The 72,089-nt window shown below is 35.5% G+C and overlaps 1 protein-coding gene across 1 annotated transcript; it reads left to right on the top strand.

Moving 5' to 3' along the window:
• Positions 1-17,894: 17,894 nt before the first annotated feature.
• Positions 17,895-63,771, top strand: LOC104896706 (MLO-like protein 4). The gene is made up of 15 exons (XM_010683475.4): positions 17,895-18,404; positions 18,521-18,578; positions 19,514-19,740; positions 19,826-19,942; positions 20,450-20,513; positions 21,025-21,116; positions 39,201-39,275; positions 41,319-41,404; positions 49,182-49,231; positions 49,316-49,356; positions 49,457-49,627; positions 49,715-49,750; positions 52,571-52,638; positions 56,200-56,260; positions 63,278-63,771. The coding sequence occupies exons 1-15, from the start codon at positions 18,279-18,281 to the stop codon at positions 63,680-63,682; spliced, it is 1,677 nt and encodes a 558-aa protein (XP_010681777.2). The 5' UTR covers positions 17,895-18,278; the 3' UTR covers positions 63,683-63,771.
• Positions 63,772-72,089: the final 8,318 nt, after the last annotated feature.

The raw sequence follows: 72,089 nt of genomic DNA, 5'->3' as shown, positions 1-72,089 counted from the left end.
CACCCTTGAAAGTCTAGGGATAAGATTGATGTAAGGCGTGCCTTGTTTGCTTTAGGCATGGAACGCTTTCACACTTTAGCGCCTTGACGTATGAGCGCCTCACCTTGGAATTCTTAGCCTCTCTCGAGAGACGTGAGGTTGAGGGACATGAGGGGGAGTATGAAATCTCCTTCCAATTGTTCAATCAACCCCAATGCATCTCTTTGGCGAGGCTTAATGAAATTTTCCAATGTGATGCCTCAAACGCCATTCGCAATCCCGAGACTTGGCAATACCCCCTTCTATCAAAGGGACGTATTTTGGCGCGACATTGCCGGATACGCCCCTTTTGATCCAAAGACGGGATATTCCTCTCATATGCATTCCCCCATTCTTAGATACATTCACCGCCTCCTTGTTACCTCCATTTACTCAAAAAAGAAACCAAGTAAGGTAGCATCGAGGAGGTGAGTGCACTCTACTTGCCTCCCATCACCCTGAAGAAATGGGGGCAAGCTGAATTTCGGATTTCTATTTCTCCAACGGTGTCTTGCTATACGCCGTGGGGAATTATTCAAATCCGATATTCATTGTGGGGGATGTTACTATCATTGCCTCCGCTCTTGGGTTTGGGAGCAACTCTCTTTGTTGACTCCAGTTGATGAAACCCCTTCCTTGATTTGCACTATATTAGACGCCGGGTGGATGACTTTACCCCGACCCGAGCGGTTTGTTTGGAAGGTAAGGGGTCGTCATCACTGTTACCTCCCAAACCCACGGTGACCCATTTGATCGCGAGGGGAGGATGGTGAGATTCTTCTCATCCCTTTTGACCCCCCGTCGCGGAGCCCAGCCGCACGCGGCAACTTAGCTCCTCCTCCCATCAAGAGGAGCCGAGTTCCAGCCGGCGTGCCTCAGTGTCATCCTGCTCTTTTGACTATGAGGGGGCCTACACAGTCTTGCTCTCAACCAGGATCGTATGATGAATATGATCCAAGGCATGAGAAAGACTTGAGTGGTATGATGGTAAAACTGATGCTATGTACCATCACCATGTGCAGAGTGGAAATGTTGACCCTTATGTCAACTTTCCAAATTGGCCTCCTCAACATGGGCCAATACCGGGATGGAATGAACGCCAACCCACGTACCCGTATTGGCCCCAACGCACCCACCCTATGATTGGCGAGCACCCGGGGGTTCCAACCCCATGGGTGATCCCGCTATCCCCACCCCTAGGCGCTTGGCCGCCGGGCTACACGGGCGGTTGGGAGCCTCATGGCCCCCCTCCGGAAGCCGGTCCATCTCACATGGACGAGGACTAGTTCTTTTGCCCCGCTCCCTCTTTACTCTTTTGCATGATTGCACCGAGGACGGTGCCTTGATTGTTGGGGGGTGTTTATATTTGGTTATGCTCGCGGGATGTGGCTTCTTTTTAAGGGTTTGGGGTGTCTTTTTGGGTGCGCATCTTAGAGAGGATGCATTGCTAGGTCGGGTTTACGGGGCATGATAGGAGAGTGTGCTTCATTGTTTATTGCCTTGAGGAATTTGATGACGACCATGGTTGACTTTTTCTTGTATATTACATGTATATAACTTTTCCTTTCTACTTTTTTTTGTTGCTTTGTATATATCTTTTTGCTTTACTTTCTTTTATTTTCTTCTTATCTTCTTTAGGTCTTAGACTTGCATGTAGTATAGTTGCATGCATGATAGTTTGCATGTAGCTTATAATGCATATAGAATTTGCTATAAAAAAAAAAAAAAAAAAAAAAAAACATCAAAAAGATTTTTGCATCACCTAATTAAGGAATAACTCTATGATTGAATTTAGAGGTAGAGGTTGGGAACTTGGCTTTTGAGTAGGGTGATTTAGCTTGAGTGTCTTATGTGCTCGTTAGGAGTATTAGGGGTGTTTAAGCTTGGATGCCTAGGTCTTGGTACTAATAGACCCCTCGATTGTCCGAGACTCGCCTTAGCGTGAATTAATGCCACTTTTCCCTATAAAAGTCTTTACTCTCTCCTTTGACCTTGGATAGCCTTTTGCTACCTTGAGAACCTTTCTAGCTCAATAAATGGAAGGCTAGTAGCCTTAAAAAAAAAAAAAAAAAGAAAAAGAAAAAGATCCCTTTGGCTAATTGGATCAAATAAGTGGTGCATAAGAACCCACAAGGCTAGTAGCCTATATCATGCTTTGGCCCCTAGAGATGCTCCAATGCCTTGGGTATGAGCTACCGTACCCTCTTATCGCGTCTCATATTGAGTGATCGGTACCGTGCCTCAGAAACATGACTATCGAGTGAGAGGTAGACCGCGTGAGGAGGTAGTCTAGGGCCCTTGCAACAAAAAAAAAGGAAGTTAGCTAGTGAATAAATAGGCTAGCTTGGGGGATCTTGTGAGCTTGTTGGGCGCGATTGGTACAAGGTTGAGCGAGTTTTTCCATTTTGTAGGGAAAGGTTTCACTTAAAATCAATGAGGGCTTGGGTGATAGTTGAGGGTCGTCTAAGACAATCATTTTCTTTGCACACTAGCTTAGACCAGCCCTTTGACCCCTAACTTGTGGATAAGGAAGGACGACTATAAGCTTCGAAAGTTGGTCGAGATTTCCCTTTGCCTTGACACCTCTTATAAGACGAGGACCTTGATTTTGTGATACCCTTTATTAGTTTTTATTCATGCATTGGTTTCCTTGAGATTGTTGATTGCTTGAGGACAAGCAATTAGCAAGCTTTGGGAAATTTGATAAGTTGACTTTAGGTTCACTTATTTGCATTTAGTTTAGGTCATTGAGATTCATTTTAGGCCATTTAGTTTCCTTTTTCTTCCCCTTTTCCATCATTTCTCATATTCTCATGCTTAGCATTTAGTTTTAGTTCATTTGCATATTATTAGGTTGCATATAGGTCATTTCATTTGCATGTGCATTCTACCCCCTCCCCCATCTAATATGTTCTTGGAGTGTTTTGAAGCAAAGACAAGCAAGGAAGAGGCGCCAAGCAGAGGAGCGGGCGCTCCATATTAGACAAAGGCAAATGGCAGTAGCTTGGAGCGGCCCAGGAGCTTTCAAGGAGCTGGCGCTCCAAGGCTGGAGCGGGCGCTCCATGTTAGTAGGAGCGGGCGCTCCATTGCCGAAATTTCCCATTGTTGGCAGAAGCTTGGAGCGGCCTAGGAGCGGTGCAGGAGCGGGCGCTCCAACGTCCAGATTTTCCGATTTTTTTGTTTCGTCTTTTACAACTTTGCCCTTATTGCTACGGGGTATAAAACCAATTTTGTAATAATTCTAAGACTAAGCTTTTAATTTCGAAATTAATTAGTTCTAATGAGAGAGAGTTTTTAGAGAGAGAAGTAGAACTTAAAGAGAGAAACTATATCTAAACCTTGAATGTGGGTTATTGAAGCTATTTCAATGGAGTTTTGCATTTGATTTTCATCCATCTTTGAGTATTTCTTCTATCTCTTCTCTTTATTAACTTAAACTTGTTTTAGTATTGATTAGTAGTAATTAGTTGATGATTAACTTATTAGATATGATTTTCACCATTGTTGCTTCACCATTGATGCTTCAAGCTTTTTATTTATTCATTTCCATGGCTAGTGAGTAGATTAGTAGCTAGGGGAAGGGTACGACCTTGTTAATCATGTGTTGGCCTTGAAAGTTAAGCTTGGGGGTGTGATTTGGGTGAGACTGTGTTGTCTAGCTAATTTGATTGCCTTGTTTATTTGATTGATCACCATTTGAACTTGTTATGGAAATCTAAGGTGAATGATTGAGAAATGAAACCTTAGATAGACCTTTAGCTAGATTTTAGGTTGGCTTCACCATGAAAATAGGTGATTGACTCCCTAGGACCTTATTTGGGTCGCTATGAGTTGTGGAAATGCTTGATTAATTGATTTTACCATGAGAATAGGTAAAATCGGTTGATTAAGCCCTCTTAATTAGCTCAAGAGAGTAATTAGGAAACGTTTGAGTGACTTAGTCCCCTAATCGACCCTAACGAATCCCCTTGGCTTGACAATTTGGTTAATTATTTGTTAGCTTGTGAATCCCCTATCCCTCTTAATATAGTTTAATTCGAATCATTTAGTCTATTTGTTAGTTTCTTAGTTCCTAATTTCTTAGTTGTTCACTAATCTCAAAAACCCCAAAAATAGGCTTAGCTCGCTAAATCGCATTCAACCCTTGATTAATCTTTGCTTCCTTGTGGATTCGACCCTTTCTTATCCTATATTAGGCTAAGTTAGGTATTTAATTTGGCACGTGCAACCACCGTGTCAAGATACACTAGAGTTGCAGGAGATGTGGCTTTAGGTAAAAAATCATTATAAAGTCGTAGCTAATGTGTTGTTGATTCGGGAACTTCGCATTTATGTCTCCACCCGAGTTTTATTAAACTTCAGTATGACAACTTTATGTCTGATAGAGGGTCAAATTGTTGTAAATTTTTATGTAATTGAAATAGCAGAGTCAGAGTTGCAGTTGTATTTAATGTGTTTTGATTCGGAGTATTATAATATAATTTTGAGGATGTCTTGGCTGAGCAAGAACCGAGCTATCATCAAATGTCATTAGGTGAAATCACCAAGCAAAGTAGTATTATATAGCAGAGTGTTTCGACAACCTCGGAAGAACTAAAAAGTGATAAATGAAGATGTGTTACCGAAAATAACAGAAATTCCCACCCTCATCCTTGAAAACCACCTCAATCCTCTTAAAAACCACTCCCACCCCTCGAAAATCACCCCCCCCCCCCCCGAAAAAATCCCCCATCCACCTAAAAACCAGACTGGTGAGGGGGGATTTAAGGGGGTGGGGTGGTTTTAAGGGTGGAAATTTCATCCGCATGTGCTCCTATTCTCCTCTCTCACCTCTCCTTCCATCCTCCTCCCTCTCTCTCTCTCTCTCGCGGCTCTCACTTACCCATCCATCCTCCTCTTTCCCTCTCCTCTCTAACTTGATATTTCTGACAGCATGAAAGGCAAGAGCCCGAAAATTATGGGTCGCAAAAGGGGGTGGGTGGTGCTGGGGTGGTGTACGTGCAACGTGGGTTAGTATGGAGGAAGGAGAAGGGGTGATTATGAGTGAGTGATTCGATCAGATTTTGACGGTGGCAGGGGGAGCGTGTAGTTGGAAGTTAGGGAAGGGGATTTCAATGGAAATAGAAGGGGTGGTAGGGGAGGGGGAGGCAAATGGGTGGCATGTGAAGAAAGAGGGAGAAGAGAGAAAGAGGAGGAAGGAAAAACTCTTTCCTATCTCACCTGAAATTATGGCAGCAAGTTAGAGCTTGGCATTGGAGGGGAGGCAGATGGGTGGCAGGTGTAGGGGTATATTGATGTTACATCAGCGAGTGATCGCCTATGCTTTTAGTTAGTTAAAGCCCATAATAAATTTACAGTCTGCATGATATGGAATGGAAGTTGAGGAATTTGCCTTAAAATCGTAAAGGTTTTATTAAATTAAGTAACCTAAGAGGTTTATATTGATCATCAAAAATTAAGGTATATCTTTATTTATAAAGAGATGAAAGTGAGACAACGAAGGTAACTAAAATTGCTCAAGAATTATGAAATAGACATTTAGTATCGTCAGGAAGGCACATGCTTTAAACAGGAAACCTCGCTAGGAAAATGATTTCATCATTTCGATACCTATAGGAGTTATATAAAGATTAATGCAATTGGAGTTGAATGTGGTTAAGGAAGGAGATTTGCGAGAAGAACTACATGTTTTATGATATAAACATTCCTTTGGGGGAAATGTGAGCTAAGTATATCAAGGAACTGAGGTTAAAGATAGAGAGCAATGAGACAACGTATTTTTGAAGTATATGGTGATGAAAGAATATGAATGAATGGGAAAATAGTGAGTATTGATGATTCAGAGCTGGAAAAAAGAGAGGATTTTGATAGAGGCGGATAGCAACTGAAGAGGACAAGAAGACTCGAGATATAAATTTGGTGGAAAGGGTTGAAGCGAGATATGCCGCAATATGATGCAAAATACTTAAATTGTCAGGAAGTGAATTTTAAGGGGAGATGTTACATGAGAAAACATAGTGTGTTTATTTAAATGTTGGAAGATATGTTGCAACCTTATATATAGGAGTTTAAGGCTTTATGAGAAGATAAATTAGCATACATATAATTCTTCTATAATAATAGCTACCAGTCGAGTAAGGCTCCGTACGAATTCTTGTATGGATGTAAATCTCTAACACTTATTGATTGGGATGATGAGAGCCGGGACTTTCGGCCAGTATGGCTTGATAAGATCATGAGATTAAGAAGCAAGTGCAAGTAATTCGAGTGAAAAAAGGAAATGAGGATAGCTTAGGCTATAGGTATTCTACCTTTTATTTCAAGAACTATTGTAGTTAACTTATAAAGTCTCCGAGAAGTGTTTGTCATATTTTAATTGTCAATTGTCACCATTAAAGCGTTACGAGTTCCATTATTAAGAAAAAGCATGAATTCTGAAATGTTCTATATATATTATTTCTTGTTTAAGTGGCGTATAGTGAACAAAATTTGTTTCGGGATTTGTTTTACTAAATCATTGAGACTCAATGAATCTCTCAATCGTAATGTTCTCCTCTAGATTACTCTGGAAAATGTTGTAAGAAATGGTTAGCTTAGTGATTTGGTATATGCTATAAAAACCTTAGAACCTAGGGATATGAGTTACGGAGATATGAATTTATGTAATTAAGATTAAGCAAATAATGTTACCCAACGACTCTTAAGAAAGGGGAAGTATATATTATAAAGTTAGACGGTACCCTTGGTTAAGAACTCAAATCGACTAGCGCGGGATGAGCAACATGTAAGAACAAATTAAATACGTGAGATCGGGTTCCTTAGTATTCTAAAGTACAATATAAGTTTTTGGTTGAAACTTCTTTAAGGGAGGTCAAGTGTAATAGCCTCACTTTTTAAACTAATATCATTAAGATAACCGAGATTTGCTAACATACTAATCAACACTTAATCAGTTGCGTTTTTTAGAAATAAGAGAATTGTGAATAGTACCTATGTGAAATTTGTTTAAGAATCTGAATATTATTAATACAAATTATGAATAAAGATAATTTATTTACGAATTACGTTAAGAACATTGAGCATCGTTCCGAAATTTTGAGATTTCAAGCTATCATAGGTATTGTGTTTTAGATACTCTATAATTATTATGATTTAAGGGCTAAATGAGCCATAATATCTTTATTAATTTATACGACATATTTAGAGAATTTAGTTTCAGTATAATGAAGGATTATAGTCTAATTCAAGAAGGTTAAGGACTAAGAAAAACCAGAAAATTTTAGAATGCTCCTAAGCTGTAAAAAGATAATTTTTACTGTAAATAATGGTGGCCAAAACACAATATTTTACTGTAAAACGTAATTATGTTATCCAAAATCACAATATATAGTTTACTTTTTAGCATATTTATGTCATAATTATTTAATGTCTTTAATATGCAATGTTTGTAGTATTTATCAACTAATTGATTATTCAAGGTCATAAACTGAATCAGGAAGAACAACACAAGCAAATCAAGGCACAAATCAGTAGTCGGTGGGTCGTTTAATCGTTAAGGCATCGTTTAGGTGTTACAAAAATGTCCCCATATTTGTAGAAACCGTGAACCTAAGAAGGATGAATAGCAATACAATTGAATCACGACATGAAGCGGTTTTCCATACATCGTTCGCTCATTCAGGCCTTCATTATGTTTTAAAATAATGTCACCATATTTGTAGAAAACCTAAACCTGGAAGGATGAACAACAATACAACTGAATCACGATTCACGACACGAATCAATAGTTGATATGTAGTTCGCTCGTTCAGGCCTTCTTTATATTTTTACATAATGTCACCATATTTGTAGAAACCCTAACATCATTGTCATAACAAATCCAGTTAAGAACACTATTGTAGCTATTTACAAAGACATGATTAATATGGGACCCGACACAATACCACTAATTATAAACACAAGATTCTCTTATGGGAACACATACATCTTTGACATGCTATGTGTTGTCATCCCCTAAACTATTTATAATTAAATCATACTTGTACAAGGTGGAATTTTTTTTTTTTTGGGGGGGGGGGGGGGGAGGGAATACACTTCACCATTTGTATTATTGAAGATCATGTACTTAATTAGAATGAACAATCGAATCACGACACAAATCATTACTCGATGGCTCGTTCGATCGTTTGGGCCTCGTTTATGTTTTTCAATTATGCTACCCTATTTGTAGAAACTATAACCTTATAAAGGAATAACACAAATTAGCTACCCTGAACTTACCCTAAACTAAAAAAAGGACGTTTCGTTGGTCGGTACGTTCGATTGTGCAGTCCTTTATTATGTTTTACATTAATGTCACATATATTTGTAGAAACCCCAAACATAAGAAGGATGAACAACAATGTAACAGAATCACGAGATGAATCACTAGTCGGTACTTTGTTTTAACATAAAGTCAAAAGTAGAAACCTTAACATCATTGGCACAACAAACTCATTCAAGAGTACAATTATAGTAATACAAAAGATATGGTTAAGATGGGACCCAACATAATACTAGTAATTATAAACCCAAGATTCTCTTATAGGAACAAGATACATCAATTATAGTTTACACCATCCACTTCCTCCACCATCCACTTCCTCCGCCTAAGAAGAAAGGAAAAAATTTAAGTTACATTCTAACATCAATTATAGCTATACCTTGGTTTTCTTCTTCCTTTTACATTCCTTCATGACTTTCGATCTCTTCATGACCTTATTAAAACAACAATGCCCCAAATTCCAAGAACAATCGTACGGACAATCCAATATTTCATAATCATTTATATATGTTGATTTACCAATATTACATAAAGTATACTAACTATATAACCTTTCATTCAAAATTATTCCACCAAACAAAAGTGTACGTTTCACAAGATGGAAGTGGCTTTTTTGGGACATATAATTGTAGCACGAGCAATGATAATTTCAGCAAAAGTGTGGATAGTAGTGGATCAAACTAAGATCCAAATAATAATGGATTGGCCAATACCCAAGTACTTACATGTTGACAATCACTAATTATCAAAATTTCACAAAGTATTGAGTAAAAATTATAAACTGGGTTTCACTTAATTTGATAAATTAGCACTTGGTTCTGTTAATTAGCATATAAATTGAAAAAAATCCCTTAAAATTGAAACTTTTTATCGTTGAATTGTGTGAATTATACAAATTCGAAAACATTTCATATTAGTATGAATGACTGCAACTAAAAATCATAAAATTTCATTCAAGTTCATGGAAATTGAAGTGGTAAAGACATAAAAAAACATCAACTTTTACTATACTACAATTAATAGAATATGGGTATCTATATACACTAATAAACCTTGTTTTATAAATCCTACGTGTCACCTTCAAAATTGCTCTCACAAATTCTCCCTCAAATTCGACACTTTCACCATCATTAATCCGACATGGCAGTTTTACATACGTTTATCGCCAGTGTCGTTCAATTCCCTCTAGCAGTGGTCGAAAATTTTAGACCCCCCAATACAAAATATAGATTTCAATCAATTACAATCTTCAATCATGTGCAAGTTGATCACTTAAATCAAAATCATTCCTAAATTGGATGACGTGATTTTAGGGATTGATTCAATCAATCTTTAATATGGAAATTATCAATTAATGATATTATTTTACAATCTTTGTTTTCAAATATTTGTGAAAATCGGCCTTTTTTTGCGTTACAATTACGGTAATCATCTTTCGAAATTTCAAGTGATAAATTCATTCGAAATTGCAATTGATAAATTCATTCGAAATTTCAATCATTCAAAATTTGAAATCATGTGTGTTATTTCCCTAGGAACACTACAAGAGGGGGGGTGAATTGTAGGTGTAGAAATAAACGTAACTTTTTGCGGAAATTAAAACTCAAACGAATAAACAAGCTAAAGGAACACAAGGGATTTTTACGAGGAAAAACTTCTTGGGCCCAACAAGAAGAAACAACCTCGACCACTAGGGATTTTAAACTCAACACTTTCACTAATTAGGCCAAACAACTCTGTTACAACCTAATTCTAACTCGAGCCACACCTTGAGTTCCTAAACTCAAGTTCCTGAACCACTGTTCCCTTAACCTCTCAACTTCACTCGAAGTTTTCTCACACATACAAGCTTCACTCAAAGCCTTTCTCTTACAGAACTTCACCCAAAGTTCCCTTACCCCAAAAACCAAAATACAATTAATCGAAATAAGCTTAGTGGAATTAGAGTAAGAAGGCAAAGAACAAATGGCTATTATGAGAGAATGAAGGCACTGACACTTAATAAGTTAAACTCACTTAATTACTTAGTCAGACACAATTTGGAACTTATCTAGACTTCTATATTTATAGTGTTAATAATGAAGAACGTGGGATTAATGTTAGAGTACACGTTTTAATCCATTTACCCATGATGTTCCTTCCCCTAAGGAACACGTTTTACATCATGTCCCATGATCCCATGAACTATAAATGAACGTGGATAAAATGCAGCCATTACTCCTAAGTAATAGGAGTTCCTTGAGCATTATCCGAAAATCAGTTTTTATAAACTCTTTTATCTTTAAATCTGAATTTCTAATCTTTAAGAAAATAATATCTTTGAAATAAAATCTTTCTAACAACCGGATATTTATTTTCTTATTTTCCGAAAAATAAAATCTTTTCCAAAACAGATTTTCTTTTTAAAACTGATTTTATCATTTGAAATTAGAAATAACTAATTTCCTATAATCTAGGCATGACTTACTCCATTATTATTTTAACCGTTACACCAAGTACACGCCTAAGTCTAGTTCCTTATATTTGTTCAGTTCCTTTAACATATTTGCTAAGTGCCACTTAGTTTGTTCCTTACAAAGGAACAAACGCTTCATTCTCAAATATTCTGCCACAGTTCCTTACCATTCTTTCTTTGTTCCTTTACATTGGAACTAGAAAATAAAACGCCTAGCTTCTATTATTCTTGATCCAATGCTTGCTCCAGTATCAACATAGAAACTTCTTTACTTAGCCTTTGAAATCCTCTCTTGACTTCTTCATTGACTTCGTATTCTCCCAGTTCCTTGCATTGATACCTTAGACACCATACACTTAAATAATTCATTAGTTCACTACTTAGTTTGTTCCTTTGTTTCTTTGTCATTATCAAAACTAGGGTTCAATAATGTGCAAATTAATCATCTAAATCAAAATCATTCCTGAATTGGATGACGTGATTTTAGGCATTGATTCAATCAATCTTTAATATGGAAATTATCAATTAATAATATTTTTGTACAATTATTTTTTTCAAACATTTGTGAAAACTGACTTTTTTTTTGCACTATAAATATGGTAATCATTTTTGCATTCGTATGCACCCTCCACAAATCATAGACCCTAAATACGTGCACCTTCATTTTGTTTGTAATGGAAACCCCCACTTGTACTGGAAATGACTATGGTTCATTTGACACAACTACATCACCTAGACATTATTTAAAGATTTGGTATCCTAAAGTGGAGCATTCTATTATTTTTTTTTTATCATGAAAGTATGGTACTAACAATGTTCAGCTCTGGTCATATGAAATTCTACAAAGTTTGCATGGATGCCGCACATCCCTAAGATTTGAATTCGGATAATTGGTATATGTCGGAATATGTTTTCTATACAATCAAAGATTCTAGAATTTATATTAATCTAGAATATATGGCACTACACGTTCTTCATTGCAAGCCTCACCTAGCTCATTTTGTTTGTCGAATTCCGTTTGAAGAAATCAACATGAACGATGGAGGTGTTATACCAATTAAAATGTCTTCCAACCAATTCAATACATTGAAAAAGACTTGAAAAAATCGATCAATGCAACCTAGAATCTACTATGTCTTTTTCAAATTTGACTTCACTTGGTAAATCCTTATAAATGCAATAAAAACTACCACCTAAATCCAATAAATTTATCCCTAATGAAAACGGCCCATTTCATCTATAAAAGAGGCAAATTCCTCTTTGTTTTTTCAATATATCCACTCATTTCATCTCTGACTCATTCCATCTATTTCTCTTTAAACTCTCAAATTTAAGCAATTATCTCAATGGATCCCAAAATCGCCAAGCATGTTCAAAAAGTTAACGAGGCAACTTTCGAATTTTTAGGGTTTTGGTCGACAATTGATCAGAAGATTTCAAATGCATGTTAGAAATTACGCAAATTAGAAGAAGATGAAGGAAAGCTAACCATGGGTTACATTGGTCAAATTATCTATTTTCGCAACCAAATTAAACTTGCTTCTAAAGAAGCAAAGAATATTGCTGAATATTTTCGTGATGAAGTGGAGAAATGTGATGATTGAAGATGGTTTGTCAAAATATAGCACTAATGTAGACTTTAAAATAATTAAGTTTGTATATTTAATGACTTTAGTTGAGTTTTAGTCGTTTGTTATATTATGTTAGATTATGTTGGTTGTTCTTAGTCTTAGTAGATTTGTTCTTAGACTACCTTACTGTATGTTTGTTATCATCTATCTAATATATGTTTCGAATTTTTATTAGTACAGTACTTAGTGTTTTATATATCTTTATTCTTTTTAATTTATTTTGCTGAATAATAGATACATTATTTCGATTTTTTATAATATTTAATCTATATAATAGATTAATAAGTTATAATGTTCAATAGTTTTGTGAGAAATGGTATTCTCTATTTAATGAATAATGATGTTTTATAAGATTTTCGGGCATTTGATATTAGCAAATTGAAAAATAATACATACTAACCTCGTTTTTTAAACATTTTTGGGGATTTTGATTGCCACAGTTTTTTTAGGAATATATAATTATTGTGATACGATTTGCATAATTTATGTGATTGCCTAGATTTTTGAGCTAAATAAGTTAATTTCTATCAAAATTCAAAATAAGACATTATTCTACACTTATCATTTTATAATATCTACTATCATTTGATTGGCACTTTTTTAGGACTAAATATGGATATCTTAAGACTATGTAATCCTTAAATTATAACCTAGAAAATCCGAATTTATTTTTTTAGGAAAGGCACGAAATTGACTACACATATTTAGAGTAAAATATATAGGAATAGTGCTATCAAATCCGACCTTTTGGAAATTAAACATATCATCGAAAATCAGCACATGATTTTAGGATTTAATTAAGTGTTAAAAAAGTTTTTAAGGTTATATAAGTGAACCGTTTAGAAAACAGTTAGTATCGAGTAAAAAATACAAAATCCTAAGTTTTTTTTTTAAAAAACTATCATCAATAAGAAGGCCACAAATGTTGATAATTCTTCCAATTGAAATACTTTTCGAGATTATTCGATGTTTGGCGGTTGATAGTCCACAAGATCTATTTCGTATAAAGTCGAGGTTAGACTCGAAAAATCCAAGATTTATTTTACATGAATCACAAATGAATTATATATAACCCTCAAATTGTTTTTCAATTTTTTTGGCGGTTGTGAAATATTGAATGATATTATTTTCTACTAAGATGATCATACAAAAGTGTATCACTTAAGGGCATACTGAGAACTCAACGTGTTAAGCAATTAAGCTAGGATTAGACCTCACAACTCTCCTTATAAGGACAAAATTGATCATTTGGGATGAGGCTCCTATGATGCATAAATGTTGCTTTGAAGCTCTAGATAGAAGTTTAAAGGATGTTATGGAATAATGCATGAATCCAGTAAATCAACATATTCCGTTTGGTGGAAAGGTTGTTGTGTTTCCTGGTGTATTAAGACAAATTTTGCCTGTCGTTCGCAAAGGAACCAGACAAGATATTGTGTTCTCTACAATCAACAATTCTTACTTATGGGATTTTTCTCATGTGCTGAGATTAACAAAAATATGCGCCTGCGAACAGGTTCTTGTAGCTCCAATGTGAATGAAATTAGGGAGTTCTCATAGTGAATTTTGAATATTGGAGATGGCAAAGTTGGTGAGCAGAATGATGGTGCGTGAAGCCCATGTAGAAATTCCTCATAAGACATTGATAGATGGAGGAGATGATCCTATTTCTGCAATAGTAGAGAGTACATATCCTGATTTAGAGAATCACATATGGGAAGAAAAATATTTTCAAGTAAGAGTCATTCTTGCTCCAACTAATGAAATTGCCGACATGGTTAATAAGCATGTTTTGTCTCGCTTGCTAGGTGAAGAAAGAAGTTATTTCAGTTCAGATGCAATTTTCGTTGAGGAAGGGAATTTTGGAGTTCATGAGATGTATTCTACCAAATTTCTAAATACGATCAAGTATGGGGGATTGTCAAATCATAACATTAGATTGAAGGTAGGTGCACCGATGATGCTTCTAATGAATATTGACCAAACTTTTGGGCTATATAATGGTACCAGATTAGTTGTCAAGCATCTTGGCAATCAAATTATTAAGGTTGTTGTTGTGCTCGGTAGTAATGTGGGGCATAAAGTTTTCATCCCCAAAATGACGCTTACACCATCAGACGTAACAAAGTTCTCCATAAAATTTTAAAGAAGGCAATTTCCATTAGTTGTATGTTTTGCAGTGACTATAAATAAAAGTCAAGGACGATCTTTAGCCTATGTAGGATATATCTTCCTTGGCCAGTATTCAGTCATGGATAATTCTATGTTGTCGTATCAAGAGTTACAAGCAAAAAGGGTTTGAAAATTTTAATATGTGATAAATAGCGTAGTAACTCAAATATTACTACAAATGTAGTGTATAAGAAAGCATTCCATAATGTGTAATAATTATTACGAAAACTTGGTTTTAAAGAATTGAATTAGTTGTTCTTTCAATCTCTTCATATAGTCAATCACAAATGTAAATATTGTTTACTTTGTTAGATATTACTCCCTCTGTTTCCTAAAGATCTTTCCTCTTTTCGTTTAAGGGTGTTTCCAAAAGATCTTCCCTCTTTTGCTTTATTCCTTATTTGGCAAAACAAATTTCCCTATTTACCCTCTCATGTCACTATCATATGGTCCACCAATTACATTATTAATTCAATTTTACTCCATTTCTCTCTCCTACTTTAACCCCTTTTTATTTGTTTATTTATCTTAACCCCTTTCTCTCTCCTACTTTACTCACACCATGCCCCACACAACTTGATTTTCCTTGGTATCTGTAGGAACAGTAAGTGGGAAGATCTTTAGGAAACGGAGGGAGTATATGATAATGCGTTGTTTATAGTTATATGTGACTTTGCTTGTTTTATGTATTTGACATACATACTATTTGAGGACTTTTTCTGTAAATAAACTCAAACAAAGAGCATCCCGTGCATTTGTGCACGAGTCTTAAACTAGTTATATATATTACCAAAATAAACTCTTCAAAATAACAAATAACACCACCACATTTAGCACGAAATTTTTTGCTTCCTTTCTCATCTTATTTCAACCTTATAGAATCACAGATTTTTTGATTTCAACCAACTCAATTTCTTGAAATTTAACAAAACCTACTCAATTTTAATGAAATTTAAAAAAAACGTCAGTTATAATACAAGAAATTAAGACATGCAATTTCATGAATTAAACCCACGAAATTTAACAAAACCCACAAACATTCATGAATTAAACAACGCAATTTTCAAAAAAAATTAAACATACCTTCAATTCAACAACCTTACCGTGAATTCATGCCTCTTTCCAGCACCACTGTCAACTTATAACTTGTTGGAGAAGTGGGTTGAAGAGTAAAGTTGAAGAACTCAACTGGGTTTGGAGAGAGGATGACATACTTTTCAAAAGTATTATTTCCTCTGTTTTGTTTTAAATGCAACAAATGAATATTCTATATCTCACAAATAAAACCCATTTGTTGCACTTAAAACGAAACGGAGGAAGTATTAAACTAATTTCAGGGAATGAGAGGGAATACTCCATCCCCATGTTTTCACAATCCCATCTTAGTAAACCACTTGAATTGACGAACATATCTTATATCATTTTATGAGGCCTCAAGTTGTTGTAACCCTTTTCCTGGTCTTCTCCGTAATGCTACTAACTTCCTTCTTCTTAGGAAGGTCAAAGTAAACCTCTTGCCATATGAACAATCCGTGTTTTTAAACCTTGGCTTATCACTTGTTGCCCCCTATAGACACTAGCTTTTAATGCACGCGATGCGTGCGACTACATTCTCCCAAATCAAACCAATACTCCCTCCATTACCATACCCATATTTCTGAATTTCACGCAATATTTTTTCTCTCTCTATTCATTTAAACATCATCTTCATCATTTTCCCCTAATTAAAATCACACACTCGATTTTTTCTCTCTCTATTCAATTGAGACTGTCGATTATTAGCTGAAGATTATCTCAAGCAAGTTGTAGAGTTGGCTTTGGCAGTTATGGAATTGGCTTTCGCTTAGCCCATCATGGATCGTCGAGCTTGCTTGCGGTCATGGACCAAACTCTGCAGTTTATGTTGAAATTCGATTATGGGCACAAGCACAATTTTTTGATTTTAATATATGGGTTTAAGTATTTTTTTTGATTTCCCCCAAATTCGAGTTGCTGTATTATGTCTCAATTTTTGAAATATTTGGGCACAAATATTAAAGTTATATTAGCGAAATTTATTTTTTGATTTTAATATATGGGTTTAAGTATTTTTTCTCAAATTCTTTTTAATATATGGACACAAAAACAACTCGAGTTCTCATATTTTGTCTCAAATTTTTTTTTATATCCATGGCATGAATATTGAAGTCATTTTTGACGAAATTTCATTTTTTTTTCCGACCATTTACGATGTAATTTTAATTTGAATTTCAACTATCTTCAAATTAAATTTTAAATAAACTGTAATTTATGTTAAATTTATTTTTGAAAAAAATATAATACAACACATATTCGTAAGAGTTACTATAATTTGAGTTTAATTTTACTCGAACATTGTACATATTTTCAAGATTTACTAAAGATAGAACATCACATATAATTTTATTTTCAATAACGAACTGCGTACCTGAATAACGGTAAAGAAACGGCAAATTTCAGAGTTCCATACTTGAGAATGTCGTGGAGATACAATCTATGAATAAAACTGATTTTTTTTGTTTGGAGTTTGTGTTTGTAATTGAGTTTGTGTTATGAAAAAATTGATTTGAGAGGATGTTATGCCGTATAATTTTTTTTGTTATTATATGTAGTATTAACGTTTGGTAAGTTCTTGATTATTAATATTTTTGATTGAATCTTTTTTATTGGTAAGTTTATATGATTAAATCTTATATAAGTTGATTGGGTTTAAATTTGATTTGATTGATATTTTTATTTTGGCAAGTTTATGCATGGAATTGGGGTTGATTAGGTGGTCAGAGGGGCATTTAAGTAAATTCCAAGGAGGACAACATTACTCCCCCTGGCTTATATAATAGAGATGTGTTCTCACTATATTGCTGCCACATGGACATGAATTTTACCCCATAACAGAAACTAGCTATATTTACAATATCAACAAAACTTCTTAACTTCCAACCCATATGAAAACTTTCAGAGAAGGAAAAGTGGGGATTTATATCCATAAACAAAGAGTCACACAAACATTTCAAATTTAGGGTTAATGAGAGTCGAATGTATGATCATGAGGTTGGAAGGTAGGAGCCCAATGGTTGGACTTTATTCTTAATTTTCTCCAAAGTATAATGAATAGAATAGAGAGAAATGGAGGAAGTAATGGACAAACTACTCAATTAGTGCACATTTCTTACAAGTTTTGACCATGAAGAGAACAACGGACAAAACCGGGATAGTGTTTGATTCAGCTTATCAGCTATATATACTTGCAAGCTCAGCGCACGTGTAGTGTTTGTGTATTTGTCTAAACCAACTGGGGACAAACAAAGCAACCCAATATAATATTAGTAATGAACACTCTTAACTTCTGGAAGTCTCAACTAGCAATGCCCAAAAATTATAATACTACTATCATTTTAGCTGCAAATTGGAGAATATCATTAATTTCTCAATGGTACTGATAGTTCCATTCACAGTTATGTTGCAGTTTATTCCATAATTTATGGATCTCATCTTATATTTTATAAAGTTGCTGAGCTCTTCAACAATTTGCTCTTTTATTGATTTCTTAGGATAAAGTATTTTGAACTTCCATGAATAAAATTGTTGGTAACCCCATAGATACTGGGCAATATTAAGAAAATAAAGCGTTGGGTTAAGTGGTTTACAAAAAAAAATAAAAATGGAGAGTGTGTTGAGAGAAGGAAGGTCTCTTGCAGAGACTCCAACATGGTCTGTAGCAACAGTTACCTCAGTTATGGTTTTTGTTTGCTTTCTAGTAGAAAGGTCCATTTATTGGTTTGGCAAGGTGAGAAAAAAAATGCTACACACATTTTCATTCGAGTTGATCAAAAAAGCTTTGCATTTTCTTTTGAAATGGGTAATTGAGCGTCTTTGATTTCCTTTTAATGTCTGTTTTTGCAGTGGTTGAAGAAGACTAGGAGGAAAGCTTTATTTGCTTCACTAGAGAAGATTAAGGAAGGTATTTCACTCTGCTAGACAGTAATTGTCTTTAAAAATTTATTTCATCACTAAAATAATGATATTTTTTTAACAATTTTACATTAATTATATATAGGATATTTTAGACATTTTAAGGAATGACAAAGTCCTCGGGTGTTCTTTTATAGAATAGAGATAATTATTTGCATGATGTTAGATAGGCAAAAGGGAGAAATTCCTAGTTCCTCATAGTGCCCAAGTTAGTACATTTACAAGTCCGTAGGATAAGAACCATAAGCACGATGAACATGAAGGATTAGGTAATGAACACGATGACTGATACCATTGAACATATACCAACAAAGATGTTCATATGTTCATTTAGCTTGTTATCCATGTAGATTTGGCTTGTTATCCATGTATATGTGCGCACCATGCTCTACATACAAGCGTGTGCACCATCTCGGCGTTGCTCCTAGTGGCAATAACATAAATGAGGGCAGTTATTGAAATAAAAATAGATTAATTTGACGTTCTTTAATGCCATAATAAAGTTGTATAATAATTCACATATGTCGTATAATCTATTATGGATGTTGTATGTATATGACTAATATTGTATTAGTGATAGTTGAATCAGAAATGACTGATGTTTGTTCCTGATATAAACAAGATTTGTTACTTTGAGTGAGGAATTAGGCAAAATGCAGATTTTGTTCTTTTTTTAATGGTTTGGAGATGTAAGAACTTCGTCTATTTTTTTTTTTTTCAAAATTTTTCATCTATTTGACTATGTTGAAGATGACTTATGGATTTTTGATAATTATTATGTTATTTGGTTTTCATATTTCATAGTAATAATTCCGGTAGATGAAGTCGTGTTTGAAATCAGCAACTATCTGGAAGTCTGACTTGTTATCTTCACTGTGTAAATGATTGGCCTTTTGGGTTCTAATTGTTTCCTCTTCTTTGCAGAACTTATGTTACTGGGTCTAATATCCTTGTTGCTGGGCCAATGGGCCAGATGGATTTCTGAGATATGTGTTGATTCATCTCTTTTTAACAGTCGATTCTACACTTGTTCTGAGGAAGATTTTACTTCCCATGAGAAATTTGTGATTAGAGAGTCTCTGCCCTTTTCAAACGAGACTGATATACCTCCAAAGGGATTATTCACTTCTGTTTCTCATCGATGTCCTCGTGTATGTTGCGTCCCTATCACTTCTGTTCTTGCTAAGTACTGCTGCTGTTATCTCTTTTAGATGTCTGAATGAATGATTGCTGCAGGGGCGCGAACCTTTTGTATCTTATGAAGGTCTTGAGCAGCTTCACCGGTTCTTATTTGTGCTTGGTATCACGCATGTCCTGTATAGTTGTCTTGCTGTTGGTCTGGCTATGATAAAGGTACAGTTACTGTTACTGCGGTAGTATAAGCTCAGTTGTTGATAGTGATGAATCTTATACATTCATTGGGACATGTCGGCGGAAAATCATGCAAATGCCTATCTATGAAATTAAGAGGCAAAACTTTCTTTCTGAATGTTGAAAGGAATAACAACAGATTGCAGTGTACTAGCTTCCTGTCAATTTTAGGTTGCACTTATCATTTCCTATAAAATTGGGATTTGTTGGGATAATTTAAGCCAGCATTCAAGAATTATGAGAATAAAAATGAGACTATATTTGATGCAATGCTGAAGGAAAATATACAATATATGAGCTAGAATATTGAGGTATTTCAAATGTGAATCATGAGAAAGATCAAATTTTGCTGAATGTAAATTGTCCGAATAGCGAGACAGAAAATTTTAAGTCTTCAAGAAATAAAGGAAGCCCATTTGAATCGAAGTGCATTTATCAGCAAATATTACTAGTTCATTCTGACCAATCAAATCGTGCATCATTTTGTAGATATACAGCTGGAGAAAATGGGAATACCAGGCAATTGACCAAGTAGGCGATGAAAATTTGCAAGGTATATAGATGGATAAAATTTTTAAAAGTTTTTGAAAGCTGATCTGACGTGCCTGGTATTTCCCATGTTTGCCTCTTTCTAGTGTCATTATCTACTGTTGTAATTGTCTGACCTCTAGCCCATCTGATTATCTGTATTCTTAGCAGCATGATCATTCCTTCTCATTGATCTAATGTTTGTTTCAGTAATTGTAATATACTACCTCCGATTCATAATAAACCCACCATTTTCCTCTTTGGGATTTTTCACAATACATGCACCATTTCGTCCGTTTCATAATAAACCCACCATTTTCCTCTTTGGGATTTTTCACAATACATGCACCAATTCGTCTTTCAGATGTTTCACAATGCATCCCCTCCTTTGAAACATGATCACATGGGTTTAAAGTGCAATCACAACACACTCTCTCCTCACCCTTGGTTTGAATGCCATATAGAAATGTTGCATGTATTGTGAAACGGAGGTAATACATATATGGGCTTTTTTACTTAATACTGTTACCCTGCAGCAAAGAGGAACAAGGTGATGAGGCGACAAACTACCTTTGCTTTCCATCATGCATCACACCCTTGGAGCAGAAACCGGGTTCTAATTTGGATGGTAATTTCTCTTACGTGATATATAGGCTTTCCTAATTATTCCCCTTCTGAAAACGATTTCTATCTGCGTCTTAAAATGCGAGAGATGGAAATATCAGTCTTGGTTTGTTTCATGTAGGAGTTAGTAATTGGTTGTGTGACACCATCAAGATTATCATCCGTGTGCTCTTTTTGCACCAATGCATCTTTAAGTGGTCTTAGCCTATAGCAGAAAGGTCATTTGTTGACCACCCTCCTTAGATGGGTAAGTAGAAAAGAATGTTGACGCTATATATGTCTCTATAACCTATTTGTTAGAAATACTACAAAGATGTTACAAGGATCACGAATTTGACTACTAGAAACAACAATGAACAATCTTCTAGGCGCGATACGCTTTCCCAAAAGCAATATTCCGACCCTTACTTTTGAGCACGGGTTACATGAAATTCACTCTCGAGATACAAAGAAGAAACAACGATGATCACGCTCATTATGATAATCGTTAAATGAGAATAAGTGTATGAAATAATTTGATGCGATGAACAATGAACTTGTGCTTTTCAATAGAGAGTTTTCTCTTGATGCTTTCATAAACATGTATAGGATAATGAATTAGAGTCCTTTGAAACACATGAACGTTTGGTATTATATGACAAATAACCTTCACAAACCAACCGAATAGACGTGAAAATAATCCAGCGCAGAGGGCGCTCCTCTCTGGAGCGGGCGCTCCAAGCAGGAGCCGACGCTCCTCGTCCAATTTTCGTCAGTTTTTCGCGTTCTTAAATCCTTGCCAAATTCGATCACTCGCTATAACCGAGCGAACACTCCTTCATCAGTGTACTAAATACATTAATAAACTCTATAACTCATGTTGATTCGAGTCACGCCACCATAAGCATTGCGACTCAAAACCACGTGACATGAAACCAATACATCAAATACTCTATATCTCCAACAATCCTCCCCCATTTAGAGTATCCATTTGTATTACTAGCGCAAATTTCATCACTACAAAAACAACCTCATGCACAAATGAAAGTGTACAAAGACTTGAACTTCCACTTAGTACAATACACATTCCAAGAATTCGTATCCAAATGGTGTCGTTAAACGTTTGAACCATTAGCAATACATAATGAACACTTGAATATATTGTACACACAAGATTAAATACTTGTTCTCATTAAATACTTTAATAGCCATGTGTCCGTATCATTCATAAGTACATCAAAGCTATGCCTACTAGCTCCTTGAAGCGGCCAAACTTTGCACTTACATAGGTAGATCTCTTAAAAGAAACATGCTCCTGTGATAAAGCATAATGTCAAGAGACCTATTAAGATGATATAACCTCTTAAATCATCACAGATTTAAAGAATTTTACCTTAGATGATTATATTAGTTCTTTCAATCATCAAATAAGGAAATTAATCATATTGAACTCAAGACCCAACGTCTTATTGGGTGTTAAGTTAAGATTTCCCTACTCGTGATTTTCAATGGGCATCAATCCTAAACCGATTGCCATCCTCTTTACCGTATCTCTAGCTAAAGCTTTAGTGAAGCAATTCGCTAGATTATATGTAGTCCTTACATAGTCAACTATAATAGCACTATCTTTGATCAATCCTTGGACATAACTTTGTCTCACACCAATGTGCCTTGATTTACCATTGTAAACTTGACTATAAGCCCTTGCCAATGCTGCATCACTGTCACAATGTATAGTAATAGGTGAAATCGGTTTTGGCAACAAATGTATCTCAAACATGAGATTCCTTAACCACTCGGCTTCTTTGCTTGCCGATGATAGAGCTATAAACTCCGATGTCATTGAAGAATCCGCAATGCAAGTTTGTTTCTTGTAAGCCCAAGATATATTACCTCCACCAGGGAGGAATACCCATCCACTTGTGGAGGAATGATCTTCTCTATTAGAGATTCAACTTGCATCCGAATACCCTTGTAAAATCGAAGGATATCCACTATAGGACAAACCATAATCCATGGTTTTCCTCAAATACTTTAATATTCGACGAATAGCTTGTCAATGTTCCATACTAAGATTACTAGTATACCTACTTAATTTCCCCACCGAAAACGCGATATTCGGCCTAGTACTCGTCATAGCATATATCAAACAACCTATAACTCTGGCATACTTAAGTTGAGATACGGCATTACTATCATTTGGCAACAATTTTTCACTTCGGTCCATAGGAGTTGAAACAAGAGAACAATTACTAACATTAAACTTCTTGAGCACTTTCTCAATGTAATGAGATTGTGACAAGATCAATTTTCGATTGTCTCTCTTAATTCTTATATCTAAGATGACATCCGCCTCTCCCAAATCTTTCATGGAGAATTTTGACGATAGAAAATATTTTGTCCATTGAGCTTAGTGACAAATCCATTCCAAAAATCAACATGTCATCTACATATAAGCAAATCATGACACTATTACTATTGTCATCAAATTTGCTATACACACACTTGTCTGAATTATTCAACTTGAAACCATTAGACAACACAACATCATCAAAATTTTGATGCCATTCCTTTGGTGCTTGTTTTAGCCTATGCAAAGATCTAAATAACTTGCATACTTTGTGCTCTTGACCTTTCATGACAAACTCTTCCGGTTGTTGCATGTAAACCTCTTCCTCTGGTTCTCCATTTAAGAACGCCGTCTTGACATCCATTTGATGGATCACAAGCTTATGAATAGCCGCAAGAGCTATTAATAACCTTAAAGTAGAGATTCTAGCAACGGGTGCATATGTATTGAAATAATCAATACCCGGTTTTTGTGAAAAACCCTGAGCCACAAGACGAGGTTTGAACTTATCAATAGTCCCATCCGCTTTCATTTTCTTTTTGAAAATCCATTTACACCCGATTGGTTTACACTTAGGAGGTAAATCAGCTAGAATCCAAGTGTTATTTCCCATGATAGAATCCATCTCATCATCAATTGCATCTTTCCAAAAAGCGGCATCTTGAGACCTCATAGCCTCATTAAATGTTAAAGGATGATCTTCCACATTAAATATATATGGAAACTTAGTCATTATGGAACTTCTTGATCCTTCAACCAAATATACATGAAAATCCGGGCCGAAAGATTTCTCTTTTCTCGCATTTTTACTTCTCCTAAGTTGTGATGATGTTGATGCAACATTCTCATCAAGAGTTTGTTCATCAACTTCTTGATCAATGTGAGTTTGATCAATTTTAACTTGATCAATATTGGTATTAGGAGTAATATGCTTTGGTCTGGATTTTGATGAATATCTACTTTCATCAAAAATTGCATCTCTTGACTCCACAATAGTGTGTATTAACCAAACATCATTTTGTTCTATAATATAGAACCTATAGGATTTGCTATGAAGAACATACCCTATAAAGACGCACTCAATTCCCCTTTCACCCAACTTTTTACGTTTGGGTTCCGACACTTTTACAATTATCCTATATCCCCAAACTTTGAGATAACTCAAGTTTGCTTTTCTTTTATACCAAAGTTCATATGGGGTAACCTCGTTCTTTTTCATTGGAACTCGATTTAAAATATGACAAGCTGTTAAAATAGCTTCTCCCCAAAAACCATCACTTAAACCTGAATAGGATAACATAGAATTTACCATTTCTTGCAAAGTTCTATTCTTTCTTTCTGCTATACCATTTTGTTGTGGTGTATAAGCTGCGGTTGTTTCATGTATTATTCCCGTAGATTGAAAATAACTTGGATCATAGAATTCACCACCTTTATCGGTTCTAAACCGTTTAACTTTGTCATTTAGTTGTAAGTCAACTTCATTCTTATAGATCTTAAACTTATCAAGGGCTTCATCCTTAAAAAACAAGTATACATAACAAAATCGAGAATAACAATCAATAAAAGTTAGGAAAAATTCACAAGAAAGAGCTCAACTGTTCCCCATTTTCTTTTATTAGTCCCAACTATTGATTATTCAGTGCAGTCCCTAGTATGACCTCTTGTGATTTTCATAGGGCCCAGGTAACCAACCTGCTAGAGCACGTTGAATATCACGTGAGTGAATTAATTGAGCACATGAACACATGTTTCTCCCCTGCGATTTTTTTCTCACCTTTGGATCCCTCCTCTACTATCTTCAGTCCATTTTCATCTCTCTTTTCTCCCTCTCTCTTGAGGTGCATTAATGGTGTCTGATATACCAAAGCAACTAACAGAGGAATCGTTGGGTACACACATCAAAATTCATTTATATACCTACGAATTGAAGCTAAATCTAGAAATAATTATGATTATTGAAGTCGAACATTTTCATCTGAACTTTAAAGAAATCGAATTTAAACACCCAAAATCACTTGATTGGAAAAGATAAGAGATAATCAAGTTTTAGTAAGCTACAACACGAGTCACCAAAACCAACAAAACCATGTCATCCCAAGCCCATAAACCCCCTCGACAACCAGCATTAGAGATAAGGAGGGAGAGATAAAGGAGAGAAAAACTGAAACCACCAGCATTAGGCTCGATCAACGCACCATTAGGCTCAATTAACGCACCATTAGACTTGAACCACAACCTCACTACCATTGGAACAACTATCTCACACCACCCAATATAATGGTCAGAATTGAGGAGAGAGAGTGTGTTCGATTTCAGGGTCATAGCCGGTGGGTCGCGAACCTAGGTTATGGTGGGTCGCAATGTAGGTCGTGGTGTAGTATGGTTGTGTGCGTGGCTTGGGTCGCAATATCGGGGGTGTTTCAGTGGTGGCGGTGGTTTACCAATTCCAATTTCGGGGGTGCTTGACGGGTGGGGTGGTTTCCAGTCTTGGGGGGTGTCGTTGTGTGTGTGTTTTTGAAAGAGGAAGAAGATTGCAGTATGGGTGGGGGTAGAGTCATAGAGAGAGAGGGGTTGACTTTTCCGAGGGAGAAGGAGAGAGAATGAGGGTGGAGGAGAGAGAATGGGGGGAGAGAGATGCTGCATGAGAGTGAAGGAGAGAGATGCAGAGGAGGAGAAGTGAAGAAGGAGAAGAGGTCGATCCGACATTTTAAAAAATTTAACTTGCGTAACCGGTTCTAAGTAAATAAGGACTTATAAGAATTACAAACTGTAAAACATAGGACCTGCAGTGAATAATCAATAGTTGGGACTTATAAAAGAAAATGGAGAATAGGTAAGCTCTTTCTTGTGAATTTTTCCTAAAAGTTATCATGTATTTCTTGTTCCCTGAGGAAGGGGTGCTACGGAAATCACAGAAATCACTATGCACCAAATCAAGCAATGAATTATCCTTTTTCACATTGTTTGAAAAAGACTTTCTAGTTATCTTAGTTAACATGCATGTTCTATACTTCACTATACTTGGATGAAAAGAGGGAATCAATCATGCTTAGACATGAAATACAACTTTTTATAGTTAATATGATTAAGTCTATTATGCCATAGAGAAGAATTATCATTGACAACAAACAAAGCATCTTTGAGAGCATTAGAAATACTAAGTTTAAACATGCTATTACAAAGATAACCAAGTCCTACAAATGCACCACCCTTAGACAATATAAATTTATCAGCTTCAAACACATTTTCAAAACCTAATCGATTCAAGGTAGCACCAGAAACTAAATTTCTCCTAAGTTCCGGAGCATACAACACATCTCTTAAAATAAGAGGCGTTCCGGAACTAAAGACTAATTCTACTTGTCTTATGCCTAAAACTTTAGCTCTAGAATCATTTCCCATGTAAAGAACTTATCCATTGTCAACCTCCTTGAAGGTCTTAAATAGAGACCGCTCCTTGCATACATGTCTTGATGCTCCCGAATCGATCCACCATGAACAATCATCCTGTACACAAAAGATTTCAGAAATCATACACATAAAATTCAGATTTGAATTAACTGAAACTTGTGTACTCATACCTTGTTGAGCATGGGTTTGGATAGATTCGCCATTCCCACCATTCTTTTTGTTCATTTTCTTCTTCCAAATAGTGCAATCCTTCCTGAAGTGACCGGGCTTTCCACATTCCCAACAACCTCGTTGAGCACCTCCACCAAACTTAGGCTTCTTCCCATTGTAGCCTTTGGTGAAACTATTAGCCCTCTTTTTAAGATTAGAAGACTCCTTTAATTTACCATCCTCCACCGTGTTAACAGTAGAAGAATTAGGATTGACATCCTTCTGTCCATCTTGGACCCGAATGCCCTCTTCAATCCGAAGATGAGCACCCAATTTTTCAACATTCATATCATCTGTCTTATGATTAAGAGAATTTCTTACATCTTTCCAACTAGGTGGCAATTTGTCAATAATAGAGGAAACTAGAAAGGTCTCATCCATCACTATGTTGTGTTGTTTAAAACTCCCTAAGATTCTTTGAATTTCATGAAATTGTTCCATAATAGGCCTTGAATCAACCATTTTAAAGTTATTGAAATTACTAACAAGAAATTTCTTGCTAGAAGCATCCTCGGCCATGTACAAACTTTCTAAATCATCCTAAAGAATCTTAGCGGATTCTACAAAGTGATAAACATCAAATCAAAGTATCAGACATACCATTAAGGATGTGACCACGACATATGTAATCGTCGTTCTCCCATTTGTTTCTCATCCTAGTTGCTTCAACACTTTCATTTTCCACTTCATCGGGTTTGGGAGTACTTAGGACATATGCCACACATAGAGAAGTAAGGAGGAAGTGCATCTTCTTTCGCCATCTACGAAAATCCACGCCTTCAAACTTGTCTAGTTTGTGAAAATTCGCTGTCATCTCACGAATCGTAGTCATCTTCGATACATATTGCTTTTGGATTATTAGAAATGCTACAAAGATGTTACAAAGATCACGAATTTGACTACTAGAAAAAACAATGAGCAATCTTCTAGGCGCAATACGCTTTACCAAAAGCAATATTCCGACCCTTACTTTGAGCACGGGTTACACGGAATTCACTCTCGAGATACAAAGAAGAAACAACGATGATCACGCTCACTATGATAATCGTTAAATGAGAATAAGTGTGTGAAAGAATTTGACGTGATGAATAATGAACTTGTGCTTTTTAATAGAGAGTTTTCTCTTGATGCTTTCATAAACATGTATAGGATAATGAATTACAGTCCTTTAAAACACGTGAACATTTGGTATTATATGACAAATAACCGTCATAAACCAACCAAAGAGAAGCAAAAATAATGCATCGCAGAGGCGCTCCAAGCAGGAGCGTGGCGCTCCAAGCAGGAGCGTGGCGCTCCAAGCAGGAGCGTGGCGCTCCAAGCAGGAGCGTGGCGCTCCAAGCAGGAGCGTGGCGCTCCAAGCGCCCAATTTTTGTCAGTTTTTCACGTTGCCAAATCCGATCGCTCGCTCTAAACCGAGCGAACGCTCCTTCATCAATGTACTACATATATTAATGAACTCTATAACTCATGTTGATTTTAGTCACGCCACCATAACCATTGCGACTCAAAACCACGTGACTCGAAACCAATACATCGAATACTCTAAATCTCCAACAAGATCTTTGTCATCCCTTAGGTAATTGTTAATAATATTGAATCGAAAAGATCTAATAGATTAATAACAAAAATTTTGAATGATGCAAGAGCATGTAAACAAATGAAGGAACAAGAGCCAAAGGAATTGACTCTTATTTTACTAAAAGGTATTGGAAGGAGTCACACATTACTTGCCACCGGGACTTAATTTTTTTGCTTTATTCGAAAATTTCTACAACTTCTCTTCATCACAAGCTCCGGCTGGGAATATTCTAGATCAAGATGGATTTTGCTCTTGGAAAAATTAGTCAGGATTCAGGACAAAAAACCGTCATGATTTACCATTTCATGGTCCTGGATTCACATGGTGCGTCAATAGAGAAGATCTTTATTTTCTTGAGCTAATGAGGCCTTTGTCAGCTGATTGTTTTTCAAACTTATCACTAATAATTTCCCACAAATCTTGGGAACCAAAAAATGTTTTCATCTTAATGCACCAATCCTCTTATACCAAATGTAGGAGTTACAATTTACAAATTGTTGATTCAAATAATTATAAGGATTAGAATGAGAAACATATATGGTTTACAACCCAAAAAATATACTTCTCTTGTATATATCTTTCAAATATAAAACTTCTTCAGCTTATATATCTCCTTTCTTTCTTTCTTATCATTCCTTTTTCTTCTACCCTCTTTTTATTTCAATGAAATAACAATATACTATTATAATGAAATAACAGTTCTACATATATATAACTTATGGTTACTAAATAAATAAAGGATGAAACTAATTCTCATTTTAAACCACTATCGAACTTAAACAAAAGTCATGAAAAGTAAACTAATTATAGTAATGCTAAATTAAAGTTTGATTTTCAGCAAAATCGCGTCAGACGAAGTTGGTGATGGCACACCAAGCCTCCAATTCATAATTGCTTTCCAAAAGCATTGGTGTGGGCACACCATTGTACGATGTGCGAGTGCACCACCTTGGTGCGGGTGCACCAAACATGCTGATTCCTTCGTTCGTTTGTCCTTCTTATTGTTAGGAAATATTGTGCAACTTTCCTTTAGAATCAGATTATTGGGAACAAAACTTTAGTAGAAATGGCATAATTGAATATTACAAGAATATTTGTATATCTAACTCTGCTGCAAAACTTTTATTAGAATGGTAAAGAAAAATATAACAAGTGTTTATATCTCTAAATAAAACAAATATCACACTCCTCAAATACACTCAAGAATTTTCGCAGAAATTCTTTTCAAAGCTTTTCTTTCTCTCTAAGCTTATTTGTTTTGTTCTTAAGATGATATAATATATGATCTCAAACTTCATATATATAGTTTTCATACTTGCTAAAAGTGGTTATCTAAATTTAGCAAATTGATATCTTCCTTTGAATATTTTAAGCTTTCTAAATTTTCAAAGGATTTAATTGATTTACTATTTTAGTTTTCTTAAAATAACTGGAGGTTATTAATAATCTAACAATCTCCCACTTGAAGACTGATTTTAATCTGTCTTCACACCTTATTCCATGTAGCACAATCATTTCTCATATGTCACTCATGTAGGCCAACTAAAGTTGAACACAATTTCAGTTTGTCAATAGTTACCGTCTTTGTTAACATATCTGCCGGATTCTCAATTCCATGAATTTTCTCGAGCTTTAACACTCCATCTTCTAATAGAGATCTTATGAAATGATACCGAAGCCCGATATATTTTGTTCTAGAATGGAATGCTGAATTCTTTGCCAAATGTATTGCACTTTGACTATCACTGTACAACACATTATTCTCTTGCTTGAATCCTAACTCAGTTAACAAACCTTGAAGCCATATCATCTCTTTACTAGCTTCAGTTACTGCCACATATTGAGCTTCTGTAGTGGATAGAGCAACAATCTTCTGCAACCGCGACATCCAACTAAATGTTGTATCTCCAACTGTGAATATATAACCGGTGGTACTTTTTCTTTGGTCGACTTCACCTCCGTAATCAGCATCGACATAGCCTTTTAGTTTTAATTCACCTTTGCCGAAGTGCAAACACTTCTCTGTGGTACCTCGTAGATACCTCAAAATCCACTTAACTGCTTCCCAATGAATTTTTCCTGGATTTGACATGAACCTGCTAACAACTCCCACTGCATGTCCAATATCTGGTCTTGTACAAACCATTGCATACATTAAACTTCCAATAGCTGAGGCATTAGGAACCTTAGCCATATAATCTTTATCTTTCTCCGTCTGAGGAGACTAATCCTTGGATAATCGAAAGTGACTTGCTAAGGGTGTGTTCACTGGGTTAGCGTCGGTCATATTAAATTTTTGCAAAACGCGATTGATGTAATCTACTTGAGATAGCCTTTATGTTTATCTCTTGTAATTTTGCATTCCAATAATCTTCTTTGTTGGACCTAAGTCCTTCATGTCAAACTCCTTTGACAATTGCTGCTTCAATCTTCTTATATCATCCATATTCGAACCTGCTACTACCATATCATCAACATAAAGTAGTAAGATGATATAACTGGATTTATATCTCTTGACATAGCAACGTGGTCAGCGTTCACTTCTGGAAATCTTCCTTATGCATAAAGTTATCAAACTTTTTGTACCATTGTCTTGGGCTTGTTTTAGGCCATACAAACTTTTCTTAAGTTTGCACACCATATTTTCTTTCCACTTTCTAAGAAACCTTCTGGTTGATGCATGTATATTTCTTCATCCAGATCTCCATGAAGAAATGCAGTTTTCACATCTAATTGCTCAAGATGAAGATCTTCAATGGCAACAATACTCAATACAGTTCTGATGGTATTGAGTTTCACAACAGGTGCAAAAATCTCATTGTAGTCAATCCCTTCTTTCTGTTGGAATCCTTTGACTACTAATCGAGCTTTGTATCTCTTGGAACCATCATGCTCCTTTTTCACTCGATATACCCATTTGTTGTGAAGGGCCTTCTTACCTATGGGTAACTTAGCTAGTTCCCATGTTTGGTTGGATATCAAAGATTGCATTTCATCTGTCATTGCAAGCTCCCACTTGCTAGAATCACTGGTTTGACATGCTTCATTATAACATTCAGGCTCCTCTTCATCAGTTAATAACAGATAATTCATATATTTTCTGTTAGGCACATGAGGTCGAGAGGATCTTCTTAGTACAGGAGGAGCTGGAATAGAAGGTTGTGTTGTTTCGGATTGCTGCGTACTGTTGTGTCCACCATGTTCTCCTTCTTGAGGACTTGTTACAATTTCTTCTATAACAGGACTATCTGGGATAGAATTTGGATCTACAAATATTGGCCCACTCTGATCTAAGTCGCTGGCATCAACTTTATGTCTATCCTTATACATGACTCTTTCATTAAAGATCACATCTCTAGTACGGATCACCCTTTTATTTTCATCATCCCAGATACGGTATCCAAACTCATCTCCGCCATAGCCAATGAAAGTACATTTCTTTGATTTAGGATCAAGCTTATTCCTGCCTTAATCACTAATATGTACATATGCTACACAACCGAACCTTTAGATGAGAAAAGTTTTCTCTTTTCCACCCATATCTTCTGGTATTTTGTAGTCTATGGAGTCGATGGTCCTCGATTGATCAAGTAAGCTGCTGTGTTGACTGCGTTGACTGCTTCTGCCAGAATTGCTTCGGTAAACCTGACTGTATACGAATGCTTCTAGCTCTTTCTGTCAATGTTCGGTTCATACGCTCAGCTACACCATTGTGTTGAGGCGTACCCGGCACAGTTCTCTCCATCTTGATTCCATGCTCATAGCAAAACTTCTTGAATGTGGTGTCTTCATATTCACCACCATTGTCGGTTCTTAACTTCTTAATTTTCAGACCTGTCTCATTTTCCACCATAGCTTTCCATCTCTTGAAAGCTTCAAACACTTCAGATTTATGTTTTAGGAAGTAAACCCATACCTTCCGGGAGTGATCATCGATGAAAGTTACAAAATAGTGTTTTCCGCCAATGGATGAGGTAGTTGTTGGTCCCCAAACATCGGAGTGAACAAGCTCCAACTTTTCCTTCTTTGGGGTTATACCACTAGTTGAAAGCTTACCCTCTTTCTGCTTTCCATGTATGTACTCCTCGCACATGTCTACTTCAACAGACTCTCTAGAATTTTTCCTTTTGAATGCATAAGCTTCATCCCTTTCTCACTCATGTGGCCAAGTCTTTGGTGCAACAATTTGGAATTTTCATTTCCTGCTGCAACTGCAATCGTACAACATGCCCCTGCTGTCATGTAAAGAGTACCACTCTTTTTACCGTGAGCAACTAAAATGGCTCCCTTTGAAATCTTCCAATTATCACCTTGGAATTTTGTAGTGTAGCCTTCACTAGCCAATTGCCCAACTGAGATCAAGTTCTTCTTAGGTCGGGAATATGCCTGACATCCTTGAGCTCCCAAACTGACCCATTTAACTTAATATTCATTACACCTTTACCAACAATATCACAAGGTTGATCATCACCAAGATATACTTTTCCAAGGTTTCCAGGGACATACCTCTCGAAGAAATTTCTTCGAAGTAGCGTGGAATGATGCTCCAGAGTCTAACACCCAAGACTCTTCCTTACTCTCCAGAGAGCATATCAATGCATCATCTCCTTCTAAGGTAGAAGTGATATTTGCTTCTGCCTTCGCTTCTTGATTTTTCGGTGCACTCTTACACTGATTTTTGTAGTGCCCGGTCTTCCCACAATTCCAACACTCGATAGTCTTCGAGCTCGTTGAATTATTGGGAGTCCTTGATTTCGATCTCCAATTTCTAGATTTACCTTGATAGCTTGATCTTCCACGTTCATTCCTTCTTGTTGAAATTCTTCCTCTTGACTCTGTATGCAATACTGAAGAGGTTGATGATTCACCCGACTCTCTCCGTCGGATCTCTTCACTAAGAACTAGATCACGAACATCGTCAAATTTCAATTTATTGCTGCCTGACGAGCTACTCACAGCTGTGACTGTAGTACTCCAGCTATCTGTAATGAAGACAAAAGTATCAATGCTCGAACTTCATCTTCAAAATCTATTTCGACTGAACTTAATTGAGTTGTGACTGAATTAAGTTCGTTGAGATGTTGAGCTACCGATGCACCTTCCGTCATCCGCAAATTGAATAGCCGCCTCATTATATGAACTTTATTAGAGGCTGATGGCTTCTCATACATATTTGATTGAGCTTTCATAAGACCTGCCGTGGTCTTTTCCTTTGCTATATTAAAAGCAACATTGCGTGATAACGTTAATCGGATAACTTCGAGGGCTTGTCTATCGAGAAGATTCCAATCTTCATCTTTCATTCCCTTTGGCTTAGTTTCCGAGAGAGGTTCATAAAGCTTTTTCTGGTATAGGTAATCTTTGATTTGCATCTTCCAAAACCCAAAATCTGCACCATCGAATTTCTCGAGTTTTATCTTTCCTTCATCTGCAACCATTGCTCCCACTCAAATCTAACTTCTTTGGATCGTATTTTACGATTCGTCTATGGATACGAACAAAATTTACCAATTCGGCTCTCATACCAGTTAATAGGAAATATTGTGCAACTTTCCTTTAGAATCAGATTATTGGGAACAAAACTTTAGTAGAAATGGCACAACCAAATATTACAAGAATATTTGTATATCTAACTCTGCTGCAAAACTTTTATTAGAATGGTAAAGAAAAATATAACAAGTGTTTAAATCTCTAAATAAAACAAATATCACACACCTCAAATACACTCAAGAATTTTCGCAGAAATTCTTTTCAAAGCTTTTCTTTCTCTCTAAGCTTATTTGTTTTGTTCTTAAGATGATATAATATATGATCTCAAACTTCATATATATAGTTTTCATACTTGCTAAAAGTGGTTATCTAAATTTAGCAAATTGATATCTTCCTTTGAATATTTTAAGCTTTCTAAATTTTCAAAGGATTTCATTGATTTACTATTTTAGTTTTCTTAAAATAACTGGAGGTTATTAATAATCTAACACTTATCATCACGTTTTATCAAACACTGCAACTCCAAAACGTAATATCATCACACATCATCAATGGACACATTTAAAAATGTTCCTACACCATATTGTTATCATAACATTTCTACCTAATAGTTTAGAATCTTATGATCCTATGGTTGCTATTTTGATCCTATCAATCACTACAATCCAAAGTAAGATCGCAATCCCAATACTCAAAGCAGTTAAAGTGTAAATTGATCTCTTGGGTGATGACTATAGGAGTTAAAAACAATTCACAAATTGCTAATAATAATAAAGAATATGTGAAGGAGAAATGAATATGGGTTACAAGTTACAACCCCCATAACAAAATGAATTCTCAGTATATATAAATATTTGAATATAACACTTTTATCTTTATATCTCCCTTATTTCTCTCTTATTCTAGTCACTTACATCGAAAATAAAACATTGTATTTATATTATCTAATTTGCTGAACATGTAGAGTATGAGGATTCTTCTCATTTCCAACCTCTAACTAATTTTAACAAACATTAATTAAAGTAAACTAATTTTAGTGTTTTCTAAATTAAAGTTTTGTGATTTTCAACACACCCCTCAAACTTTAATTCTCATTGCGAGCATTTTCCTCAATCTCTTGAATGTGTAAAGAGATAGAGGATTTGTAAATATGTCTCAGTATTAGTATTATTACAATACTTGAGCATGATTGTCCCTTGTTTAACTTGATCTCGAAGAAAATGGAATTGAGTATCAATATGTTTACTTCTCCCATGTTATACTGGATTTAGCAAGCATAATTGCTGACACATTATCTACATAGATCTTAGTTGGTCCTTCTTAAACATAACCAATTTATTTCAGTAAGTTCCTCAACCATAACCCTTCACAGACGGCAGATGAAGATGCTATACGTTGTGCTTCGTAACTTGACAATGTAAAAACTGGTTGTTTTTTCAAACATCAAGTGAAAACACTTGAACCTAGATAAAAAGCATACCCAGTTAGGAATTAGTCCCAACACTACTCTCACCACACGTGAGGAATTAGTCCCAACACTACTCTCACCACACGTGAGGAATTAGTCCCAACACTACTCTCACCACACGTGAGGAATTAGTCCCAACACTACTCTCACCACACGTGAGGAATTAGTCTGTTATTTGGCACAAGAGCTGCACGAACATCACCCCTCTACTTCGGACTCCACTGATCCTCCTATGGATGATGATGACTTTTGGTCGAAGTAACCAATTTGTGCTCCGGAAACTGAGCATCCTACTTTGCTCATTCGCCGCTCTTTACTTACTTCCAGCCATGATGAGCCTGGAGATGAGCAACGTACCAATCTGTTTCACTCGAATTGTATCGTCAAGGGTAAAGTTTGTCCATTTATCATTGATAGCGGTTCATGTACGAACGTGTTTAATTTGTCTTTGGGTGAATAATTGAATTTACAAACTCGCATCGGCAGCCATATAAACTGAGTTGGTTGAATGATGATGGCGTTTGGGTGCATAAACAAGCGTTAGTTGGCTTCCGTGTGGGTGAATATATGGATCAACTATGGTGTGATGCCTTGCCCATGACTGCATGCTCGTTATTACTAGTTCTTCCTTGGCAAAGTGATAGGCATGTGATGCATAATGGCAAAACCAATGCTTACTCGGTTTTAATGGGTGATAAACGCATGATCTTGCAATCTTTGCCTCCAAAAAGGCGTGCTGCCACGCAAGGTAAAGAGAAGGGGAAGCAAGATGGATCTCATGTGTGTGTGAGTTCGTGCCATAGTGAAGTCCTAAAGACAGCAAGCAACAAGAAGGAAGGTAGACAACAAGTACTACAACTATGCCAAGGTACTAAGTTGGACCTAGGAGACAAGGTATGGGTGTCACTTGCAGCTCAAAAACTTCATGTGAATCACAAGAATGGAGAGCCTATGGATGAAGGTCCCTTTGAAATTATTGAAAAGATAGGCTATGAAACGTTCAAGGTGTTGCTTGGAGATGACATATGTGCAACGTTTCATTCATGTGACTTAGTCCCATGCTTCGAAGACTAAAACTTGTGGTCTAAGTTTTTTTTCTACAGGGGGAGTATGATGCGTGGCTAAGGTCATTTAGAGATGAGTCCTAGTTATGTTAGGACATCTATGTAGTATCCTAGTTTTGTTAGGAGACTATGTAGTTTAATTGCTTTTTAATTGCTTTAATTAAGAGTGTTTTAGTGATGAAAGAATCCTATTATACTTAGGAGTCTAATCCTTTGTCATTGAGTCTTATTGGAAGTCTTATTTTTAGAGTTATCTTTTATTAGGCGTGTGGAATAGATAGATTAGCTAGTTTGTTATTCATATTTATCCTTTAAGATAAAGATAGATAATTTTGTTAGTTTGTTATCTATCTGTATCCTTAAAGCTTTACTAGTTTCAATAAGTTAGGAATCTTGTACTATATAACAAGAATTTCGGCCATCATAATAAAAATATGGAGAGTTTGTTTGAGTTAATTCTTGTGAATTACAGATTTAGGAGAGAATCCAAAACCCTAGTTGAACTTTGAGACGAAATACGCCTAATTTCTCCATATCCTGGTTACTACATCTTGCTTTTACTACTATTTTCATTAAAGAATCAATCATGAAACACTAAAGATCCATTCTTTTAATCAAGATTCATTCAAGACTTAATAAAGTTACAATCTTTCATATATAAAACCCACTAAACTACATCAAAGAGTCTAAATTAAGTGAATCTTGGTCCAAGAATCACATCAAATAATATATCCTTTATTGAAGGTGATGTGTACTCTCCAATCCGGGATTGCCACGTGTCATAGCAATATTGCTTAGCCAATCAGATGCTCCCAAATTAGGGTGACATCAAGGTACAACAGTCATTTCAGACACTATAAATAGTCCTCGAAATCAGGGGAAATGTACGTTTTTCATAGCATAGTACTGTTATTCTGCCATAAATTCTTTCTCTCTCTCTACTTTCTTTCTCTAAAAGTTCCTTCATACTCTTGATACCTGACTTAAGCTTCAGAGGAGGAAATACCACCCAAACCTCGAGGGTGGGTCCTTTTTTGTAGGTTTGAAGGCAGAGCTCAGGATCGGGTTTGGAGCACAAGCATTGTTGCACAAGTCTCATATTGTTGAACTTACTGTTGGGGATAGTAGTAATTATTTACGAGTCAAGCACTACGTAACACACCTCGTAAAGCTTGAAGAGTGAATTTTTCGAACTTTCTCGACTCCTTTGAATATTGTGGTCAAATCATCCCAAACTTATTTACTAGTGGTAACGTTGAAATCTTGACAAATGTCTCTCGATCTAATCCAACATATATATCATAAACAATGCCTTTTGATCTTTCTTCATAATTTCCTTTAACTCATCCTTTTGTGCTTGTGTGTATGAGGCCTTTACCTCAACAAACGGTTTTTCGAAACCATCACTAACAGCGTCCCACAAATCTTGGAAACTAATACTGCTTTCATTTCACCGCACCAATCTTCATATTGGTCTTTGGATAATTGGGGTACTGATGACTGAACAAAGTTGGTAGACATTTTGAATTATTTAAAATAACGTGGCTCTGATACCAAATTGCTAACTCAAATAATAATAAAGAATATGTGAAGGAGAAATGAATATGGGTTACATCGCGGATAACAAAACAAATTCTTAACATATATAAATATTTGAATATAACACTTTTATCTTTATTTCTCCCTTATTTCTCTCTTATTCTATTTTATTTACATCGAAAATAAAACATTGGATTTATATTATCTAATTTGCTAAACATGTAGAGGATGAGGATTCTTCTCATTTCCAACCTCTCACTAATTTTAACAAACATTAATTAAAGTAAACTAACTTTAGTGTTTTCTAAATGAAAGCTTGGTGATTTTCAACAGTGACATTGTTGTTGGAGACAATAGATATTTCTCCTCTTTATCTCATTCCCTTTATCTAATAGATATAAATTAGTGCATTATATATGGAACTTTTTTTCGTTCTAATTTTGGCTAAAGATGAATATGTTATGAGATATTTGAACCTATAATGTCACTTTTGTAAGAATTAACCCTTAGAAATGGTGTTGAAATTTTGCTCTTTTTTACATGAATCCACTATGGATTTTCACGTGCAGTATTGGGTTGAAATCTTGTCAAGTGTGGTGTTTGGGGTTATGGATCCCCATATTTACCCCTACTCTTAAATCTCAAGCGTCTGACCCTCTAATGCGAAAAAAAAGTGCCAAGGTTTAGACAAGATCCTTCTCTTTACCAAATATAAAAAAAAAAAAAAAAATCTAGATTTTGACATTAGTATGTTGGTGTTGTGGCCTTGCTTATTTCCTTATCTGGCCAAACTTGAGATGTATGTGTATGTTGTTTGTGTAACACTTCGCACGTATAAAGATTATTGATGTAGAATGAACTTGTGATTTCTTCTTTGGTAATGTGTAAGTCCTATGCTTAGCATTGATATCTCATTTGATGTTACATTAGAGGATGTCATTCAATGATTTCTTTTATGTTCTCATGTTGTTTTATGGTTCTTGATCATGCAGCTGTGTTTTCTTCGACAGTTCAAGAGTTCCATACAAAAGTCAGATTATTTGGCATTGCGTTTGGGTTTCATAACGGTAAGTGTCTGATTTGCTTGCTTGTCCTTGTAGTAGTTCATCTGGATATCTTGCTTATGGTCCCTAAATGTGGTCCCTAAATGTGGCTATGTCTTTTGCAGTTTCATGGCCTACATGAGATGGTGTTGTGCATAATTTTTTAAAAAGTCTTTGAAAAGTATTTACTGTTTCATAGTCTTTGTTGATTCTAATCAGTATTCCTTCCCCTCTCATCCCGCGAAAGTCCAGGTTTATATGACTTCTTTATTTTATTTTTGGTAAGTGGTACTGTTGTAAGTCTTTTTTTCTTTATTATTGTTAGTGGATTGCGGGGCCTCAACTTTTTGAATCAAGAGTGCAAGTGATATTTCTTTATTGTTTTTGGGTTTCTAATAAGGATAGATATAAATACTATATCGGTGGGACCATGCCATCTTAGGAAGTGCATCTATTAATGATGGTGAGATTATGGTGGCATTGTAATTTGATGGATGAAGGCTACTATCACAATGCGTGTGATAAAGGCAGGGTCGGCTTTTACCATGTTCAACATGTTCCATGGAATAGGGGCCCCTTAATTTTGAGGGCCTCAAAATAGAGAAAGTTCAAGTAGTAAAAAGAAAAGGTATCTTGACTTTTCAGTTCCCACAATAGGCGTATTTGTAATCTTCTGCAAGTCTTAATTCTCAAAACCATTGACCTTCTCATTTTTTCGGGAAACGCATTCACCTTATATTGATTACTCTTCATTCAAGCCTCTAATTATCACTTCAACATAATTTTTCAATCCATATTTCCAATTGACCTCAAATGAAACACCGAAAAATATGGTTTAAACTGGGAAATTCTTTTATTACATATTTATTTGCAATCCATTTCCACTTACATTTATCTTTTAATCATAAAAAAATGGTCCCTAGATAATCTACTTATTTGGGCTACTCTTTTTTCATAATTTGATTATATGGAGTGAAGAATCATGAATGGATGAGTTATTAAATTATTGAATTCTTCAAATATGAGTTCGCACAGGGCCTCTATATAGTTTGAGACTAGCCTGGATAAAGGGGAATGAGAGTTGATGATGATCAAAGATAAAGGTTGCATCTTATTGTGTTCTTTTATTTATGATTCTAGGATTTAGGCTAAAGGCGGTTGGTATCGATAATGATGGATGAAAAAATATGATGTTTGTTTGCTTGTTTTAAACCCTTTTGGCTGCCTTGCTTTATAGTGAACACAAGGGACAAAGACATCACAATTTGATATGGTATACTTGGAATTTGGAACCCTAAGAGAGAAATTTGTCTTCTGTTTGGAACCCAAAGACATCACAATTTGATATGGTATACTTAGAATTTGGAACCCTAAGAGAGAAATTTGTCTTCCGATTGAAACCCCAAGGCCAATCAATTGTGTGTTGTTTTATCATGCTATCATTGAATTGATCGATGCTGGCAAAAAGTGAAAAGATGTAAAGGTAAATTCTTCTTCAAAGAACATATTAGAAATGGCTGCCATGGCCGCCCATGGAGGGAAAGAGAAGGAGGGGGGTGGGTGGGTTATGCTCTAATGGAATAAGGGATAAACGAAAGAGGGGGATGATGGATAGTGAACTACCCATTTATTGGTGTGAATTTATGAGGATGGTGAAGCTCAATTACAAAAGGTAACATGCACATTATGAAGAAATACTCATTATTTCTATCGGCACCAATTGGAAAAGACACTAGCACAAGGGTATTACAAAGAATTTCCCAAATATTCTAGCTAGGAGAATTTGTTCACTTGAGAAAGAAATTTGGACTATTATAATGAACTGAAAACTGGGCATTCATTTCTATTTGGATTTCAGCTTACGCATGGCAGTCTTGTATTTCAAAAACCATTTATCCATGTAAATATTTTAAAACAACTCATTCAGTAATCATTGATGTAAAGTTGCTGTCAATGTGTGCTTGAGGTTTGGATGAGATGCATTAGTACATTGGCTAGTTTATTAATATATATATTCAAGGTTTAGTGACTAAGTTGATTTTTTTTTGTTGGCAATACTTGTTGCAGAATCACAAACTGCCACTGTCCTATAACTTCCACAAATACATGGTTAGGAGCATGGAAGATGAATTTCATGCGATAGTGGGAATCAGGTATTTGATTCTTTTATTGTCGTTGGAGAGGTTAATGTATCAAGGTCCCCTTGTTGAAATCTTATAGAGTCCTTAGTTATGGGGCCAATCCGCCAATCTTAGCTTGAAATCCCTTTTGCACGATGTTTGTGCTTACTTGCTGATTTACTCAGCATGGAAAGACACAGTGAGATCTTTGTTTTGCACTCAGAACACAGGTGCAGAATAATCTCACGACATAATTCTTGGGCCAGCACTTACTGTGTATTAGAGCCAATATGTCTACTATCCACAAAGTAAAAGAACTTCAATACACCAGGTTCACATGAATATTAATATGAACTCAGCTTTCCGGCTTCTACCCCCAAGTCTCGCAATCTCTATCATCACTACAGTTGTTGAACTGTCAACATCACCTGCCATCCGTTGCCAGATCCATCGTAAGTGCCGGCGGAAAATCGTTTTCATCGCTGCTGTCGCTGAAAGGAGGTTAAGGTCTAAGATGAGAGAGAAATTGTGTCTGCCATAGTTGATGAGAATGGAAACTCTGTTAAAGAAGTGAAGAAGAGAAGAAGAATTTATCGTTGTACGAAGGGTAAGGTTAGTGTCTTCGTTGTTGGAAGGTGGAGTTTAGTGTTGTCGTCGTTCTGAGGAGTGTATTATGCTGTAAAAAATGATCATGTAATTTATGAACTATCATCTAAAAGACGACTATATCATGCTAAGTATACTATTAAAAAGGTGATTATGTCATTTCAAAAGTGAGTATATCATTCGAATAGTGAAAATATAATTTGAAGAATGAATATATATATCATCTAAAAGTTGAGAATATTATGAATTATAAACTAACTATATCTTTTAAAAGCCGACTATATAATTTAGAAGCTAACTATGTAGTTTAAAGACTAAGTATGTTGTATAGCATTTGAAAAGTGGCTGTAGCACTTGAAGAGTGACTATATCATGCGAAAAGTGATTATTATATCATTCAAAACTGGTTATCTTGTTTAAAAGTTGTCAGTGCTATAACAACCAAGAGCATGAATCTCACCTAACAAAACCCAATTCCTACCCTGAAAATAATCAGACTCAACCACCACCTCATTAGTACAAACATATTATTTGAAGATCCATTTAAAAATTACCAACAAAAGAATCCTCAAATGTCAAATCAAGAACCCTAATTTCACCTCCAAAGTTCTTTTACATGAAGTAACATCACATATAGCATTTTAAATCATCTACTTCATCTAGATACCTACACTTTTATCTATTTATCTCCCCTCAACAAATCTCCATTGTTGAAATTTTCAACCTTTCTCTCTCCTCCAAAACTGTTCAATGTAACTTGAACAAAAGTTGGATGAAGACAGGTGATAGTTGTGGCATGGTTGTTGCATGGCCAATTACCTTTGCCGGAAAATCGATTGTTGCACCAGAAAATTGGTGGTCAAAAAATAAAGGCAGGGGGTTCACAATAAGATTATTGGGAATCCGGTCCATACGAGATGTACCATTCTCAATGGTGTTGCTGCATTGTAATTACTATATGCCTTCAAGGGCTCTGAAGTCAGAACTCAGAAGTAGCTAGTTATGATATAACATATAAGTAGTTTATTGAAAAACTTGATGCCTTATCTTGTGAGTTTTAGGAGATTATATCATACTATTTTGAATGGCTTCTAAATGACTTACTCAATGAACATCTGCTATCTTGTGTTATTGCTATAAGCCTATAACCAAGTATAAGATCGTCGTATCTCTTTGTGTGTGGTTGCGCCAGCTAGATATTACTCTGCCAAGCACTTGTAGTTTTCATTTAGTTGAATTCAAGGTTTTGTTTCTGAGTGCATTTATATTTAGCAAGATGGATTTTACCTCTGAATAGTTGTGATTCATATCGGCATGGTTACCATGTGAATATTGCTCAAGTTTGGCTCGGCTTGACTTGAACTTGTGAGTTCAAAGTTATGAAGCTCGACCTCAAAATCAGAAATTTGAATGGTTCAAAAAACTTGACCATAACCGAACAAATCTATTGCACGAGTTATCTAAAGCTGGCCATGTGAGAATAACTCATTATAGGGACTGTATTCCTGAAAATTTCCACCCCATATGAGGAAATGTTGATGATAAAGTTAGAAATATCTATAATGACTATTTCAGATGTCATTGTTCTGCTATTGGGGAAGAAAGTGAGAAGACAAATTTTATTTGTATGCTTTGTGAAGGGATAGTACTCAGTTTTCAATTTGATATGTGCAATACAAGATGCCTCTTAGCTTGAATTTGGTACAAAATAAGAAACACTGGGTATTTGATAATGTTAAAATAAGTGGTTCTCTTCTTGAAGCTATTTTTAGTAAATAATTTAACAACACTGTATTATCATTGTCATTGTTGTTTTAGTTAATTGTTTTAGCTCCGCACGTTTAATATAGGACAAGAGGAATTATCTCCTACACATCCAATTTTTTAGTATGTACGTTATTATATAAACAACGTACAATGAACTATTTTGTAAGTGTGTTTTTTATTTTATCAATAATAATATATTCCAATCATCTTATTTATTATAATTCTCTCTCTTTCCTAGCATATTATAATATAATTATATTTGCACAAGGTCGTTATAGGCCAACAAGTGGTATCAGAGCTTTCGATCTTAAGGCATAAAAAATATATATACAATTTTCATATTCCTTTATAAAAAAAGAAATGGCTTCTCAATTAACAAGCAACCAAATTGTTCCTATTTTTAATGGAGACAATTATGATTTCTGGAGTGTCAAAATGAAGACAATTTTGAAATCTAGAAACTTGTGGGATATTGTTATCAATGGTCCTACACCCTCCGCCACGCGATGATCCGCTACAGGTAAGCCCGGTGCACCTTTTAAAGAGGAAACCATCAAAGATCAAAGTGCATTGCAAATCATACAAAATGCAATTGCTGATATACTTTTTCCTCGTATTATTAATTCAAATACAGCAAAGGAGGCTTGGGATGTTCTTTAAGTTGAGTTCCAAGGTAGTGAGAAGGTAAAAACTCTAAAACTACAAAGTCTAAGAAGAGAATTTGAGAATTTAAAAATGTCACCTGATGAAAAAATCAAGGACTATTTCTCTAGAGTCACGGAAATAGTCAATCAAATTAAAATATATGGAGAAGAAATTAAGGAGGAGAGAATAGTGTCAAAAATTCTTAATACATTGACTTAAGTATACGATACATCAGTCAATGTAATTGAAAGTACAAAAGATTTGTCAGAATTAAGTGTTGTAGAGATGATTGGTATGTTAAAAGCACAAGAAGACAGGGTGAACAACAGGAATGAAGGTTCATCTGAAAAAGCATTCCAGAGTAGTCATAAGTTCAAGGGTAAGAAGTTTGAAGCAAAATCTTATCCCAAAAGTGCTTCTTCAAAAGAGTATGAGAAGCATAATAGCGGTGACAAGAAAGGAAGATATCCTTCTTGCAAGATTTGCAAAAAAACTAACCATCTCGAAAAGGATTGCAGGTGGAAAGGCAAATCTCAATGCAATTTCTGTAAATTGTTTGGGCATATTGAGAAGGATTGCAGGAAGAAGCAAAGTCAGGCTCAAGCCCAAGTATCTGAATGTCATGATGGAGAGGATCATTTGTTCTGTGCATATCAAACATCACATAGTATTGAAAATGATGTTTGGCTAATTAATAGTGGCTGCAGTAATCATATGACGAGGGACACATCATGTTTCACACATTTAGACGATTCAGTAAGAATTCCTATAAGAATGGGAAACAGAGCAATCGTCCAGTCGAGTGGAAAAGGGACTATTGCAATACAAACATTCAAAGGCAGAAAATTTATCAAAGATGTACTTTATGTGCCGGGATTAGATAAAAATCTGCTTAGTGTTCCACAAATGATAACAAATGGTTATTCAGTACATTTTGGAGGAAATTATTGGAGCATTCTTGATCCTTCTAATAAAGAAATTGCAAATGTTCCAATGAGGAATAAAAGTTTTCCTATACAATGGTCTTACTCAGCTTATCATTCTGAAAAGGCTAAGACTGAAGAGATGTATTGGTTATGGGATAAGAGACTAGGCCATAGCAATTCTGAAGGTCTTCAACTTTTATCCAAGAATCAGCTTGTTAAAGACCTTCCATTTCTGCATGAGTGCAAAACTCTTTGTGGAGCATGTCAACTCGGCAAGATGCATAGATCACCCTTCCATAAAGATGGCGCGTGGAGAGCAACCAAAATATTGGAGCTTGTTCACACAGATGTTTGTGGCCCTATGAGAACCCTCTTACTAGATGAGAGTAAGTATTTTATTCTTTTCATAGATGATTATTCGAGAATGACTTGGGTGTATTTTATGAAGGAAAGATCACAAGTATTTTTTATTTTTTATAAATGGAAAAATATGGTGGAGAAACAGAGTGGTTGCTCATTGAAAGCTATAAGAAGCGATAGAGGCACAGAGTATACCTCTACAAAATTCAATCAATTTTGCGAAGATGAAGGAGTTCAGCATCAACTTACTGTCGGTTATACACCACAACAAAATATGGTGTTTCTGAAAGGAAGAACAGAACAGTTATGGAGATGGCGAGGTGTATGCTTCAAGAGAAGGACCTCCCAAAGAAACTTTGGGCAGAAGCAGTATATACTGATGTTTACATACAAAACCGAGGAATAACAAAGGCGGTGAAAGGTATGACGCCCTTAGAAGCTTGGTCAGGTCACAAGCGTTCAGTGAAGCATATTCGTGTATTTGGCTGCATATGTTACTTTTATATTCCATATCAGAAAAGAAGTAAGCTAGATGCTAAGGCAAAGAAGGGAATTCTTGTTGGATATAGCTCTCAATCAAAAGGCTATAGAATATTTGATCTCGAGAATGAAGATATTGTTATAAGTCGAGATGTCACTTTTTGTTAAGAAGCGTCTTGGAATTGGGATACGAAAATGGAAGAGAGAAGACAAATCTGTATTCCTGTGATTGAGAACACAACTCCAACTAATGATGTAGAGCCAGAGAGTCCTATTGGTTCTCCTCTTGCAACGCCACCATCACCACATATGCAGAATTCATCCACACCAAATGCAACTGGTCCTAGAGGGAAGAGGTCTATTGCAGAGTTGTATGAAGAAACTTCTCCATTACAGGGAAATGAAGATCAAGAACATTATGAGTCATGTCACTTAGCTATTATTGAGCCTACAAGCTTTATTGAAGCTGCGCAATAAACCGAATGGAGAGTTGCGATGGAAGACGAGATAAGGATGATAGAGAAGAATCAAACATGGCAACTAGTGAACAAGCCGGAACATAGAAAACCCTTAGGAGTAAAGTGGGTTTTCAAGACCAAATTCAATCCAGATGGCTATATATTAAAACACAAGGCAAGACTTGTAGTCAAAGGTTATTCTCAACAGTTCGGAGTTGATTACAATGAGACATTTGCGCCTGTGTCTAGACATGATACCATCCGTGCTATATTAGCACTTGCAGCATCAAAGGGATGGAATATTTATCAATGGATGTCAAATCCGCATTTCTGAATGGATACTTAGAAGAAGAGATTTATGTACAGTAGCCCCAAGGCTTCGAGATTCCAGGACAAGAAGACAAAGTCTTTAAGCTTCAAAAGGCTTTGTATGGACTTAAGCAGGCACCGAGAGCTTGGTATAGCAGAATTGATGACTACTTCAAGCAAGAAGGTTTTGAGAAAAGTCTCAGCGAATATACACTTTCTGTGAAGAAATACGAGAATGGAGATATATTGATTTTGTCTCTTTACGTTGATGACTTGATCATCATTGGTAATAGTCTAAAACTTATTTCTGATTTCAAGGTGAAATTGAAGCAACACTTCGAGATGACAGATCTTGGACTTATGAACTACTTTCTAGGGATGGAAGTGTATCAAAGTTCAGAAGGAATATTTATTGCCAGAAGAAGTACGCTGAGGGACTGTTGAAGAAATTCAGTATGGAAAATTGCAATCCAGTTAGTATTCCCTACAAGTGAATGAAAAACTAAGAAAGAGATGGAGCTGAACTAGCTGATGAGAGAGTTTATAGAAGCATCATTGGTAGCTTATTATATCTCACAGCAACAAGACCAGATATAATGTTTGCTACAAGTTTTCTCTCGAGATTTATGCAAACTCCAAGCAAGAATCATCTAGCAGCAGCAAAGAGATTCTTAAGATATGTCAAAGGAACATCACAGTATGGCATATTCTTTGAACGATCTGGTTCAGTGAATTTAGTTGGTTATACAGACAGTGAATGGGCCGGTTCTGAAGATGATATGAAAAGCACTTCAGGTTATACTTTCACATTAGGATGGTGTATTTTCATGGCTGTCACAAAAACAAGACACCATTGCTCAATCCACAGCTAAAGCAGAATATATTGCAGCATGTTCAACACTAAATCAAGCTATATGGCTAAGGAAAATATTTTCTGATATTGGCGAACCTCAAGGAGGAGCTTGTACAATTTACTGCGATAACAAGTCAGCTATAGCAATTTCTAACAATCCAGTTTTTCACCGAAAAACTAAACATATCAAGGTGAAATATCATTTTATTAGAGAAGCTGAAAATGATGGACAGATAAAGTTGCTCTATTGCCGAGGACAAGACCAACTAGCTGATATTTTCACCAAAGCTTTACCGAAAGGGAGATTTGAAGAACTGAGAACATTGCTAGGAATGAAACAGAAGTGAACCAAGGAGGAGTGTTAAAATAAGTGGTTCTCTTCTTGAAGCTATTTTTAGTAAATAATTTAACAACACTGCATTATCATTGTCATTGTTGTTTTAGTTAATTGTTTTAGATCCGCATGTTTAATATAGGACAAGAGGAATTATCTCCTACACATCCAATTTTTTAGTATTTACGTTATTATATAAACAACGTACATGAACTATTTTGTAAGTTTGTTTTTTATTTTATCAATAATAATATATTCCAATCATCTTATTTATTATAATTCTCTCTCTTTCCTAGCATATTATAATATAATTATATTTGCACAAGGTCGTTATAGGCCAACAGATAATTTTTTATACGGGGAGGGATGCTGCCTTCTTCAAGGCGATCCTCCATAAACTGATCCCTTGTCTTTAGTCGACAGAATCAATAAAATGTAGCATATTATCCGAATTGGCAATGTATGTCTTGTTATTACTTTTCTTGCTCCAGCTTCTGAGTAAATTAGTTTGTTATATAAGGTGGTTCATTGATCTGTTTACGTTTTTAAGAAAGAGATCAATAGGTTTCCATTTCGACCCAAGACTTATTCAAGCTCAATTAGTAGTTGAGCCTGGAAGTAAAGCTTGCAATTATCAAGTTCAGTTTAGCTTGTCTACGAGACTCGAGAGTTTTGAGCTCAACTGAGCCAAACTCGAGCTTGGCTGGGATCATTATCATCTCAATCAGGAGGAATAGGACTATAGAAGTAAATGTATGATGAAAATTGTAGCAGTGAGACTTCTCTTAACTCTCCAACACTCTTATGTTTTAGCATATTTCCTTTGCAGTAACAACTGCCAAGCCCATGTCAGTGCCCTGTGGTGATGCCAAATGGGAATGCCTAATGTTCAAATGGACAACTGGTCATAGTTTGGAGAAAGATCTTGTGTTTTTCCGATCTCCTTTTTGAGTGATACTAATGTTGACTCCTAAATGAATTTTATTGGTTTGCTAAATAATTTGATTTTAGCAGTCCCATTTCTTAGTCTTGTTATTATAAAATCTTATGCGAGTTATCTTCGTTTTTGCAGTTGGCCACTATGGGGTTATGCAATATTATGCATCTTACTCAATGTTCATGGTACTTTAACATAATTGCTCCGATATAATTGTATTATTAATCTGTTTCGGAAAATTTATCTTTAATCTATGACATCATATGCAGGGCTAAATATTTACTTTTGGCTTTCATTCATCCCTGTAATTGTAAGTCTTTTGTTCCTTCTACTTGTTTTCCTGCAAAACTTAGGTGTACTGTTTTCTGTTTTGAACAACGCATTCATGTATACTTTCATTCTTTCCCAAGCTTGTCATGCTGGTTGGTACAAAACTTGAGCATGTCGTCTCTCTTTTAGCACTGGAGATTGCAGAACCAGCCGGTAGATCTACCAGGACTCAAGTAAAGCCACGTGATGAGCTCTTCTGGTTTGGGAAGCCAGAAATGATCTTATGGTTGATTCAATTTGTTTCATTCCAGGTAGCCTGATCACAGTACCAATATATATATTTTCTACATAATATGTTTTTCCACATTCTTATGGAGTGTTTTCTTTGGTTCCTGCAGAATGCTTTTGAAATGGCAACATTTATCTGGTCCTTGGTGAGTTCCTCCCTCCCCAGTGCCCACCAAGACCCTACTGTCACAAGCGACCTTTTGTGTCTCTGCTAGTATACTTGTTTTTCGTTCTCTTTCACATAGGTGTCAGATAATATAGAGGAACACAGAAAATTGAGGTACTTTAGTGAATTTCTTGTAAGTACTAGATTTACCTTATACTTGTGCAACGAGAAGGCCAATTCAGTGTTAGAAGGATAAATTTCCTCTTACTGGAATTGAATTTGTCCAACAATATCACACTTCTTCTCTCTAATATCAAAAGGCTAAAACGTGGACCCATAATTATAGATTTAATTCATGTCTCCTTGAAAGATGCTATTAATGCAAGAATAACAAGCGCCCTTCGTCTTTTTTTAAAGTTTCATACAATACATAGCAAGAGACTGCAAGAAGTCAATGTGATTATATACTTGAGAATAATACTTATCGAGAAAATTTTCACATGCACTTTTATGTTATACAACACTGTTGGGTATATGGCATCATATGGAGCTCATGGAGGTGTATGGGTGTGGAGATGAGGTTGCGTAAAGGGAAAACGTCATATGGGGCATAAGGCTGACTTTGAGTGCACATATCTCTCAATCTATAAATGGTTTTGAGGTGATTCAAATTGGATGTGATAGCTTGTTCGAGAGCTTTCCAACGTAGGTCATATGCCCAATTCGCTGAGAAACGAGAAAGTTATGAGTGTTTTACGAAGAACTGACGAAACTATTTCGTTTTGCGTCTCGCCCGGGTAGGTCGGGCGGATTTCGCCCGGGCACTTTAAGTCGGGCGCACAAGCTGTTTTGGAAAAGTGAAATCCCGCCCGGGCAGCCCAGGCGGTTCGCGTTTAGTCTGGAAAACGCGTTTTAGACGCGGGAGTATATATAGATGCCCAAATACGTCTTTTATTGTATCCTTAAATTCATTATTCACAGATTAGAGAGAGAAAAGGCAATAGAGAGAGTTCTTGGAGTGCTTTTGTAATCTTTCTTGAATATTCATCGATTCCTAGTGCATATTCGTGGTTTTTCTCCCAGTCATGGAATTAAAACTCTTCCGTTCCGTTACAGAACGGCCGTTCTGTAACGGATTTTGGATTTGCCGTTCCGCGAAATCCCGTTACAGAACGCCATAATAAAATTCACATACTTCTCGCTGCGTTGTCCGTTCCGTAACGCGAACTCGCCGCGTTAGAAGCTTTTATCCCCGTTACATCCGTTTTTTTCAAACATTGGCCAAATTCTTTCTATGATTTACTTATATAGTTGATGAAACATGATATTCTATTAGATTTGATTATATTATGTTGTAATAATGCTTCATAAACTAAAAAATGCAAATAAAGTTGAAACATATTTATGTGAATATTTTTAAAAAATTCAGCGCGTCGGCCGCGAAACGTTCTATTTGCCCGTTACAAGCCGTTCCCTCGAAAACGTGACCGTTCCCGCGACCGCGACCGCGTTTTTTTTCCCTGCTCCCAGTTCTTGAGTTTCCACGTAAAAGTTCTTGTGTGTTCTTCCTTGCTTTGTTATTTGTTGTTCTATTATTGTTTGCTATTATTTCTAGATTGATAGTCAATAGAACTTACAAACACAACCTGTTAAAAATATACGCATGAATTCCAATGATTAACAAGAAAATATACAAATAATATAACAGAACTTGGCTTCAAGTCACGAATCAGAAAAGTCTCGCCTTTATACGTAATTCTCCCCATATAAGCTGTGCTCTGATTAACCGAATCTCCTTTAGGATACAGCAAAGCCATGCATCAGTTTATCTGATCAATAGTTAACAGAATGTTTATTCTGTTAAGTTTGTTAGAAAGTTGTTAAAGCTTGTTAGAAAGTCAGTTTGTTAGTTTTGGTAGAAACTTTCTTTTTATTAGCTTCTAGCTATAAATAGCTAGATTAAGCTGTACATTTCAATCAATCATTGATGATAATAACGATCTTCTTACCTCTTGTACTCAACTCTCTCTCTCTCTCAATTCTGGATTCTATCTTCTACTCTGCTGTTCCTCTGGAAGCTTAACAGGAGGTTTCCATTTCTAGTCTTGTCTGTCTCATGAAGTGAGCTACTAAGCACCTATTACAGATAGCCTTTATATTGTGTGTGGTCACACATCTGTAGAATGCATATCCATGTTTTCGGAAACTGCTTTTCAATCTATCATAAGCACAAGAAAGGAATTCTCTGCTAGAGTTAAAAATGTTTGTTTAAAGTGTCTGTTCTGCCTTTGAAAGGACAAACATGACAGTCAATTAAATTTGTAATCAAAGTGATGTATATTATTACAAAAACGCTCCTAGAATGAGTTTCAAAGAAAGGTTTTTAAGCGAAATGATAAATAGGTGGAATTAGTTGATAATACTGTGATATAGTTTGATATTGGACATCTATATTTGATAGATGTATTTTCAATGTGGAAAGGAGGAAGTATCTTAAATCTATTGAGACGATGACAACAACTCAACAATGGATAGGATCTTAGAGATTCCAGCATTACAAATAGAAGGCTGCAGGTATGTCCTGCAGCCTGCTACTTCACAAAGAACATAGGAAAGGGAAAGAAGTTTGAAATGTTCTAATTGTTCTGTTTCTTTGCTCTTATTTATATTGAAATACTAATTCTCTTGCTATATGCGTACTTCCTGGCTTTTGGGAGTCAAACAATACAAGTATTGACAGTATCTTTTGAAGTTCTCTAGAAGTATAATTTATCTGATAACTGTCTTTTTTATCATATGCCTTTTTTTCCATCACGAAAAAGGGAATACAAGCTTACATGAACTTCTCTCTCTTTTTTAGTGGGGATTTGAGCAGAGGTCTTGCTTTATGAAGAACCATGCAATGGTGATCATTCGTTTGACTTCAGGGTATGTAACTGTCATAATGTCGATTCGTTTGCATGACCTTTCTGTCACAATTTATATATAAAACAAGATTGTTGAGTCAAATCATGTTAGAGATATATTAGGATATTAAAGATATGATAAATATCTTTAGGATATATTAGTAGTTAGGATATCAATTATCTTAGGAAAATATTATCTTATGATTTTTTTCCATAAGATAATTAATATCCTAACTACTATCTTTAGTATCCTAATATATCTCTAACAAATCATATAGTTACACTCCTCAATAAAGTTGTTTAAATGTCGAGTTTATGTATATATAACCTACTAAGAACATATTGACTTCAAATTATTTGAATTATCCAATTTGACTACCTGATAATTCTTAAAAGTACAGTGATGCCGACATATAGGCTCACTAATAAGCTTCATTTGTTCACTCCATGTTTGTTGCAGTGTGATCTTTTCACAGAGTTATGGTCTATACACCTGTAGATGAGAATAGCTCATATACAACATAAAAGGCTTCGTACGTAAGTTTCGGAGCTGTTAGTAATCTTGATACATGCTACAAGTATATTGAGTACATTAGAATTCAATATGGTCTTGGTTTTCTCCGGTTATTTCCCGCATATTGTTGAACTTTTCTTATTTGATTAGTTTTCTTAATGATTTAGTTGCAACGGCCATAGTTTTATTAAATTATTTGGCCAGATAATTGGGTATCAATTTCATTATTCCCTCCTTTTCTTTTAATTCTTCCTATTTCGAATCTTAGCATTGTTTGGATGTTAAGAGAATTTTCTAAATTATTTCGTATATATAAGAGAAAATATAGTCATGTGGGGTCTTGTTTCATTCGTTTCAATTACATTAAGCATATGATTTAACAATTAGTGATAAAAATGTGCATTGGCAAATGTGAAAAACAAATAGGAAGAACAATAAAAACGGAGTGGGTAAGACTTTTGGGTCAAATGAATGGCCTCGTGTGATTTGGCTTTCGACATTTATTCCAACGTTGTTTCACTTATTTTAGTAATATTAGGATTTAGTTAATTACTGAAGTGGTACACCCTGTTATGTTTAGGAGTTATTAGCGGCTTATAAGCTACTCGCTCTGTTTCTTTTTAATTTACACATTCCTTTTTAGTATGTTTCTTTTTAATCTACACAGTGTTGCTTTTTCTATCCTTGGTAACATGTCTCATCTACTTTCTCCTCTATTTCCACCCATGTCATCGATTTTTTAATATTTGAGCCCACTTTGTAGTTTCTCTCTCTCACTTTTTAGTTCCTTTCTCCACCTTTTGAGTTTCTCTCCCATACTTTTGTACTTCCTCCTTGGATCTCCCCCGAAGTGAAGTGAGTCAACTAAAAAGAAACGGGGGAGCATATAATAGGGATGTGAAATGTTTTTGCTACACAGATCATGCATATGAAATATAAAATCAGGCTTATTACTCTTAGTAACATCTTTCGCTCGTTTTCAATTTTTGCTTTTCAATCCGTCTTTGTGATGATTGATAGATCTAGTTTTTTGGCCAGGTTAGTGTGGTGAACCCACTAAGCTTGGTGATTATTTAGCTAAGGAAAATGAGAGGAATCTAAGGATAGTGTTATATAGATAATCCTAAGATGGGTAAGGATAAATATCTGCATTCGAGAGGGAGATTTCTCTCCAATTACAAGTGACATGGCTAATTTTTGAATACCTTGATTCATACAACTATCCCACCATTTATTGAACCATCTCAGCAGAAAGATGCTCCCATTTACACCTCAGCAATTTCATTCGTTATCTCTATAAGAAACTATTATTACATAGCAAATCTACTAATCATAAATGAGAGAAGCATTCTTCTTGAAGGTATCCAAGAGAATTAGTGAGTTGTCCTCGCACTATAGGTGAAGCGCATAGGAGGCCTAGTGTATTACATTACCCCTTTCCCAAACTCGGACCTTGTCCTCAAGGTGGAAAGTAGGAAAACGTTCTTTGGATGAGAAAGAAGAGTTCCCTAAGTAGCTTCAGATTTTGACATGTCGTGTCACTGAATTAGAACCTCTAAGGGAGACACCCTGTAAAGACATGCGCACACACTGTCGCGTAGCTTGAATCTTCAGAACGGCATTCAGTTGGGATGTTAGTTCAGTAGGAGGTAGGGAGGAGGGTATGTATTGATTATGCACCTCTCACTTATAAGAGGTGTGTTTATGAATTTCACTCTCACCTTGGTGAAGCATAGGGAGACACCCGCATTCGTTTTAGGATGCATGATCGGGTTCGTGATATTTCTTTGGGCTAAGTTCGTGAGGCTTTTGGTTGGGTGGCTCCAGCAAACGACAACCCTTTTGTACCCATGGGTGTTCCATCTGAGGATGTTGGTACCTTTTGGTATCGCATTGTTGGGTTACCTCTTAGCAGTGGCGGCGAGAAGATTAGTAGTATCCGTCACCCTGCCCTACGCATGACTGCGTACTTTATCGGCATGACTATCTTTTGCAAGGGTGAGACGGGGAAATTGAACCAAGTAGAGATGAGCTATCTTTGTGCCTTGCTCCAGAGTAGTGTGGGTATTCCGGATTGGGCTGACCTATGGCTTAAGTCTTGCATTGATTAAGGGTGTTTAATAGTTTATTGTGAGCATTTAAAACATTGTTAGTTATTTGATTAATCAAGTTATTTGTTAGCAACAATAATCTCCGTGTTCCTCTTTCTTGTTTTAGGCTTTTGTCCATTTATCCTTAGGTAGAGTAGGGAAGACTGGATCTTAATCTCGATATTATTGGTTTTTTTCGAAATGCTCCATCAAAAAGCAAATTTAAATTCCATTTTATTGGCATCAAAGACAATAAAATTGAGGGAAACAGATGAACATTTAGTTTCTGCATGCTGAGGTATATGACTGCATAGTAAAACAGCGATAGCGTCTAAAGAAAAGAGTGAACAGGCAACTCTCAGTGATCACTGATGCACAATAGCTCTTGCACAGCCAGTGCACGGCATAATTTTTATGGGTTACTTGCAATATATTTGATTTTTGAAGTTCCACTTGTGTCTAATGATGAGAGTGGAGGTGCTCTAAAGTTTATTCCACTAATACTGTCCCAAAAGGATAACATAGTTGGTTTGATACATTTGACTTTTGTACGTCATCTGGGTGTTTAGTCCCAAGACTGGAGAAGTCACATATTAAGGAACCAAGGTGAGAGTGCATGCTTGGTTATGTGATACTGAAAAGTTATCTAATTTTTATGATTCAATTGTCACTATTAAGGGGAAGTCTTGGCCAACTCCATTAGATATTAGTGCTCTGATGTTGTGAGTGCAAGTTCACAAAAACCAAGATTACGTTATATCCTGATGGTTTTTTTGGTGATACCCTGGCAGACCAGTTTAGAGGGCATCTCTATTAATGAAATCTTGTTCCTTCATTCATTTATATCCATTTTGTACTCCAGCATAAGTGATAATTTCCACCAGTAAAAAGTTGTGTACATAAAAATCTCAACTTTTGTCTAAAAACTTTGATGCTACTGTTGATAGGTATAATCTAAATCTGTGCTTTTTTGTTGCAGAGTTCTCATTCAATTCTGGTGCAGCTACAGTACTGTCCCTCTTAGTGTCATCATAACGCAGGTAAGCATCTCGAATTTGTTAGTTGCCTGTTCAATCACCCCTAAGAGGATTAGATTTCCTTATAAATAACCTCTTTCATATATAATGGTGCCCTTGCAGAATTTTTTTGAAAATGTTTAATCTAAAATTTGGAACTAGCGAGATTCTCATTGCATCAGACTGGTGTCTATAGCAACCATGCCCTTCAGTGGTGGTATATGATTTCTAATTTATCACCTTTATGAACAATGGATGGAATTATTGCCATAACATAACAATTAGTGCTAAAACTCTAGAGTTTCCACTCTTGTCTGCCACTAAACACTGAGCAGAAAATTTTATCTTACCTGAGTGCTTTACTAGTCTCTAGAAAACGACAGAAATTGCCATCATTTGTACAGAACCTTCCCAGTAGCCCGAGACGTAAACATACCTCCAACAATGACGAAATCATGGTGGATTGAGCACAGTTAAGCTTAGAGTTAGGTTCTCTGTTTTACCAGCCACACCGGATGTGATTCTGATCCACTCAAGGTGCCGCGGAACAGTTTAGTATGCATTACCGAAACATCATAGAGCATACCTTGAATACGGATAAAATGATGCTTCACATAGGTCTAATCAATACGTTGATTGTTAAATTATGTTTAATTTCAGTCCCCTTTCTCATTCATCATGAGAATATATTTATACAATCTAAGTAGAGAGTCCTACTTCAACACATATTAGAAACAATAATCCTATTCCTAATATTTATCATATATAGAGTCCTAACAGCCTCGCTCAAGTTGGAGCGTGCAAATTTCGAACTTCTAACTTGGATAACAAAAATTCAAACCGAGTCTTACCAAGCGCTTTAGTAAAAATATCTGCCAACTGAAACTTAGTAGGAACATATGACGGACTCACTAATCTTTCAGTCACAACATCACGAACAAAATGACAATCAGCCTCAATATGTTTAGTCTGTTCATGAAACACTGGATTCTTGGCAATATATAATGTAGATTAACTATCACTATAATCTCATCCCTCCATAATGATGAACTCCAGGATCACCAAAGAGTTGCTTTAACCACTTTAATATTCTAACGAACGGGACATTGTAGGCTGCTTCTTAGTCATCCGGGAAACAGGAGAATATCCTAACAATACAAACCATTTACTCGAAGAGTGCCTAGTAATAGGACAACTAGCCCAATCAGAATCACACTACCCTTCCAAGCGGAGATCACTGTTAGATCGAAATAATACTCCCTGGATTTTTCTTCAAATATCGAACCACTCATAGAGCTGCCTCCTAATAAACAACTGTGACAAAATGTGAACAGAATATGCCCAATCAGGTCTAGTAACAGCAAGATAAATCAACCTACCCATCAATCTACTATAATTCTCTGCATAATTAAACAAAGGACCATTCGCCAAATCGAGCTGGTGTTGCTCCATAGGAAACTCTGCTAGCTTGGCACCCGCCTCAGATATGATATGTAAGACATATTTTCGTTGACTCATAAACATTCCCAGCGGCCTCCGGCAATTTCAAGACCTAGGAAATATTTCAGCGCACCTAAATCCTTCATTTTAAAACACTTGCCAAGGTAAGCTTTGAAGTTCAGTAAAACTTCCTAATCATTCCCTACAATAATCATATCATCCACATAAATGAGAAGATTACTTGTCCTGCTTAAACCGATGCAATGATTTATTCAACCTGCACACCATATTTGTGTTTCCTCCCTGAAAGTGAGGAGGAATTTTCATATAAACTTCCTCCTGCGAGTCACCATGTAAAAATACATTATGGACATTTATCTGATGGATATCCCATTTTTTCACCGCTTATGCATTGTAGTCATTTTTGCTACAAGGGCAAACGTTTCATTATAATTAATTTATTCCACTTGACGATGGTCAAATATAACCAATCTGGCCTTCAACCTCTACAATTTCCCGCGTTCATCATATTTTTCTGTATAAATCCACTTACTCCCCAAGGCATTCTTGCATGGGGGAAGAGGTTGCAATTTCCATGTGCCTTGGTCCTCCAAAGCTTTTATCTCACCTCTCATGGCGTTGCACCACCTTTCATGCTTCATGGCTTCTATAAATGACTTTGGAGGGTGCCCTGCATTTATTGCTGCTAAAATCTGCGATGTTTATTAGCAAACTTTTCTTAACTAACATAACGTGTAATAAGACACGGAGTACCTGAGGACGATTCTGAAATGGGTGTCTAATTCGATGAACTTTTCTTTTTAACTTCAGTATGAGACACATAATCCTATGAGACGCATAATCCTATGGGACACATAATCCTATGAGACACATAATCCTATGAGACACATAATCCTGCAACTTTTTAGTCGAAATTTGGTGCGTTTTTCACACCCCAAACTCACACAATCATCCTCCTTACTCCTACCCTGCATGCCAATATCATTGGCAACGCCTGCAGGTTGCTGTGCACCAACCTCCAGCGCACGTGGCTCGGCCTCTATCGCCGGTGCCACCTTGACACGTGGCTCGACCACCTCAGCCGGCGCCACCTTCTCATCGTGTCCTCCTCGAAGTCCCCTTCAACATTAACGGGAATTTGAACAACTAATACAAGCAATTCCTCATCAAATAATTCATCCAATCCTGTCCCTCCACAATCAATTCTTTCACAAGTTCAAAAGGAAATTTATTTTTAAGAAACTTTACATCACAGGAAACAAAATATTTTTTGGTTTCTAAGGCATATAATTTCCATCCTTTTTGGGTATAAGAATAACCAACAAAAACACATCGACAACTCCTAGTTGCAAACTTATCACCTCCATGAGAAATATTGTCAGCATAACACAAACACCCAAAAACTCGTATGTCAGTGATTGTAGGGGCTTACCAAACAAACACTCATAAGGAGTTTTATAATCAAGAATAACATATGGAGTTAAGTTTATTAAATGACAAGGTGCCTGCACACAATTAAAGGTAGGTTAGCCTGAAATCTCAAAGCACATGCCACATTTAAAATATGTTGATTTTTCTTTTCAACCTGCCCATTACGTTGTGGAGTTTTAGTACAAGAAGTTTCAAAAATAATTCCCTGTTGCACAAAGTATGGTTTCAGGCAATTAAATTCAGTGCCACTATCACTGCGCACACATTTGATTTTATATTCAAATTGGTGATCAATCAATGTCACAAAATGCATAAACATAGTATCAAGTCTCAACTTCCAATTTATCATATAATAAATACGTCCAAACACTACGAGAAAAATCATTACTATTGTTAAAAAATATGAAGCATTACAACTTGACCCAGTTCGATATGGCCCCCATAAATCACCATGAATTAACTCAAAAAAACTACTAGCTCTACTATTACTTTTAGGAAAACTAATTCTAAGTTGATGGGCACGAAAACAGCACCCATCATTAGGACAACTACTAATACTAGAAGGACTCACACAGGGTAAACGACGTAAAACCTTCTCCGAAGGATGACCCAAATGTTAATGCCAAATATCGATAGAAAAAATCATCATCCCGCTACTATAATCATCCCGCTCACCCGCTCCAATCAGCGTCCTCGTCCGACGATCCTATAATACACATAATGTTTTAGTGAACTGAACGATACAATTCGCAGAATCTAATAACTGCGGAATAAAAATCAAATTACTATCAAGATTAGGCACAAATAAAACATTATGGAGTTTTAGATTTTCGGGAAGAATCACATCTCCTTCATGGGTACCGGACATGATGTGTAGCACCTGTATCAATAATCCATAAATACTCACCGTTCAAACGATCTTTTGGTTTAAGCAAGTTCAGTAAATCTAAGTGATTCAGTAGTGATGCATGCGAGTCCCGCACTTACTGCATCACGCAGAAAAGGAGTCGCCCCCCCCCCCCACTGGCCTGCCAGTCGAGCCACCTCCACCAGCCACGGTTTTCACTAGTAGAAAAAGGTCGATTTGCGTTGACATGGGACCCTATTTGCGTCGGACTTGAGTCCGACGGCACAGGTCTCGACGCAGATTACCTATACTTGATCTGTCGTATGCGGAAACGACGCAAATCATTTAGCTATTTGTGTCGCACGTTGTATACGGTGCGACGCAAATCAGCCATTGGCGCGTGGTTGTTGGGCCCTTGCCACCACGGCTGAGGGTGCTCATCGGACCAGGACCCGACCGGAACCGGCCGGACTGACGAACCGGAATCCAGGATTTTTACACCTGGATTGCACTGGAATTTTTCTCGTTCGGTTCGGTCCTCGACCTCTTGGACCGGAATTTATTTTTCTAAAAAAAAATTATTTTATTTAAATATATTTATAAATTATATCCATTAAAAATTAATAATTTTAGTAACAATAGTCCTAAAAGAATGAGTAGTAATTTTTAAGTTTCTAACTTTCTATCTTTTAATTTTATTTCTTAACATATAAAGCTTTTTTTTACTAAGATAATAGAAATTTCGGTCCAACTGGTCTGGACCAAAATTTTTCGGGTTTGGATCAGAATCAGTGAATCACGATATTCGGCGGACCGGAAACCGGAGATTCTAGCCCGGAATTCCGGTTCGGACCAGTTTGGGCACACCTCTAACCACAGACGTACACACACACACATATATATATACTTCTTCCATTTTTTTTAGATGTTACACTTTCAAAAATTGTGGTTCTTTAGGCAAAAATTGGAGGAGTAATTAGGAGAGAATTAACATGGGGTTTAAGGGAAGGGAGGGGAGAGAAAAGAGGACCCCTTGGGTTCCCCACCACCACCCCAACAGCCCAGAGAACTCCCACCACCACCCCACCACCCACCTGAAATTCGAACCACCCACCCAGCCACCCAAAACCCCACCCCACCCAGCCACCGAAAAGCCCACCCCACCCGCCGAAATCCCTACCCACCCACCCACCCGAAAACCCCACCTCATCGCCGAAATCCCCACCCACCCACCCGAAAACCCCAACCACGCGCCGAAAACTCACCCTAGCCTCGCGAAACCCCACCTCTACCGCCGCAAAATTCCACCCATCCTCAAAAACCTCACCTCTACCGCCGAAAATGGAGGCCGTGGTTTTGCGCGAAGAAAATTGCGTGGTTTTCGGTAGGTGAGGGTGGGGATTTCGGTGGCTGGGTGGTGATTTCGGTAGGTGGGGAAGGTTTTTGTGGGTGGGGGTCTTGTTTTCAGGTGGGTGGGGTGGGGTTTTGGGTGCCTGGGTGGGATTTTCGGGTGGGTGGTTGGGTGGTGGTCGGAATTCACCGGGCTTCTGTGGTGGTGGGTAAGGCGGCTGCGAGGTGGGGAAGGGATGGGCAGCTGAGGTGGTGTGGGAGGGGTGGTGGAAGAGAAGGGAGGAGGTTTAATTAATTTTGGATTAGTATATAATAAGGTTAAATTAAGTTAGTTTAATTTTAATTAATCCTTATAAGTAAGGATAAGTGAGTAATTTTATAGCATAAAACTTTCCAATTTAGGAAATAAAAAAAAGTGTAACATCTATTTAGAAACATGCAATTTAAGGAAAGTGTAACATCTACAAAAAAACGGAGGAAGTATATATATATATATATATATATATATATATATATATATATATATATATATATATATTATATATTATATATATATATATATATATATATATATATATATATAATCCACTGAAAACTAATTTTAAGCTGAAATCGACCTTTTTGCTCATTTTATAGATTTTTGTTCATTTTATGTTTTTGCTCATTTTAGCGAAGCTCATTTTAGCAAACTTTCGCTGATTTTACGAAGTTTTTGCTCATTTTACAAACTTTTGTTCATTTTATGTTTTTTGCACATTTTTATAAGAAACTCTTAATGTGCAAAAAAACATAAAATGAACAAAAGTTTGTAAAATGAGCGAAAGTATGCTAAAATAAGCGAAAATTTCTTAAAATGACAAAAAAATATAAAATTAGCACAAATCTGCAAAATGAGCAAAAAGGTAGATTTTTAGTTTTCAGCTTAAAGTTAGTTTTCAATGAATCATATATATATATATATATACATATATATATACATATATATATACATATGTATACATATACATATACATATATACATATACATACATACATAGATATATATACATACATATATATATATATATATATATATATACCATTTGGCCACTTTATGACGGATGGAGGGCCAATACTGATTCCACACATGCTTTTGTGATTAATGAATGAAAAAAGAGTACGAAAATAATATTTTCAGGATATACAAAATGGCCTCTTCAAATGGGAGAAAGGGGAGTACTCTCTGATGTGCGTTCTATTATTGCCTCCTATTCCGGAGGGAGTCATCGGAATTAAGCCGCGTGGCGGTACCCGTGAAAACAAAGGACTATTTGATTCGTTTTTGGGGAAGGGCCTTTCGTACTCCAATCTGTACGAAGAGAATTATTCAAGACACTAAAATCTAGTGGATCTGGTTCCATATTCATGAAAAGCCGGGGTTGGGAAATCACATTATATAAACAGTAAAGTGCATGTGCATGCACCGTAAATCTATTGTATGAACAATTCACTTAACGTCAAAAAACCAAAAGGTTACCGTGTCTTACAATAATTTATTGCGCATCTGTCTCATTCAATGATTTGCATGATTTAAAAGGTCATCGATTTTAATTGGACACACACATTAGATACTTAGCTCGAATCAGTTGTTTTCATTGGATAGGCAAAAGAATATTACTAAACGCCTACAGAAGAAACCCACTTAATATCATAGAAGAACTCTTTTACTTGTTTATAGGGGAGGGAAGTGTATCAGGAGGGTACTGTAGGTCGGTGTGGGGTTGAGCCTTAGTGGTGGAAAGGGAATGGAGCTCTTGAGAATGAACACAACCTCGAAGGTTGGAAGCAAGATTTCTCAATACTTGTAGCGTATATATATATGTTTAACTAATACTCTAATAGTTTCTGAAATTGCAATATGAAAGATGATTGATTTCAGTCTGATATCTTAAATTGACCTTTGATGGTACTAGATGGGATCAAAGTGCAAGAAAGCCTTGGTTACAGAAAGTGTGAGAGAGTCCCTGCATAGTTGGTGTAAGAGAGTAAAGGAGAAGTCAAAACGCTCACTTGCAGCAAGGTCAGTTTGCTCAATTGACGAGATAGATGAAGTAACCACAGTCGCATCCCTCACTCTATCACGGAGCTCATCAGTTGCTTCTTTGGATGAGGTCAAAGTAACAAATGTCGGACACGCAGGAGAAGATATACTACAAAATTCCATTTCAGTCGCCGATGACTTTTCCTTCCGTATGTCGGAGTATATTTCTCAATCAGCTGAAAATACATTTCCAGATACACCTGATCATGATCCTGTTAGAAATGAAGAAGAAGAAGGAAAGTTTGAGACCCTCGCAGATTTGTTACAAAAAACCTGAATTTTGGAGACTTGGTTAACTAATACATGTAATAATTGGTCATGTAAATCTTGTTGCTACTTTGACAAATAAAAATATTTTAACGACAAGCTTGCATATTGATACAATAGGTTTGTTCATTTATGTAAGACCAAAGACTATCGTCAAGAGCCATCAACTAAAAGTTAGAGGCATTCGCAAAATCCGGTGGTTAATTATTCATGATACAAACTTCTGTGTAAAAATCACCTAGTTATACATGATAGAAAAATTTGTGTGAAACCAACATCAAGAGCCATCAACTAAGGGTCCGTTCGGTATTAGTGTGGTTTTCTGTTTTTTAGTTTTTTGATTTTCAAGGTCATATGATATATGTCCTATAATGAATAAAAAATTAATCAAATGTATTGGGAACACTAGTTTTCCACCCGTGCAAAAATGCACGGGAAGTTTATTTTTTTGATTTAATTTTTTATATCAAATAAGAATGTGTATATATTATGTTATACATGGTCAAACACTGCAAGTTTACATGTAGTATTTATTGAAGAGGAAACACGAAAAAACCCTTTTATCTCAACGAAGTGAATGAACATCACAAATGAATTATTAAATGACAATAATAATAAGAGTATTTTAAAAACATTTTGAACCACGTCTTTGTACTATACATTTGTGGTAACATTTGAGTTTTCACGTTCTTTATCAGCTATTAATGTTTTTCAACCCTTTTTGCTAATAACTCTTGATATGACAATATATATTTAAAATTATATAATACGTCCCTTGAAATCATGGTGTATCTATATTTATATAAATATGTAATGAAATGTATAAACATAAAAGTAGAGCAGGCAACCAGCAAGTTGGGCTGGCAATCAGTTCAAGTTTGGTTGGATTTGCTTTCGGGTTTACTACACATTTAATAAACAGGTTGAAATACTCAACCCTGACCCGACCTATTTGATAAGTGAATTACCCGTTGAACCCATTTAATCATAATTAGTATTATACAAAAAATTAATTATTTTCTTAAAAGTATATATGAGATAGTTCACTGTTGAAAGCATTGTTGTTAAAATCCCGATCCGAATCTTACGATTCTACGATTTTACGATCTTGGAGGACCTCACCGATCCCGATCCTACATATAGGATCTTAATTTTGTAGGATCTTTCGATCCTGCCCAACCACAAAAAATCACATGGTAGGATCTTAACACGATTCTACGATCCTACGACTCTACGATCCGATCCTACCGTGTAAAAATCATAAAGTAATTTCACATATTATATTTCTCCTATTAGATTTTGGTCTTATGTTACTTCAAACTTATGGTATTGAAAAACTATCATCATTTGCTAATTAAAAAATTCATATTAATATATAATTATCTTTATTTCACTGAATTGTAGGATCTTACGATCCTACGATCCGATCCCACCGATTCGATTCTACCAACCCCTACGATCCAAAGTAGGATCCCGATCCTGATAACATTGGTTGAAAGTATGCATGTTTAATATTTCTTATAATAATTGTGACCAATTTTAGCAATATATACTTTTTTAACCAAATTTTAGATTTACCAATATATTTTTCGAGAATTTTCTACATATATGTAAGTTAATAAAGTCAAAGCATGTCAATTTCGAGACGAAAATGTCAACCTCAACCTACCTGTTAATCAATGGGTTAGAAAATCGGTCAAAATTCCAACTCTAACCTACTTATTTTGGGTTAGGTTTGGGTCGTATTTCGTATTGAGTTAGCTTTTGCAAACCCTACATAAAGTAGTGACATTATAATTTACACTGTATAGTAAATGTAAATTAACAAAAAAATTAAAGAGAAAATACATTTTTCAATTTAGTTTATTAAAAAAATAACATGTAACTCATCTTATCAAATAGACAATAAATTTCATGTATATTGTAATATATAAATTTATATATATTGTAATGTATAAATTTTTCTTCTAATATATACCTAAGAAATGAATATAGAAATATCAGTTATTAATGTTCATCAAACCCTTTTTGCTAATAACTCTTGATATGACAATATATATTTAAAATTATAAAATACGTCCCTTGAAATCATGGTGTATATATATTTATATAAATATGTAATGAAATAGTATAAACATAAAAGTAGAGTAGGAAACCAAGTTGGGCTGGCAATCAGTTCAGGTTTGGTTGGATTTGCGTTCGGGTTTACTAAACATTTAATAAACAGGTTGAAATACTCAACCCTGACCCGACCTATTTGATAAACGAATTACCCGTTTAACCCATTTAATCATAATTATTATTATACAAAAAATTTCATGTATATTGTAATATATAAATGAAATATATATTGTAATGTATAAATTTTTCTTCTAATATATACCTAAGAAATGAATATAGAAATATCCTACACGATATTATGATCTTGTAATGAGAATCGTATAAATTAAAATGGGTTTAACCTTAAACAAAATAACTAAATGGGCTTGTTATCTAAAAGGATATAATATTGTATTAAGAATAGTCTAAAATTGGCTTACAACCCGTGCGATGCACTATACTGAAATATAAATTATCTATAATAATCAGTATTATTATTATTATTATCCACATAAATGATTAAATGGTACTAAGTTAATAGCACATACATTGCTTAGGTTAATTTAATTAACTTTGAGTAACATTTAGTGGTCAAACTTGTTCAAACTCGCTTTAAGCTCACATAAATTTTCTTACAATGAATCTAATTGTTTATATCAATATTGTTACATATTAAAAAAATATCTATTCCCCCTAGATAGCATGATTTTCATTTGCGGGTCAGCAAAATATGTGCTGATAATTAATATTAATAACATATATCTAAGAAAAAATATGAAAACCCAAAATATTTCAATTTAGAAATTGAATATTTTGTGATATTTACATTAGAATCATGAAGTGATCATACACAACTAAATATTGAAATATTTAAGAAAGATATAAATGAGAAATAAAAGATTAGATGGCTTTTAAAATTTGTTACTATTGACTTGCAAATAATTTACATCTTGACTATTTGAGAAATATTTATATTAAGATTATCTGGACCCGTGCATAATGCACATGGATTTTTTTTAGTTCTCAAATAGTTTTTTTTAACTCCAAAATTATTGGAATGACTACATTTAAAATTGAAATATTATAAATTGTAAATTTATATTTCATGATATAATCTTTTCATTAGGGCTGTCAAAATTAAAGTTGATCCAATATGATAACCCGTCTCGAATCTAACCTGAAAATTTGGATTTGGGTTAAAATTTTCAACCTGAAAAAAAAGATGGGTCAACCCAACCCGACCAGAAAAAAATAATGGGTTAGGTTCAGGTTGAATTTTTGAACCTCAAAACAATCCGAATAATCTGACTTGAAGTGGGGTCAAATTCAAGGCAGGCCAACCTATGTTTATCTAACTTGTATTAGACCAAACTCGTTTCTTGAATATTCTAAATTTGATTAAGTTGGCATTTGAATTCAAGACTCACTCAATATGTTGAATTATTGCAATGATTAAATTCAAAATCAGGTCATTTTGGGTTGGTTTCGGGTGAACCTGAAATTGAAAAGGTCGGGTTCAAATTCTAATTTTCGACCTGAAATCAGAATCAAGTCAAGTTTGGATTAGGGGTAAGTAACCCGAAATAGAAATCAGGTGAACTTGAAATTAATCCAACTCGAACTTATTGCTACCCCTACATTATTAATATAGACAAATGACACGTAAAGATAATTATTGTATACTACAATAATATCTAATAATAACGTACTCTACTGGAGTAATAATTAAGCAAGATAAAAAGTTATGAAAATTATCAATCCCGCAACTCCAAAATAAATTGTCTACATTATAAATCAAAATCTACGACTACGGGTAAGTTACATAAATGGTAATGTAAAATGGTAAGTTATATCAATATTAACATTGTTTATTATTAGTTAGCAACTATGCCGGAATTATACACGAACTAATATGATTGTAAAGTACTTCCATTTGCTGAGTGAAACTTACCAAATTTATAAGATTGTAATTGATTCATTTTACACGTGGCACTAAGAAAATGAGAATAAGTATAATGATGACATGTGGCGAAATGAGTAATAGCTTGACACATAGGCAAATTTTTCTAGCTTTATATATATATATATAGATGATGATTTTGGAAACTGACAACTAAAAAGTGAAAACCACTTTTTCTGGTTTCCTGTTTTTGGTTTTTGGTTTTCAACACAATTGAAAACTGAAAACAAAAAACGGTAATGAACGGGCCCGAAAAGTTAGATGAAAGAGGGTGTGGGAAGACGAGTGAGAAAGGGAAACAATTTACATCTTTTTTATTTAATCTTTTTCATTCTTTCCCCTTTCATTTTCTTATCCCTATTTTCTGTCTCTCTCCTCTTTAACCCCACCCATCGACCACCATAATTACCTTATTTTTCTTTCCTCCTCCTTCCTCCCACCATCACACCCTCATCTTATTTCTCCTCCCTCAACCCTCCATCACCCCCCATTCACCCTCATCTTCTCTCTCCTTCCTCCATCCACCAATAACTACCCATCAGACCATCACAACCAGTGGCAGATCCAGGATTCTTGATTATGGGTAGCGTAATATAGGTTAGTAAAAAACAATTTAAAAGCAGAAATTTTTCGCTATGAAATCCAAATAAAACCTCTTAAATATATTAAAGAAAGAAAATTGCAATAGTTCAATTCGAGTTTAAAAACATTTCACCATTTGAAAAAGTCATTTGAGAAAAACTAAGCAAGCCGAAGCATGATTCTGTCACTTAGATAAACTATTTTTTGATGTAGAAGAATTTTCTGGCTTAGTTGAGTTGGAGGAATACATTGGATTATAATTATCTTCATTTGCATTAGGGATCCCTTCGAGGAAAAAAACTATAACTCTTTAGATTTCTCTTTATAATTTTGAATTGCATTCATACTTGATAACATAATATCCGATTAATCATTTGAATAAGAATTTACTAATTAACTCAACTAGTCATTTCTTATTCCCGTTATAATTCAAGACTATAACACGAAATATGCAAACCTCGCAAACCAATATTTACAACAGAACAACACGAATTTTCAATTCAGAATCCACTTATGACAAATTATCAAATTTACAAATCTATAAATCCACACATCATAGATTCACAAATCAATCGACAAAAGTCACAAAACATTGAAATTCTTACATATTTGCGAATTTCAAGACGAGAAAAAAGCAAAAAAAAAAAAAAAAAACAAACTAACCTTATTAAACCAAGGGTTATGAGGAATATCATTCAGCACCAGGCTTCCATGAATTCCACACACACTCACATCTTCCATGAATTCCACTCCTCCTGTAAAGAACGAAAAAAATATTTATCATTATATATCCTCGAAAGAAACTCCAAAATTTTCAACAGAAATAATCAAAATGAGAATTCTAATAATTTAGTTAAATTATTGAAAGCTGAAACAAAGAGTTGACATAAAGATAAAGAGAACCATGGTAGAGCATGAGAGAGAAAGAGACAAGGAGTATTGACAACCTCTGTCTTCTCAACTAGTCAATTATGAGGAGAGAGAAAAGGGGAAAAGAAAGTAACCTCTGTCTTCTCCTTTTCGCTAGCTGTTGGCAGTTTGACACGCACCCTCTATCTTTCTTTTGTTTTTTTTATTTATTTTTATGAAAGGATAATCGATTTTTTTAAAAAAAAAAAAAAATCGGGGTGGCTCCGCCACTGATCACAACCCAACATCACTCCTAATGACATCTAATCAACCACCTTTCTCCTTCTCTGGTCTACTCCCTCTAACTTCCACCACCATCATCCTCATCTTCTCTCTCATTAGAAATCCATCATTTTCCTCATATTCTTTATTTTCTCTCTCATCTTCTTTGGCTAATAACAGCCATTAAAGCGCAAGGTGGTTGAAGTTGGTGGAGTTTTGTAGGGCGGTTTTGGGGGTTGTCGGGTTTCTGAAGTTAAGGTTGATTTGTGAGGTTTCCGGAGTTGTGGTCGGTTTTTGGGGTTTCTAAGGCCGTCGTGGGGTTTTGGTGGGTTTCGTTGATACGATTTCAATTGTAGGGTTTCGATGGTGGGGCCCTAAATAATTTTCTATTTTCTAAAATACCTTTTCAATATAAAACTTAGACAATTATCAAAGTATTATCGTCCTTGTAATAACGTATCGGCTTATTTAGAATTTTTCAGCAAATATAATAATAAATAAACTTGGAAAATAAAACTTAGTCAACCAAAAGTCAACTCCAAAAGTCAAACCAACATAAATTCAAAAGTAAACCTCAAAAGTCAAAGTCAACTAGAAAAGTATGAAGTCAACTAGAAAATGTAAAGTCAACACAAGCTCCCCAAATTTCCGAACCCATGATGCATCATCTTGAAACCTATAAACGACGATACTCTATTGATCCCGAGAGTCTGCTTACCAATTGGGTCCTCACAGGATCAATAAGGCATAGTTATGATCAACACATACATACAAAGCACATAATTAGCAAAGATGAGTACTACATAGTAAATAAATAAATAAAACCTAATATGATACTAATAAATATTAAGCAGGGATAAATAATAATATAATAACACCGTAGACTACCTTTATTGAGCTAAATCCTACAACTAATAAATTAATTAATTTAGATGGAATAGTCAATGGAACGAGTTGTCTAAACCAAAATCAGTCTTCAATCTAGAAGACGAAGCACGAGGGTCACTCCGTACTCCCCTGACCACCCTACAAAACCCCCGTGCTCAATTTCATCGTAAGATTCTAACAAAATTTATAGCAACTTATAATGTATTTAAAATTCTTTAAAACATACTTAAAAAACACAATCAAAATCATAAGAGTACTCAATTTCATAAACTATAATATACTACTATGATTTTCCAACTCATAAAATCTTAAAAATCCATGCTTTGATAGTTAAAATCTTAATTTAAACATAATAAATATATCTATATAAATTACATAACCTGAAATTTATATTTAAATGATCAAACTACAAATTTTTATCATAAATCTATTAAAACAATCCTTAAAAATATAAACTTTACATTAAATAAAACTAGAGGAGGAATAAAATAACCAAAGAAAAGGAGGAGGAAGAAATACAGTAGCCACGAAGAGGGGGAGTCAGCGTTGTAGTCGATGGCGATTTGCGGCGTCGGTGGCCGGTGGCGGTTGGCGGTGTCGGTGGCCCACGCCGGCGAACGAAGGAGCTGTCGAGGGAGGGAGAAGAAAATCGGGTGGAAGAAGAAGAAAATAGAGAGATAAAGGAAGAGGAGAAAGAACCGAAAATTTGGGGGAGGAAGAGAGAGAAAATAGAATTTGTTTAATATATGGGATATTGTGTAATAAAGGGTATTTATAGGTTCCCTCATTAGGGGGTCCAATAATGAGTTTGGCTTTGATGGGTTAGTTTAATGAAGATGTTCATAAAACAATGTAAAAGTTTTTGGGCTCCTCTTCCCAATAATTAAATTTTTTATACTCCCACTCAGCTTATTAAATATAAAATAATTTTCAAAGTATGACAAAAAAAAAAAAAATTTATTCCTTCAAAAAGAAAATTTGATTATTTAAAATCATTAAATAATTCCTTTGACTTTCAAATAGTCATCTTTTCAGAAATCAATCATTTAAACATCAAAATATATATAATATACATTAATATGCATTTATAAAATTCATAAAATTATGCGGGATTACAATATACTACTCTTAAAAGAAGTTTCATCCTAAAACATAGCATGACAACTCTTACACTTTCAAAAGTGTTTTACTCAACTTTAAAACCACTTTTGTTACTCTTGAACACATTTTCCATGCGGAGAACCAATTTATTTTGCACCAACATGTGCAAATCGCCAAAATAAGCATAAAAATGCATAAAAATACCATAAAATAAGGTAAAAAGCGTCGAAATTCTATCGCATGCTACCCCCCCTTAAAGAAAAAGAGTTACGCCCTCGTAACTCACCTCAAGGAATAACTCAAGATACTTCTTCATCTCATATTAGGCTTCCCACGTTGCCTGTTCAGACTCATGGTTAGACCAAGTCACTTTTACGATATTCACACGCACCTTTGTGTCCAAAATTTTCACAGGCTTTTCCTCATATGTGAGGCTACTATCAATTTAAATTCTTTCAGGCTCTAAAACATGACTCTGATCGAAGATATATTTCTTGAGTTAGGAAATATGAAATACTTCGTGCATTTTCTCGAATTGGCAAAGCCAACTTATAAGCTACCTTCTTAATTCTTTGCAAAATGTCATATGTGACAACATATTTAGCACTTAATTTTCCCTTTTTCTCAAATCTCATCACTCATTTAGTTGGTGACA

This window comes from Beta vulgaris, chromosome 6 (assembly GCF_026745355.1).
Source record: "Beta vulgaris subsp. vulgaris cultivar EL10 chromosome 6, EL10.2, whole genome shotgun sequence".
Taxonomy (NCBI): domain Eukaryota; kingdom Viridiplantae; phylum Streptophyta; class Magnoliopsida; order Caryophyllales; family Amaranthaceae; genus Beta; species Beta vulgaris.
The sequence above is the reverse complement of the archived record's forward strand: the minus strand, read 5'-3'. Positions and strand labels throughout refer to the sequence as shown.

Excerpts from the sequence above, each read along its gene's own strand:
- LOC104896706 (XM_010683475.4), top strand. The coding sequence starts at position 18,279 with ATGGAGAGTGTGTTGAGAGAAGGAAGGTCTCTTGCAGAGACTCCAACA. Across the intron at positions 21,117-39,200 it reads ACCGGGTTCTAATTTGGATG|CTGTGTTTTCTTCGACAGTT; the intron begins GTAATTTCTCTT and ends TTGATCATGCAG. Across the intron at positions 41,405-49,181 it reads CATGCGATAGTGGGAATCAG|TTGGCCACTATGGGGTTATG; the intron begins GTATTTGATTCT and ends TCGTTTTTGCAG.